General features: G+C 41.2%; 5 protein-coding genes across 11 annotated transcripts in view; 2 read left to right on the top strand and 3 right to left on the bottom strand.

The window, feature by feature from the left end:
• The window catches only part of rinl (Ras and Rab interactor-like), a 10,986-nt gene extending 8,500 nt beyond the window's left edge, over positions 1 to 2,486 (top strand). For all 5 annotated transcript variants that reach the window (XM_061682496.1, XM_061682495.1, XM_061682497.1 and 2 more), the window contains 3 exons: positions 510 to 827; positions 913 to 1,044; positions 1,610 to 2,486. In XM_061682496.1, coding sequence (XP_061538480.1) covers positions 510 to 827; positions 913 to 1,044; positions 1,610 to 1,953 — 794 coding nt within the window. In that variant the 3' untranslated portion in view covers positions 1,954 to 2,486. The remainder of the gene's footprint in view (positions 1 to 509; positions 828 to 912; positions 1,045 to 1,609) is intronic.
• A 15,052-nt stretch (positions 2,487 to 17,538) lies between these two features.
• meis3 (myeloid ecotropic viral integration site 3) lies at positions 17,539 to 31,445 on the bottom strand. 3 transcript variants are annotated; one of them, XM_061681407.1, is made up of 13 exons: positions 31,080 to 31,445; positions 30,751 to 30,841; positions 26,789 to 26,928; positions 26,352 to 26,526; positions 26,209 to 26,259; positions 26,053 to 26,103; positions 25,611 to 25,760; positions 25,334 to 25,442; positions 22,364 to 22,509; positions 21,695 to 21,771; positions 20,739 to 20,797; positions 20,565 to 20,651; positions 17,539 to 18,564 (listed from the first exon to the last, which is right to left on the bottom strand). In XM_061681407.1, exons 2-13 carry the CDS (start codon positions 30,760 to 30,762, stop codon positions 18,365 to 18,367), a joined length of 1,257 nt encoding a protein of 418 aa, XP_061537391.1. In that variant the 5' UTR covers positions 30,763 to 30,841; positions 31,080 to 31,445; the 3' UTR covers positions 17,539 to 18,364. The 3 variants fall into 3 exon arrangements, with proteins under 3 accessions (XP_061537391.1, XP_061537389.1, XP_061537390.1); XM_061681406.1 differs by lacking the exon at positions 17,539 to 18,564 and having other exon boundaries at positions 20,422 to 20,651; XM_061681405.1 differs by lacking the exons at positions 20,565 to 20,651; positions 20,739 to 20,797.
• An 11,220-nt stretch (positions 31,446 to 42,665) lies between these two features.
• LOC133404921 (integral membrane protein 2C-like) lies at positions 42,666 to 49,116 on the bottom strand. Its single transcript, XM_061681447.1, has 6 exons — positions 48,933 to 49,116; positions 47,150 to 47,305; positions 46,841 to 47,029; positions 46,369 to 46,479; positions 43,745 to 43,895; positions 42,666 to 43,622 (listed from the first exon to the last, which is right to left on the bottom strand). The coding sequence occupies exons 1-6, from the start codon at positions 49,023 to 49,025 to the stop codon at positions 43,531 to 43,533; spliced, it is 792 nt and encodes a 263-aa protein (XP_061537431.1). The 5' UTR covers positions 49,026 to 49,116; the 3' UTR covers positions 42,666 to 43,530.
• Positions 49,117 to 49,460: 344 nt separating this feature from the next.
• On the bottom strand, positions 49,461 to 62,857 carry cab39 (calcium binding protein 39). Its single transcript, XM_061682134.1, has 9 exons — positions 62,658 to 62,857; positions 59,859 to 60,014; positions 59,575 to 59,739; positions 55,221 to 55,339; positions 54,806 to 54,974; positions 54,259 to 54,318; positions 53,932 to 53,997; positions 52,155 to 52,298; positions 49,461 to 51,741 (listed from the first exon to the last, which is right to left on the bottom strand). The coding sequence occupies exons 2-9, from the start codon at positions 59,970 to 59,972 to the stop codon at positions 51,553 to 51,555; spliced, it is 1,026 nt and encodes a 341-aa protein (XP_061538118.1). The 5' UTR covers positions 59,973 to 60,014; positions 62,658 to 62,857; the 3' UTR covers positions 49,461 to 51,552.
• Positions 62,858 to 70,491: 7,634 nt separating this feature from the next.
• The window catches only part of her8.2 (hairy-related 8.2), a 1,616-nt gene continuing 429 nt past the window's right edge, over positions 70,492 to 71,678 (top strand). The window contains exons 1-5 of the mRNA XM_061682120.1: positions 70,492 to 70,578; positions 70,688 to 70,815; positions 70,929 to 71,024; positions 71,109 to 71,187; positions 71,447 to 71,678. The exon at positions 71,447 to 71,678 is cut by the window's right edge and continues 429 nt beyond it. Coding sequence (XP_061538104.1) covers positions 70,753 to 70,815; positions 70,929 to 71,024; positions 71,109 to 71,187; positions 71,447 to 71,678 — 470 coding nt within the window. The 5' untranslated portion in view covers positions 70,492 to 70,578; positions 70,688 to 70,752. The remainder of the gene's footprint in view (positions 70,579 to 70,687; positions 70,816 to 70,928; positions 71,025 to 71,108; positions 71,188 to 71,446) is intronic.

Below are 71,678 nucleotides of genomic sequence, written 5' to 3'. Positions count from 1 at the left end.
AACCGGAGTGCCCGGAAACCCACGCAGGCACGAACATGCAAACTCCACACAGGCGGGGCCGGGGATTGAACCCCAGTCCTCAGAACTGTGAGGCTGACGCTCTAACCAGTCGGCCACCGTGCCGCCTACATAAGATACAATATATCAAAACTTTAGAAAAAACTCTCAGTGTAATCAAATATATTAATATATAATCTGAGTAGTATGGGAGTCTGTTTAATTTTATGGCCTTTTTTTTTTTTAGTTTACAGTTAAAAAGTATAACTTTTTTTTTAACATTCATACATCCATGCATCTACATGTCCATTCATATATACTGCTTTTTTCTACTACTACTACTACTACTAATAATAATGTATCAAATATTTAGGAATACAAAAAGCAATATTTTATATTGTACATGGATCATGTACAAGATACCACCATTGTTGACAATATTACTGCCTTTGTGAATTTATGGGAGCTCTCACCATTGTCTGTTTCTGTCCACTTCTGTGTCATTTCTTTAGACTCGCTGGTAGAGATCTCAGTGCATAAGGTGGCCCTAAAGCCCGTGTCAGCTCACATCTACTCTTGCCTTCACATCTGGCGTACCAGTGATACAAGTCTCCAACGTTTGGAGAACAACCAGCGTGTTCTGGAAAACAATGATGTGGAGGCACTAGGAGGGGCAGCTGGAGTTGGCGTTCCTGACTCCGTCACCCTTGAGCGGATTCAACAAAGGTGGATGAGTATGCACGAGGCCTACTCCCCGAACAAGAAGGTCCTTATCCTGCTCAAAATCTGCAAGAGTATCTACCACAGCATGAGTACCAATGCCAGCTCAGGTAGCTTGGTGCTTTTTAAAGAGCATGGCTAAAAGTGGAATTAATTCCCAGTGAGGTCAAAAAATCACACTTTCCCTTCTTGCAGATGTGGTGTTTGGAGCTGATGATTTCCTGCCCTGCTTGACGTGGGTGCTTTTACGTAGTGAACTGGTCAACTTGCAACTAGACACAGACTACATGATGGAGCTGCTGGACCCAACACAGCTGCAGGGAGAAGGTATGGAAGATGCAGTCAGACTTACCTTCAAGCAAAAAGAGAATTACAGTAATACCCAAACACAAAGATCATTGTTTATAACTTCCATCTTTTCGGTAGCTTCAGATGCAAATGAAGCATTTCTGAAAGTTTTTTTTTTTTTTTTTTTTTTTTTTTTGTATACTGTTTTGTTGGGATGTCCCGATCCAACTTTTTCACAGGAGAGAACATGCAAACTCCACACAGGTGAGGCCGGATTTGAACCCGGGTCCTCAAAAGTGTGAGGCAGACATGCGAACCAGTCGGGCACCACTATGGACAAAGTCTTCAATTAATCAACCCTGTATGAAAACCCATACACAAGATTTGAACCCTGAACTTCAGACCTGTGAGGCAGACGTGCTAACCACAAGGCTATGGTAGTTCATTAAATATTGGCTGTAGTATTAGGATGTGGCCAATAAAAGAAATGTAAAAAATCTTAAAATTGGTTCCTTTACCTCTGTCCATGTGTATGTATGTGTGTTAGAGGTCCCATTGCTTTTAGATATTTAACTTTTTTTTTTTCCATCCCCCTCATCAACAGGTGGCTACTACCTCACCACCCTGTACGCCGCTCTCTACTACATCAGCAGCTTCCAGCCACGCCTAGCTGCCCGTCAGCTTAGTGTTGAAGCCCAACACTCTCTCTGCCAATGGCATCGCAGGCGCACCCTGCACGACAACCAATCCCGCCGTAGTACGCGCCAACGGTCCATTCACAGACAGGCGTGTCTTGAGAAATCAGTGCAGGCTTGTGACACTGAGAGTGGGGATGTAGAAGAAAGTGGGAAAGATGAGCCCCAGCAGGAGACGGAAAGCAGCACAAAGGCTGAAGGAGAACACACTGAGCAGCAGGATGGACAGGATGGTGATCAGGACAATCAATGATGATTGTGTTTTGGATGAAGTAGAAAGGACATGAGATTAAAAATTGTAACAATCTATTGTGGATTATACCAATGGTGAAATTGCTTACATGTTTGATTTAACCTCTCGCCAAAGTAGCGTCTTACAACAAAAGGGGCAGGTCATCCATTAAAATACTCCAATTAGTAATCTATATTGCACTCAGCCTTATCTGCCATACAGTGTAAGAAAAAAGAGAGACAAAGATATGGATTTAAATGCAGGAAAACCCTCCACACTGAGACTTCAACCTGAGTAATCTCACTTTGGTGACATTGTAATCAAAAGTATGGAAGCCTAATTAGTTCTACAGAAGCAAATTAACCCTTACATACTGTTCATTTCACGCACACACACACACACACAGTATGTTTCAGGTCAATTTTGACCTGGGCCAAGAATATCTTCTTAATCATTTTCTGCTGCATGTAAAGTCATGAACTACAGTTCTTTTCAAACTGTCTGAATGGCCTGTCTGACATTAATTCATGGATGATTCAACCATAATAAAAGTTTCGGTGAAAAGAAAAGCTGTATTTTTTTCTGTTACATTGCATGTATTTTTTTTTTTTGCAGGTGCGAGGCACCCTCTGACCTCTGCGTTCCTTATAGTGAGTATGATATGACCATTGCTATTTTACTCTCTCTCTGTTTTGAGATTCCCCTATGATGACCCTTCAAAGACCCGCCTGCATGTTTGTTCGAGAACCTGTACAAATGTGGTGGTGACACAAACGGGACTGTTTCAAGTGCCCTCTTGAAGACAATAAAAAAATACACACATTTATGGCATGTACACTTGTACGGTTTCAAGACTCACGCCAGTACCACTATAGTCCTTTATTAACACACACTTCAATATAAAATTAATTTTAGAAGATGCAGGTCAAATTTGGCCCAGAATATTTTGTTTTTGTGTTAGATCACTATGAAAAGTCGTCAAATTTCAGGTTGAAAGATTTGCATTTATGGTATTTTTATTCCTGTCCAAATGAAATTTGACCAGAACAATATGTAATGGTTAAGATGTTATATATACGAGAGCATTTCCCATGTGTAATAATGAGGCTGTGGATACTTCGAGGACACACTTCCATGGAAGTGTAAATTGGACTTGTATATGCTTTTTAACTGAATCATAGCCTTTTCGATTTTGGTTCAGTGTAACAGTAAACATGCATGAAGATGAAATAAAACATTTTTGTAAAAAGACAGTGATACCTTCATACCACTAGGCGGCGGTAATGCATCTATCCAGCCATCCATTTTCTACACGGCTTACTCCCAATGACACGTCACTAGCCCGCTGGCCTGTTCTAAAAATAACTTTGCAGTGATGGGACATTGTGATTTCCTCGGAATGTTGTGGCAGTGATCGTTTGGAAATGGAAAGAGTTGCAGACATTTATAGAAATACATTGTTTCATATTAATATTCATCTGTTTCCTACCTTGTTAAATCATTGCTGATAGTTATTGTGAGACCTGACCAGCGTCTTTACATATATAATGATCATTAATTATTAATAATAACATATACTAAATGTAATTTGAGCAAATTAATTATTTCAGAGAGTGTATATCAAACTGCTAGCATTTCCTTAATCAGTGCCTAAAAAGTAGCTCTGTTTTTAAAGGTTGGTGATTTTGGGCAAGAGACGGGGTGCACCCTGGACTGGTCGCCAGTAAATCACAGGACAAGCAACCATTCAAACCAATATGGGCAGTTTGCACTAGCCTACAATTAGCCCGACATGTTTTGTGGCCGACTCGTTAGAGCGTCTGCCTCACAGTTCTGAGGAGCGGGGTTCACTCCCCGGCCCTGCCTGCGTGAGTTTTCTCCGGGCACTCCGGTTTCCTCCCACATCCCAAGAACATGCATGGTAAGTTCATTGACAACTCTGAATTCCCCGTGGAAGTTAATGTGAATGTGAGTGTGACTGGTTGTTTGTTTGTATGTGCCCTGCGATTGGCTGGCAACCAGTTCAGGGTGTACCCCGCCTCCTGCCCGATGGTAGCTGGGATAGGCTCCAGCAAGGGCCTCAGGGCTGATCCCTGATGCAGTCCCACCTCCACGTTAAATTCGTTCAGCTCAACTGATTACTAAATCAATAAATAAGCCCACTGTTGCAATTACAAGCACGTATATATCCAAGCATGACCACATTGAAGTAGATTTTTAAAATACTCCAGTCCATTCCGCCTATTGCACTTTTTCTTTTCAAAAGACTGGTTGTAAAAGTTTGCATGGTTCAAAATTAAAGTCATAGCGGGTGACGTGGTTGTTGTGGTTGCTCAGTACAAGCTGCTATTGCTGGTGCCTTTGTTGGCTTGACTTGGAGGTTGATAAAGAAAAAAACAGGAGAGCAGAATTGGGCCAATGAATTCACTGGCATGAAGGCACTGTTGAAGCTACAAGAAGAAAACTGACTGAGCGCGTGACTTGGTTGGGGGGACACGGAGCCATGAGGACATCAAGAAATATTGAGCGTAAACAAACCTTCGGCTAGGTAAAGGGATGTGAGACACATTAGAGATAAACTGCTGCAGAGATATTACAACCGCATGACTGCGCTGGCAAGCTTACACATGCAGTTGTGGGACGGCCAAGGTATTGTATTTGTTCTGGGGGAATTTACTGATAAACAGCAGGTGAGGAGGCGACTAGTGCGTTGGAAGTTGAACCCACGCATATATGTTGATGCTGAAATCAAGGCCAGAGATGTGACCCAAGGAAATGGACCTAAAAGCATCATTGAAATGACTTTGTATACTTTTCTTGAAACAGCTTTGATTATGTTAGGTACAATATTATCATACTTATTCACAATACCAAACATTGCAAATTTTCAAAACTGTCATATTATTATCTTATCCGCCTTATTCTGGAACCGGTGGTTTAGTCTCCAACTGGTCATTGGCGAAAAATGCATTTTAGCAGGACCAGGAATCCTTCTCAGCGTAACAATTTTGTTATTAATCACGAAGTAATCAACAGCAAGTAGATATACGAGATACTTGACGGATGCAGATCAATTGTGCACGAAAACAAGTCAATAGTTAGTCGTTGGGGCTCTTATGTAAATGTAACACACAAACAGCTCCATGTACACACATATGGAAGCGTAATATCGCTGAATTCTTAATGACCAAGCCAATCAAATCTGCCTAATGAGACATCTGGCTTTTTGCCTGCATGTTGATGTCAAGCAACGAAACAGCTGGCAACACACACACACGCACGCACTCGCACGATACAAGCGAAATTTTACGGATATTAAGAAGAGGATCAAAAGTATACTGACACATTGTGTCACATGGTCACGCCACCATATGTTTCATATGTAATATATTATGCATACATGAGTGTGTGGGTGTATAAAAGCCTCACCACATTCCTATATTAGATATATGACTGTGTGAGCGCGTGCGTGCGTATGTATGTGAGAGCGTGTGTAAAAGAAATAAAAAAAGGGGGGCGGGGGGGGTTACCACAGATGGCTGTGCCCTGAGGCATCTGAGGTACTGCAGCAAGATCATGAAGACTGCAAAACACACGCATACAGTACACGCGTGTGCGCGCGCACATACAGTATAAATCTTTACTGTATGGACAGCAAAGGAAGGACAAGATATGTTCGTCACATTAAATGAAAATCTGAGGGTGATTGTTCCATTTTTTTTTTTCTTTTTTTTAATTTTTTTTTTTTGGCGAATCCAGAAAACCATGTATTCACAAAAATTATAAGGGAATGACTCAGGTAGTACGTGCTGAATTTCATATCAATGATTAGTTCGGAGTATTGCACCTTTGCAAAAATACCAAAAGAGACAAAGGGACACCCAACAAATTTTGATATCAGGCCTCCAGTTTGCCACAAGGTCAGCTCAGAAAGAGCGAACTATTAAGGACAGCACCGAAGCAACATTTTCTATAATATCCAACGTGTGTCTGTTGACACCATTTATACAGTGGTGCCTTGGGATACGAATTGTAATTGTTCCGTGACAATGGTTGTAACAATTCGTATCTCAAACCATCTTTCCCAAATGAAATGAACGGAAATGCCATTAATCCGTTCCAGCCTGCCCCACCCCTGCAAGAACAACAAAATGTGTGTCATGTGCTTGATAAGTGAAATATATATGTATATAGTCATAACATAATTCAATAGAATGTAAAGAATTAAAACGTTTTTTTCATTATGATCCATTAATTGCAGCTCATTCTGGTTTGTGCGACTTGGCCACCAGGGGGAAGTATAATACTGTCATGCAAGCACATACAAAGAACGCTTTCACTACTGCTGCAGGTGACTCAGTCACTGCAGTAATAAAACTGCAGTTTGTCACAGAGGATCAGGGGTGGCTCGAGTAGCCAAATATTGTACTCAAGTCAGAGTACTGTTACTTTAGATTAATATGACTCAAGTAAAAGTAAAAAGTAGTCCTCTAAATAATCACTTGAGTAAGAGTACAAAAGTACTCAGTGGGAAAAAACTACTCAAGTACTGAATAACGAGTGAGTAACTTCTGATTTTTGTTGTTGTTGTTGTTGTTTTGTTTTTTTAATCAGAGCATGAACGTCAAATAAAATACAAATGTGCAAATTCAGATATTGCTGAACATTGTCAATTAATCTAAAATATAATAAATAAAATCTTTATAAAATCTCATCTTTTTAAAATAACAAACTGAGGCAAATTCAGCTCCAAGAAATGGTAATGGTCAATGGTAGAAATGCCTCCAAGAAATTATACTACATTGTTTCCACTTGTTAAAGCGCACAATACACAGATTACACGCACAGGAACAAGGCTGAAGTAGATATAAAAAATATACACACCCCTGTTCAAATGCAAGGTTTTCGTGTTGTAAAAGAATTATGACCGAGATAAATCATTTTTAAAACGTTTTCCACCATTAATGTGACCTAGAAGTTAGAAGTGGGCTGAAATGTCCGAGTTTGGGCAGTGAAAAAACTACGCTGCATGTTAAAGCTGTTGTTTTTCGTATTCTGTAATGTAAATGCGAATCATGCGCAGTTGACTCAACTCACTTTGATTGGCCCGCGAAAGCCCTATAAGAGACTTTGCTTGCAGAGCTGTGTCTTTCTTGTGTTGTTTGATTGATGAACTTGAGTCAAACATCGCTGTGGTAATCACGGTGGATTCGAGCAACGGCGCCCGATGCGGAATTCGAAAACCGAAGTCTAAAAATAGATCGCAGACGCAATTATTGATTAATGAAAGCAGCGAACAGCATGTAGATTATTGTCACAGAGTAAAAGTAACAGGGGCAAGGAGTGTTGAGGGATGGAGATGATTTTTTCCCCCAATTTTAAATGCATCAATTTGTGTACTTTGGGGGTCACGTGGACGCTGGAGTCGATCCCAGCTGACTTCGGGCGAAAGGCAGACTACACCCTGAACTGGTCGCCAGTCAGTCGCAGGGCACATATAGACACGGACAACCATTCGCACCCACATTCACACCGTCACTGAGTGGGAACTGAACCCACGCTGCCTGCACCAAAGTCAGGCGAGTGTACCACTACACCATCAGTGACCATTTAATCATTTAGAAAGATTTATTTAGGTACAATTTTAATATTGCGTGCTATACGGTGGGCGGTATTAGCAAATCCGCCTCACAGTTCTGAGGACCGGGGTTCAAACACTCTAAATTGCCCGTAGGTGTGAATGTGAGTGCGAATGGTTGTTTGTTTATATGTGCCCTGCGATTGGCTGGCGACCAGTTCAGGGTGTACCCCGCCTCTCGCCCGGAGATAGCTGAGATAGGCTCCAACACGCCCGCGACCCTCGTGAGGAGAAGCGGAACGGAAGATGAATGACTATATATATATATATATATATATATATATATATATATATATATATATATATAATTTTTTATTTTTTTTTATTTATATACACACACTTCTTATTGTGAGTGGCTGTTCATGAACTCACTTATGAACTATAATTTACCATTTCTTGAGCTTGCCCTTGCAGACTCAACATCACTCTGTCCCTGCCTCTGTCCGCTGTCACTGGTCTTTGATCCTCCACCTGTTTTTGAGTCACTGTCGCAGTGTTGTACTCGGGAGTGGGAGGAACTTCACGACGTGCTGGCGGCTGTCTCGTGAACCTGTCGGTGATTTTCGCACATTGATTAGGAAACTTGCCTCGTTTAAGAGGAGGAGGCAATCTTTCTATCTTCAGCACACACGCGCACATTGTTCTGCTCAATCCTCTTCGCACATTGCGTAAAGCATTCGGCAGGTGGAGGGAAAACGTAATCTTTCGTTGCGGTTAAAATATCTAAACAACGTGATTGGGCCAGCCAAGTGTCATTTATAGTACTATTTGTATAAACCAATGCTACTGTAATCGGCGGGCATTGTCCGTGTGGTCCTAGTGCTTGTGGTTCGCACTATTTGTGGCTTAAAAATCTATAAATAATAACTGTTCAAAAATTTCCCCAAGTACTTTCAGAAAATATCCAAATCCAGCGAATGTGTTCTCCACCGCGATGGGCCACTTGTGGCCTGCGTGCCGTATGTTTAACATGATAGTTGCTATGGCATTTCCCATTATGCGGTAGCATTAATCTCGCAGCTGTCAAATCCAATCTATGTGGTTGTTTTAAATACACAATGCGTAATTGTCTTTATCACAGGTTTAGTTTGACAATAAACTTCAACTGGGAGTGGCATTAAACAGCTTGAAGCCTCTTTTTTGAAAAGCAGCCCATTCCTACTTCGACCTTTCAACGGCTGTCACCATCCGACAGCTTGCCTCTGTCACGTGTGCGCGCACACACACACGCCCTTACAACACACACACATACACACAATACAACATGCCTTTTTCACTCTTCTCTTTCGTTCAACCCCTTTTCTGCTCTTTTCCTCTTTTCCCAGCTGCATTCCTCTCTTCTGTCTTTCCCTCCACCTCCCACTCCTTTATTTACAACCTCCCTCCCACTTGTCTGAACTCTTGACAGGTGTGTAATTGAATGATTAATGACCAACAAGAGTAGCCCCTCCACATGCTCGCACACACAAACACACACACACACACACACACACACACACGCACATGCACACACCTATATATGCAGACACTGGACATGCACATGACACACAGACATTTTGTTTGTGGGCTTTGCCAAGCGTCACATTAAAACCAATGATGGAACATCATTGGATTGGAGAATGTTGCTGTACACTCAGTGAAACGAAAATACAGATTCTGATTGTTTATTTGTCATATGTTTTTTTTTTTTTAATATTTATTTTTTGCATGTTTCAGGTACGGTGAGCTCTATATGAATGTCATGCTGCAAAGCACAGCAGCCCTAGAAAATAACTGAGCCACTTCATTGTTTCACAGTAGGTACAATGTTTTTTTTTACCCACAGTCACAGGGAAAACCTTTAGTTCCCTTGTATTTAAAAATGAAAAAAAAAAAAAAAAAAAAAAAAACACGCACTGGTCAATGAAATAACTTGAAACTGGCAAGACTGGAATTTACCATAATGTTTTTCGACAATCACCACGCTTCTGGGAGAATATCCTTTGGACAGATGAGATCAAACTGAAGCTTTCTGGCAATTCACAACATTTCTTAGATGCATAAAATGAAGCATCCCCAAAAAATACATACAAAGAACACTGTACCTGCTATAAAAAAAAAATGTAGGAGGCCCAGTTATGTTCTGGGGTTGCTTTGTCACATATGGCAGAGGGTGTCTTTGAATCTGTGCAGGGTACAATTAATTCTCAAGACTAATAAGGGATTTTGGAGCAAAATGAACTGCCCGCTGTCAGAAAGTTTGGTATTGGCTCCAGTACCTGGGTCTTCTGACACACTGTAAACGTGAATGGTAAACCTCACCAGAAATAACAATTTCACTATATTTTAGACAAAATGTTGAGTCTACTATCAGTGGTTGAGTGTTGTGAAAATAAAAATGGCACTGGCTCACAGAAATGGTATTGTTCAAGTCAACTGAGAAAGTCTGAGCTGTCAGTTGGAATAATGAACAATAGGTGGCAATGATACCCCTCAAGGAGCTAAACCCCCATGCAAGAAGGCACAGAAGAAGTAGCTTTGCCTTTCTTTAGTTTGTACTGTGAGATTTTTCACTCACTCGGAAAGCCCATGTGCAGCCTGCATTGTTGATGAAGAGGAAACCACTTTATTTTTTTGCGTGAAAAGGAAAGTTTTGATGGTCAGTGTTTGTTTCATCAGAAAGCAAATCTCCGAAACCCAAAATACAAACATTGAAAAACCTGCTTCTGACTTGTTCACAGCAAATAATGCATTACTTTAAAGGTGTCATATTTTACCAAACCCACTTTTTCTAGTATTTGGAATGTAATATTGGCTCGATGGTGCCTCAGTAAACGTGAAATATGAATTAAAATGTTCTGCCAAGAAGCCCGAAATCAGATAATTTGAATTTCTCGAGCTTATCTACATCACTAGCGAAGATCTCTGCCTACCTCTCTGCTCCCAAGCCAGCGCTGTCAACATAATAAACACATGTGCTCTTGCAAGTGGGTCTTCTACACAGAGGCAACCAATCAGAGGAAAGGGGGCAGTCTTAGCCAAGTATGGACAAAGCAGAGACAAAACTGGGTCAACCAGAAGTAGCTGTCAGAGGGGCCTTTTCTGGACACGCGTATGACAAAATAAAAAAAATATTTTTTTTTTAAATGAAATTGACGCAGTCCATGTTAGAGAGTCACTCTATGGAGGTCTAAATTGCCAAAATATGGGATCCTTAAATTGAGGAATAATATTGCCGTTCCAATGTTGTGGGGTATTAAACACAACCTAACTGTATCATTATTCATGTTTTGTTAGTTTGCATCGGTACTTTATACCTTTTTAAGGTATCAGGTGTACTCGTACTTATGCAATGAAACATCTAGTTAAACGGTGATCCTTTTTGTGTATGAATCTAGGGGGGAAAATGTTGTTGTTTTGTTTTTTTCAACTTCACTGTTTATCAAATACATCGAGAGATACTTATTTCTTCAAAAATGTTGTTTTATTACTGTAATGGGATTGATCCTGACATACTGTACTACAGCACTGCACTTTACAGCATATGCATCTGTTTACAAGTATGGCTTTCAAAAGTTCAAGGTTATAGCTTGTGATTGCTTACCCACTGAAGGTTTAAGCTAATTGTGGCTACTTTAACTTAACAAAAAAAAAAAGTCTGGAAATTGCCTCATTTTATTCAAGTAGCTGTAGCGATAGTAAGATAAATGAAGGTCTCAGAGTAAACTTAATTGCAGTCATTCTGTCATGTCGGTGGCATGGCTATGGTAGTGGCGTGGTTGTCTGCCAATCTGAAGATTGTGGGTTTGATCCTGAACCCCTGTGACATCGTTCAAGTGTCCCTGAGCAAGATACTGACACCCAAGTGCTCCTGATGCTTCATCATCCGTAGGTGAATGAGGAGACTGTTAAAGTGCTATGAGTACCTTGAAGGTAGGCACTCATGAAACGCATATACAAGTGAAAGCCCATTTACCATTTAATCTTCGAGTAAATTTACTTGTAGTCATTCAATAATCTTACTTTAAATCTAACTAAACTTCAACTTCAAAAGAATCTGTTGACCTAACTTTAAGTTATTTAGTGCTTTAACTTATTTAGCTTAGAAGTTCACTTTTTTTAAAAAAAGTGAGGCAATCGGTTTCCCCACTTTTTTTTTTTTTTTTTTTTAAAGCAAACTGAAGTAGTTAGAATTTACAGTGCAGGTTGAAGACCCAACTCACAGCTAAAAACACCCAAAAAGGATTCCTCTGAATTGGCTTTCTGTAAGCCCTGATCTAAATACTATACAGCATCTTTGGAAGGAGCCGAAACATGCAGTCTGGAGAAGGCATGCTTCAATCGGAGCCAGGGTGCATTTACATAAGGTTGTACAAAAACAACAAATCCAAATAAAATAAGATAAGGGTACCATCATTTTTTTCCCCCAGCCAATTTTATTTTAATAGATTTTTTTTTTCAAAGGAATTCAGTTGGACCACAAAAAGAAGACAATGCTTAATTTTTAGTATCATCAAATCCAAATGTAGTTGTTATAGCACCTTTCATACATAAAAATTCAACACAGTCTTTCGCGAAAAAAATAAAAAATCTGGGGGAAAAAAACACAGCAATACAACAGATGAGAAAAGACGACGCCGAGCGAAAGCCAGTTTACATCCAGGATGGGTCGCCAGTCAGTCCCTGGGTACATAGAGAGACAGACAACCATTTAATTTCATATTCATATCGTCACTAAGTGGATAATAAAGCCACACTGCCTGCACTGAAGTCAAGCTAATGAACAATTCCACCATCAGTGAGGTCCTGATTAGAGTTCTAAATTAAAATGTGGTGAATCTTTTAAATGAAAATTAACAGAATTTAATTTAAATGCAAGTCTTCATAAGAAATGTTGTGGTTTAGTTTGAAGCACGACAAAACCGTGTTGGATTAAAAAGGACAAGCAGGCAGGCGCATCAGTGAGGAGGTGAGAGACTGAGTGAGGATGGAGTATGAAGGAGGGACAAGGAGAAAAGAAAAGTGCACGGGGCGCTGAGGTCAGGATCTCGGTACCGGGGAGAACAGTCATTTCCTGTTGACCCCTGTTTGAACTGTTACCCCTGACCCCCCTGCTGCTCCAGGCCCCACTGGGGGGCAGGGTGAAGTCTGAGGGGGGTATTCAGGTTTGAATGTGCAAATGTATTTTTCTTTATGAGAGGAACAAGTGAGGACAAATGATTTGGAAAAATGGAGACTTTGCCTGGAATCACAAGATAAGAGGTAGAAAAGTATTCCAATTAAAATTTGATAACCCCCATTCAGAATGCTGCAGCTCGGGTTCTGAGCAGAACAAAGAGGTCAGAGCATATTACTTCCATTCGAAAGTCTCTACACCGGCTCCCAGTCAGCTTTAGAATAGATTTTAAAGTTCTGCTACTGGTCTATAAATCACTAAACGATTTAGGTTCCGAATACATGAAAGAAATGCTCATGGTATATAAACACAGTCGGGCTCTGAGATCGACAGACTCAGGTCAAATAGTGGAGCACAGAGTCCAAAGCAAACATGGTGAAACAGCATTTAGCTATTATGCTGCACACAAATGGAATAAGTTGCCAGCAGAAGTGACGTCATCCCCAAGTGTGCATGTTTTCAAGTCCAGGTTAAAAACTCTTCTTTTTTCCCATGCTTTTTAGAGCATTTCCACTTTTAAATGATATTTCTTGCACTGTACGCTGTTTTGATCGTCCTTTTATTTTTTTCTCTTTGTTTTAAATGTTTACAAGCTGTTTTTTTCTTTGTTTTTAAATGCTTTTAATCATGTAAACTACATTGAGTTACGGTGTGTATGAAATGCGCTATATAAATACATTTGCTTCGCTTTGCTTTATGTTTTCATCAAAAGACCCCAATGAATTATGGATGTTTTTACAGGACATTTCTTACAATGGTGAAATTGGCTGTTTCGTACAGTGCGACAGCCTTCATCCCGCCCCCACATGCTGCTGGGCCACTGGCGAGCTTTCATTAGAAATATAACCAGTGGGCTGGATCTTGTTCCTTAGTTCCTGCGGGTCTTCTCTTCCATTTCGCTCCTGCGGTTAGTGTTCCCAGCAACAGGCTGCTTGCCTCTACTAGCAGAAGCATTGCAACGTGGGGGAGACAAGAGAGTGCCCTTTGCATAAAGACAATGAAAGCATTGCACACATAAACAGTCAGAGAAATAGGCAGATAACTAAAGATTTACTTAGTTGTAAAATTTCACACTCCAGAGACCTACTGTGACTATTTCAAATAGTCTATTTGTAAACAAACATTAAAAGGTCTGTTTTATACTGTATAGATACAGTGGAACCTTGAGAAAACAGACCCCGAAATAACGGATTTCGGGTAAAACAGTCAGTCTGGACTGAACAATGTATCCAAAAATAGTTCCCATTTGACTCTTAAAATGCCGTTGCCAAAGTCTGTCCCTTCCGGAATTGTGGCACAATGCAGGCAGAGAATTGAGCTGACGTATTTCCGGGGTCCTAGATATACAATTTGACGAGATCCAATTCCAACAGATTTTTTTTTTTATAATAAACTTCATTTAAAGTCAACAGTAGCAGATACAGAGTCATCGATAAATCGGTAAGTCAAAGCTACTGCTACATCAACAGAATAGAACAATGCCAGGGGATATACAGAGTGCAGTCACGCAATAGTTACAAAAATATTTTCAACAGAGCGCAAGCAGTCATAGTTCGAATTGCCTGAGGATTTTCAGAGTATTGGATTGATTGGATGTATTGTCTGATCTCATTATCAAAGGTAACAAAGTAAGGTTTCTTAATCATGAATGTATTGCGATGAATATGAAATTTAGCCATTATAAGAATAAACTTAATAATATATGTGTGTGTTTTGTTCTGTGCATTATCATATTCTAAGAGAACTATCACTTCATGCTTCCACAGCAAAACAAAATCACCATCAATATGGTCACAAACAAAATCACATAAGCTCTGCCAGAATCTTTTAACAACCAGGGCAATACCAAAATAATTGAACAAGAGTCTCGGGGGGCACTCCTTACAGAAACTACAGTTCCCAACCAATTGCAAAAGGTGTGTCTTCCGTGCGGCAATGTTGAATGTCGGCCATTCACGTGGTAGCGTGAAGATGGTGCTATCTATTTACTATTGTACTTAGAGCGCTGGCAGAGAGACGGTGGCATGGCTGCGGCGTTAACTCTGAATACAAAACACAAATCTGTGGAATCTGGAACATGCTGTTTTTGTTTTACAGTAACAGTTTATTATTTTTTTATTTTAATAAATGTTTTTTTTTTTTTTTGTCAAGCCTATGGCAACCAATTTGGAACTAGGAAGCTAACTAATTCTTCGCGGCTCATCAAAGCGACTCACCTATGACGAGTACTGTATGTCAACAATTTCACCGTGACCACAGCACAACGGCGTGGTAAGTTTGGATAAAATGTGAAACTTTCAAATATTTTCAAGCTTTTTAAAATGTCTTTACAATAACTTCGCACTGTTCTGGGCGTTTAAGGCCACGGAAAAAAAACAACTCAAAACAATAATTTTATATTGTAAAATGGGTGCATTTGGCCTCCCCAAAAAACGCTCTACAATGTGAAGGACAATTGGCGATATGGGACGACCAGCCCACCCTCGTATTAGTCTGCTCTATCGAGTTTCCACTGTGTGTGTGTATGTGTGTGTGTTTATATATATATATATAGATTATATATATAAATATAGCGATAGATAGATTATATATATAAATATATATATATATATATATATATATATATATATATACTCTATATCGGCTGAAATAAGTATTTAACACGGCATCCCTTTTTCCTCATTAAATACATTACCAAAGGTGCAATTGACATGAAACTTTCACCAGATGTTGGGAACAAGCCAAATAATGCATACATACAAAGAAAGTAAAACAAATTAGCTCAGTAATTAAATTGTGTGTAATAATATAAAATGAGAAAGTGCAATAGTATTGAACCTGAAATTCCAGGCTTGCCAGTTTCAAGTTATTTCATTGACCAGTGCGTGGTTTTTTTTGTTGTGTTTTTTTTCATTTTTAAATACAAGGGTACAGGTTTTTCCTGTGCCTGTGGATAAAAAAAAAAAAACACTGTACCTACTGTGAAACAATGAAGTGTCTCAGTTATTTTCTAGGGCTGCTTTGCTACATCAGGCACAGGCTGTCTTAAATCTGTGCAGGGTTGAATGAACTCCTTCTTTACTCATAATGACTTTACTTTATAGGGATTTTCATATAGTCGACGGCGGAAATGAAGATGTGCCCTGGTTGGATAAAATTAGAAATGAGCTCATCAGAGGGACAGCCAAGGTTCGATGTTTTAGAGACAAAGTTATAGAGAGCAGACTTCGATGGTTTGGACACGTCCAGAGGAGAAATAGTGAGTATATTGGTAGAAGGATGGTGAGGATGGAGCTGCCAGGCAAGAGAGCGAGAGGAAGACCAAAGAGAAGGTTGATGGATGTCGTGAGGGAAGACAATGAGGGCAGTTGGAGTTCGAGAGGAGGGTGCAGGAGATAGGCTGACATGGAAAAGGATGACGCGCTGTGGCGACCCCTAAAGGGACAAGCCGAAAGGAAAGGAAGATCCCAGAGGTTTATCTTGTTAAATTCCATTTTTTTATGGAACATTTAATGAAATGTAACAGGGGAATCTACAGGGAAACAATACAGAGAAAAGAAAGACCAATTCAGGCAGCCAAGTCGACCTTCCGGGTTCCCTCCCACGTCCCAAAAACATGCGTGGTAGGCTGATTGAAGACTCTCAACGTGACTGCGAATGTTTGTTTGTTTATACGTGCCCTGCGATTGGCTCGCGACCAGTTCAGGCTGTACCCCGCCTTTCGCCCGAAGATAGCTGGGATAGGCTCCAGCACGCCTGCGACCCTAGTGAGGATAAGCAGTAAATAAAATGGATGGATGGATGGATATATATATATGAATATATATACACTGTATAGCCTTTACAGGATCAGGATTTTTGGGGCCGTTCACCGATCAGCGAGTTTAAAACACCGATAACCGATCCGATCACAAGATGGAGCAATGTGTCCATTTAAATGACTGGTTCTTTTACTGTATGTACTTGTGTACTGTATGCTGAGTATCTTGTGTGCCGTGGCACATTAGTGCGCCATAAGCGATCTTAAGGTGTGCAGTGGGAAATGATCAAATTTTACTTCACTGCTCCAAAAAATATTAATTTGCAAAAAATAATGTATCTTTGTTCCTCTATTTAAGCCAGTGAGGCATATCGTGACAGACAGAACAAATAAATGCTCTTCTAATAGATGGCAGGAAGTACATACAGTAATTTTGTGACTACTTTTTGTTTGTTGGTTTACCGTGAGATTTTCCAATTGTAAAATATGTACCTTCGCTCCACAAAGGTTGGAATTCACTGGTCTAGTCAGGTAATGTCTTCTAATCAGTCAGGTCAACCCAACATTACAATATGACAGAAATAATTGGTGCTAACTTACTGTAATTGAACTGCTTCATTGGAATTGAATTACTTCACACACACCGAACCTTTAAAGCAGGTGCGTCAAACTCATTTTTGTCGCGGGCCACATTGTAGTCACGGTTTCCCTCAGAGGGCCGTTGACTGTGAAACCATATAAATGTTATATAATAATGCCTCATTATTACCGACACACAACAAATTGATGGATACCTAGTTTTGAAATCAAAAGTCAAGGATAATAATTTGTTCAACTATTGTTCAAGTTACCATAAACAGAAAAATAATTGCTAACCTCTTGCAAGAAAATCAACCAAAAAGAAAACAGAGGAGACCAAGGAATGAATTGGCTTGAAGTTGAACGCCTCACAACACACTGAAAGATGACCCAGTCACATCTGGTACAAAAAACATTTTAATTCTTTGACCATATCATTCAGAAATATTTCAATACAGTCTAAGCAGAGCAGAGTTGATAGGGAGCAGAATGTTTAAAGAGTCCTTTGGCTGCAGCTCCCGTCTCACTGCTGCGACACACATGTATGCAAATGATTCAAGGGCTTGTCTCATCAGTGTGTGTGGGTGTGTGCGCGCGCACACGCCGTGCAACGAACACCTGTTGGCATATTAAGGAGGTCAGTGGTATGAGAGCGAGGCAGACTGGAAGTCATTCATCGTGTTTCGCTTCATGCTGAGGAAGAGCACTAAGATTTGAAACAAGCTTGTGTCAAACTGCAACTGCCATAAGTGGCACACATAAATACAAAAATAGAATAAGTAAAAACTCAAATCAGCCTTAAATAAAGTGTAGGAGAAGAGTGTGTGTGGTTTTTTTTTTGTTTTTGTTTGTTTTTTCCGGGAAGTCACTTGTGCAGGAATACAGAGCTTGAAGAAGGCATGGTCACAGGATTGAGTCCCATCCAGTAACATCTTTGTCTTGTAAAAACATGTCTGGTGATAAATATTAGTCTTGTGTATCCTCTCATCTCATCTCTTCTGGTGGTCCAACAACAGGCATGATAGGATATGAAGTTTAAAGCATTGGTCTCATCCACAGGACACAGTGGAGATGATGGGAGCGGAGGAAGCACTTCTGCTCGGAGAGAGGTATGGCTTAAACCAGTGTGTGTTTCAATGGGTGCGTGCGTGCGTGTGTGTGTGTGTGTGTGTGCGAGAGCTACATTGAGGTCATTGTCTTTCGGTAGGGAATGTAAACTCTTGGAGCAATTGATCTCGTTTTCTTTAAATAGTGTGTCGGAATCATCACACTCACGCTCACAGAGACTCCCACTCGACAGCTAGTGTGCATGTATGTCCAGTCCTTGTGCAAGGAGGGGCTCTGTGGGGTGCGCATGCGGCGGCGGGTGAAGCAGCATGGCGGCGTGCGGGTGTGGGCCCGGGTACGGGTGGAGGGAAGGTCCCGGGTGGGGTGGGTAGGCTGCTTGGGACAGCAAAGTACCGGGGTAATCCCCTTGCAGAGATGGCATCCCCTGAAGACCTGGTTTTGGGCACAGAGAATTAACATTTTCTGTTCCCCTCCGCATAAAATTACAAATAGTCCATGCACAAAATACAATTTATTTGTTGTGTAAAAAAATGGTTACAAGATAATATTTTAAATACCAAATAGCTCTTAAGCATCTCTTAAAATGGCCTTTTGCTTGTCCGTCATTCTAGATGACCAATTTGCATATCAAATATTCATTCATTCATTTTCCGTACCGCTTCTCCTCACAAGGGTCGCGGGCGTGCTGGAGCCTATCCCAGCTATCTTCGGGCGAGAGGCGGGGTACACCCCGAACCGGTCGCCAGCCAATCGCAGGGCACATCGAAACAACCATTCGCACTCACATTCACACTTACGGGCAATTTAGAGTCTTCAATCAACCTATCATGCATGTTCTTGGGATGTGGGAGGAAACCGGAGTACCCGGAGAAAACCCACGCAGGCACGGGGAGAACATGCAAACTCCACACAGGGGGTGGGGGAATTGCTTCAACGTGGTATGCGAATCAGTAAACAACCGCTTTTAAATGTCTGTAGTTTTGAGTTTCCACTATTATAGCTCATTGGGTGATTGGGTGTAATATAAACCCAGTAGGGCTCTGAGAGCTACAGAGTCAGGTCAAATAATGGATAAAAGTAAACGTGGTGAAGCAGCAATTAGCTGTTATGCTGCACATTAATGGCATAAGTTGCCAACAGAAGTGACGTCTGCCCCAAAGTGGGAATGTTTGTAAATCCACCTTAAACACTCTTCTTTTTTCGTCCGCTTTTTAGAGCATTTCTACTTTTAAATTATCTTTCTTGCACTGTATGCCGTTTTATAGTATTTTGATTTGTTTTAAATGTTTAGAAGCTGTTTTGGTTTGTTTGTTTTTAAATGCTTTTAATCATGTAAAGCACATTGAGTTACCTTGTGTATGAAATGTGCTGTATAAATAAATTGCCTTTGCTTTGCTTTAAATCTACTGAGTTGCTGTCGCCATTGGCCTAATGTATGCAACAATGTAGACAACGTATCGATTGAGTTTTTCATTTTTATATTTGAAATTATAGTAAATTATTTCAAATGTTAATTTACTTTTAAATTGGGTGTTATGTTTTAAATTAAAGGCAACGTTAAAAAAACAATGCTATTCAAATAATTTTTTAAACATATGCAAATGAAGCCCAATAAAATTTCGGCCATTGGTTAGGATCGGCCCTGTGTGTGGTTATGTGTGTGTGTGTGTGTGTGTGTGTTTGTGCGTGTGCATGCGTGCGTGCGTGCGTGCTTGTGCACGTTATACTAATCGTATTCAAGCCGTTTACATTATTTACTATGAATCACCTCCTTCCATACTGTGACCCAAAAAAATATAGACGTGCTAACGTTATTTATACTCACTTGGACACAATGTATGTTTTGACAGGGAGAAGTCTGACATTGTCATTAAATAGAATGAAAGTCCCTCATGACCTGCGTGATTCATTTCTCTATTTCAAAAGAAACTACGACATCTATAGAAGGCGTGTGTTCTTAAAAATAGCACGATATATGTTAAATAATGATTTGACTATCAAAAATTCATGGTAAAGAGGTGAGGAAAAAAAACTTCAGCAGCAGACCACAAAGGGGGCTACGAAGGGTATTTCCATCATCAAGACCACTTGAATTTGGCTAAATGGGTTTGAGCAATCAATGTTGGTCATTTAATAACTTTTTTTGGTATTGTGTGAGAAATATTTAATACACAGTCATGTATATTACTGCCAGTCCTCCATGTTAACATGGATATTTGTATTCAATAGCAATCAATAGCAGTGAATGAGTTAAGGGAAAATACTATCGAAAAAAAAACCTGGGTATACTTTACATCACTATACAAGCTGTTGCCTGATTACTAAGTTGTATCCAAGGGTCATTTCTGCCCAATTTTAAAGTTGTGCTGATTTTCCGAACGGAGATGTCCAACGAGATCACACCGTGAAGTGAACGTGATCGTGCAGCATACCTGCTGCACGGAGGCCGAGGTGGGCTTGTCCGTCAAGCCCGTAACCCCCGAGGGCCGCTCCCTCTGGGCTGTAGGGACCACCCTGACCTGTCACGCAACATAATATAAACAACCTCGGTGCACAGCCAAAAGGTTTTGCCGACAGCCATTGTTGGCTGACTTCAAAACACTAACCTGAGCGATTCGATTGGTCAATCATGGGCTGAACAATTCTCCTCCTGGCGTTGATGAACCTGAAACAAGATAGTGCCAGGGAGAATCGAGTATAGGGTCCGTTAATGGAGAAAAAGCCTGACCGGGAGACTGTTAACCTTTTCCCTTTTACAACCACTTAACCCTTTCAGAGGCTAGTGTAAATCAACGTTAGGCCAGAGCATGTATTGATCACCCTGTGATAATTGATTGATCTGCATCGAAGGACATGCTGTGTGTGCGTGCGTGCGTGCGCGCGCGTTGTGCGCGGGTGTCCGTACATGTGCTACACGTACTGTATACTGTGTACATGAATCAATGAATGTTCAAATGTGAACGTGTTTTCCCTGGTACAAACAAAAGTAGCCTTTGACAGTAGTAGTAATGGATCATATTTGGTAGCTAAAAATGATCAAATTGGACAACACATGGCAGTACCGAATCAGCAAAGAAAGGTCATGATTACTATAGCAAAGTTATAAATAAATGGACACTCGATTTATCTCCTGTGGTAAAATCTTGAAATGCCAAGTATTTCAATGAGTTCCCTGTGAAGGGTTAATAGAAAATGTGGGTGTTGTAAATAATTAGAATATTGCATATTGATTTGCTATTCGGTTTTATGCACTTGGAGCGAATCGATTTTACTGCACCACAGCTCCGGTAACAAAATGCTTAGGAGCTTCTACCTTTTAAAGCGGCTATATTTTTAGAATTCACTGCAGTCTCATAAAACATCTGATTTTTATTTAATTCACATTTATATCCAACAAAATGGGATTTGGGATTTAAAAGGCTAAAAAAAAAAAAAAAAAATGCGCTCTAAACTGGCTTTAATGTGGCACCCTGCGTTTGATACACTTTAATTTAAACAAGGCAAAGTCATTATTGATAAACTGCAGCGCTGAAATGGATATATTGATTGGCAGTACACTGACCAGTTGTTGACCTGTAAGATGGTCAGACCTGTGTCCTGTGACAGCTGCTTCTTCTGCTCCTCTGATGGGTACGGGTGCTGAAAGAGGACACACGCAGAACTATAGTTCACACACATTGCATTGTGAGAGTCAATGTCAGTGTCTCTGATGGAGGAGGCTGTGTGGGCTTGTTACTAGTTTTAGTTAATATCCATAATTAAGACTGGTATGGGGAATCTCAGGGTAATTAACTACCGATGACTTGGCAATCAGAATTCACATCTGCGCGACTTATTTCAACCTATAAAGAAAAAGCCTCAAATCATACTCACACACATTTGCATAGTGGAACAATTGGAGGGAAGCAACATTTGACCTGGCTCATTTAGTCACTAATTACCAATCTAACAACCTCGCTGACAATTACTCAGACCATTTATTTCACTTCCGCAATTATTGAGCGGCAAGCATATTCATATGATCAATTAATCTCCACAAAAGTCTCCATTTAATTTAACTGACCTCCCTGATACACTATCTAATATTTCTACCATGTCAGTGAAGCTGCACCTGAGACTAAATCCTCTCTTTCAGCAATCATCTTCTCATTTGCTCAAGCTTTATAGTCAGCGTTCACCATATATACTGTGTATGAGGAATGATTATCAGAAAAGGTTAAGTGTGTCTCACCGTCAGATGCTGGAAGAGCCACGCTCGCATTATGTTTGTGGCCACTTTGGGAAAAATGCCTCTCTTCTTGTTGTTTCTCCTCTCTCGGTCAGACTCGTCGTCCTCTCCTGTGCTGGGGGAGGCCACCCCTGTGTCCAGACCGTCGCCTGCAGGGAAAATAAGTGCCAGCCTAATGTGAGAAATTGTGAGACACTGAGGCAGAGATGGGAGACTCAAATCATGCGACTTGGCATTCATGAGACTCGACTTGACTTACAATTGAACAACATGACTTGACAAGTCTTGCTTCTCTGTTTGCATGTACAAATGTGCATTTTCAAGCTAGTGTGCCATTTGTTTTGTGTTTGAAAGAAAAGTTGTTTTGTGGTAGTGCACACGAAACTGGCAAACCATCCATCCATCCATTTTCTGAGCCGCTTCTCCTCACCAGGGTCGCGGGCGTGCTGGAGCCTATCCCAGCTGTCATCGGGCAGGAGGCGGGGTACACCTCGAACTGGTTGCCAGCCAATCGCAGGGCACATAGAAACAAACAACCATTCGCACTCACATTCACACCTACGGGCAATTTAGAGTCTCCAATTAATGCATGTTTTTGGGATGTGGGAGGAAACCGGTTTGCCCGGAGAAAACCCACGCCGGCACGGGGAGAACATGCAAACTCCACACAAGCGGGACCGGGGATTGAATCCGGGTCCTCAGAACTGTGAGGCTGACGCGCTAACCAGTCGTCCACCGTGCCACCCACTGGCAAACCATCAGTACGCTAATATGCGGCGTGCAAAGGCCACCTCATGATGCAAGTAGCCCAAAGGTGTCAAACTCAAGGCCCATGGGGCCAGATGCGGCCCGCCACATCATTTTATGTGGCCCACGAAAGCGCATCGTGCGTGTCTCTTTCATATTTCTTGTTAAAATTTGTACCAACATCTCGAATTGACTTCACTTTTAATAACTTTTAAAGTAGTTTTTTTGTGACCAAACCCCATTTAAAAAAAAAAAAAAAAAAAAAAAAAGTCAATGATAGTTGAACATATTGTTTTCCATGACTTTGTATTTCAAAACTAGTTATCCAAATTTGTTTGTATTTTCTGTATGTAATATGAGGCAATTATACTGTAAATTTATTTGGTTTCATACTCATAAAAGCCCTCTAAGGGAAACCACAACTACAATAAGGCCCGTGTTTGCAACTCAAAGACAAAAGACAACAATTAAGTTCATCTGTCACTATAAAACTCCAAAAGACAGGTAAGCTCGGGTAACGTCACACTTTAGCTAACTGATCGCGGGCCAAACATTAAGTTTAATGTCGGTTATGTGTTTAATTGAGAAGACAATAAAGTAATAGATGATATGAGCAATGGTTTTGGAACCATTAAAATCAAGCAAACTGACGTACGTATACAGCATGTGAGCTTGTTCTCCAAACATGTTAATTTGATATTTGATCAAAACTGTTATGTTTAAAAAATAAAATAAAATACAGTGGAATGGGGTGTTCAATGCAGTGACTTAAACTTTGTGTTGCACTTTTTAACTGTTTCATTTTTCATGTATGTGAATCTTTATTTTTGTAGGTGTCTTTTAGATTTCCCCAAAAAGTCCTGTTTTGCTTATACTGGATTTGCTTTCCAATAAAGTTCTAAGAAAAAGTGTATTGTTTTTTTTCCTGTCTGGAATAGAAATGTGTACAAATAGTCTTTAAAAATGCAGAAATAAGTTGGCAAAACACAACATTGGCGTTACTGAGAAATATTTTGGCCACCACTGTATAAGAACCAAAAACAGTGACTAGGTTTTTGTTGAATAGCATGCAAAATGCTCATGAAAATAGATGGCATTTTAAAATAAAAATTATATCGTCACTGTAAAATGATAAGAGGCAGTTTAGCGGCTAATGGGTTTCGACAGAACCACATACAAAGGAAGGAGCACACAAGCAAAGACTCAATACAAAGTCAATAATACAATTTCATTAAAGATTATAGTAAGCTGATAAAAGCAGGTGTTTTGTGCATGTAGTGCAAATGGTGCAATTACATGGGAGAAGCTGTGCTTGTAAATAGTAAATGTAAGTAAATGACGGGCAGATTGACATTAACGATGTGAAGATTGTGTGTGTTTTTACCCGGCTTATTTTTTGTTGGGTAATTACACTTTGCCTGGACATGCAATACTGTGTTCCCACGCTATATCGTTATTTATCGTTCACGCCACTGCTACATCGCAAATTTTTAAGGATTCATTTGTATGGGTTGCTACAGTTAAACAGATAAATCCAAATTTAGTTGTGCGCCTTCAGTGTAGTACCATGTTGCGTCGCAACATACCAGGCAGCACAGAAAGGAAGAGATGCAGCATAATTTCGAGAGCGAGGAAATGGCTGAGAAGGTCCCGTACTCAATGCAGTAATAGTCATTGTTCCCGTAAAGCCGAGAATATGCCTGCAAGCAATGTTGTATGTTCTGTTTGTATGTGTTGCTGCTCTCTGTGTGTTGAAGCAGCCATTGCTTGAACTTTTCGAATTACCATAATATCGATCCTGATTAACGTTAGCCCATCTATGGCATTTTGCATCATACAGTATGTTTGCATTCAGCTAGCGGACTTTTGTTAGATGGAATGATATGATTTAGTTGAACATTTTGGTGTTTAAGTATACACTGTTTATTTCTATTTTCTTTTATGTTTCAGTGTTACAGTAAACGTTAACAGCATGAGTAAACAGCTTGAAACAAGCATGATGATCCTCTTATTTAGCCTCGTAGCCGCTTATTTGAAGGACTGTGCTAGTGAGAGAGTGGGAACAGGCAGTAAGGAATGCTTTCAAAATTGTTTTTAAATAAGGTTAAGTATGTAAAGTGTGTGGGCGGGGTAAAACTGTTAAAAAAGCAATGTATCTCCCTAACAAGCTTGTGCGTGCACATGTACGTGTGAGTGTGTGTGTGTTGCATGTGTGTGGGAAGGTACCTGTATCACTACAGTTGTCTGCTGTGCTGTGTGAAGGCAGACCACAGGTGCCTGGTGTTCCCAAAGGGGTGGTGGCGCATTCATCAGGCTCTCGTAACCATAATGAGTTCTGCAGAGACGGAGGGAGCGAGAGAACAGGAGGGGTGAAAACAATCATGCCATGAAACCTGGGGCCTTTATTCACACAGTCCGTAATGATGAGGTGAGTGGCCAGTGCAATCTCACGTTTTCTTTCCACTGTTCTACATCTTGTAACTCACTTTGCGTCACGTCTCACCTGTTCCGACAGACTGGTGCAGGATCCGTTAAAGTCCTCCATGTCAGACTTAGAGCCTCCCTCCCGTTCATCCAGGACCAAGTCTGTGGGCATTTTGCCCTTCAGACAGGTGATATAACGGTGGCAGAAGTTATCACATAGGTCATGCACCTTAGAGAAAGAATACAAGAGAATACATTTCAGGTCAGGAGGTCCCAGATATTCAAAGTAAGTTCAAAACCCAAATGAGAAATGTGGTTCCTCCCAGGGATTCAAGCGTTATGAAAAAATATCATGTTTTGCCCAACATTTACGGATATATTATCAATAATATAGAACACTATTAAGACGAATCTACTTTCACAAACATCTTTGCCTAGAAACAGAAACAGTACTGAAGGTGTTTGTGTTATTATAATTAGTTATCTTAAATGTGTTTGTGAACAATGGATCATCAACCAACCTTCTCTAACTCCAGTAAATGAAAACGAAGAACTTGTATAGCCTGAATCATCTATGAATAAAAGAAAGCATAGTGATTATTAGGACAACATATGGTTGACGTTTTCCTTTTACGAAATGTTATATGCTGCCAAACCAATTATTGTTATTCTCTTACCAAGTTGTCCAGCTCAGGGCTAGAAGAAAATATTGGTTTCTCTGAACGAATCTGCAAAACAAAGTGTTCAAATTATTACAAGTTGAGGGGTGAGTGTGTATTTGGCATCTTTTCTGTCACTGGCTTTTATGGCCGTCTCTCACCTGTTTAGCGAATGCAGCAATGTCATCGTTGAAGGATTCCGAGGAGCACACGTCGCTGTGACTTGTCATGCCGGGGAGGTGGGAGGTGGCAGAAAGGGAGGCGGAGTCTCGGGGGGAGCAGGTGGCAAGCTCGCACTTTTCAAAAACTAAGGCCAGCAGTGGGAACAGTGGGTGACTGCACACACAGGCAAACAGTTAACATACCTAACGTAAACGCTGTGACAGTTGACACACAGTGTGAACGCTATACATTCACAGGAGGTGTGAGAAGTCATTTTAGAGCGCAGTATTTACGAAAGTGACAGCTGTAAACGTCACAAAGAGAACACAAACACAGGCTGAATGTTAATGTGCTTCAAGTGCTCACGCAGTTTCAAATGTTTGAAATAAATCCGTGCGCAGCACGTCTGTATAGGGTTCCAAACACACGAACGCACCCGTAGATCTGGTCCTTGTGGTGTTTGAGGGAATCGGGGATGGTGGCTCCGTAGTGAGGGGTTGGAAGGGATCTGACATCATCCCCGTACACCCCCAGTGACATGCCCTCCGTCCCCGAGTAGTGCACCAGCTCTTCATACTGGCAGACAAACATGAGACAAATCTGACATTGAACATCACGGGGACTTTATCAGGCGTCTGATGTAATAATGTAATTATTTAAGGGCTAAGGTTATTTTCTGAAAGCACATACAAGCGTCTATGCAGTATTGTGAACAGTCTCGGGCCACCGCAAGCTTTGTTGTTTTCAAGCCCATCGTAAAACAGTGCGACAATGTTGAGTTTTCTTCTCCAGATTCCTCCAGCTTTACATAGTTGAGCAATTTACTGCTGTCTTAATTGAATTCTTGCCCTGTTTGTCTCCATTGGGAACCTTGGGAATGGTTCGGTCATATTTCATCATCACATTACATCATATACAAGGGTGAATACAAGTGTAGTCAGAGGAGGTCACACTAATAGTCACTTTAACCTTATAATGTTCTTCTATTTGCGTGTGTTTTTGCAAATATGTTCGAACAAGGAGACTGCGAAATTATTTGTGGTCATTTTAGCATTTCCACAACTTGGATGCCTAACTTTACACAAGACTGCATATGTACCAACAATATCCTGGAATAACGAATGCATACATTTACCTATATATATATATATATATATATGTGTGTGTGTGTGTGTGCGTGTGTGTGTGTGTGTGTGTGTGTGTGTGTGTGTGTGTGTGCGTGTGTGTGTGTGCGTGTGTGCGTGTAGTATTATGAGAAAGAGAAACAATGCAGGCTTAATAATCTTATCTTTTCAAACATCACTTTGTCTAAACTTACAAACACAAACAAATGTTCTGGGCACTGAGCAAACGGAAAATTCATATTTCACCTTTTAATAAAAGAAGAATGTCTTTTTTACTTCAATAATTCTTGAAGGGCTAAACACCAATGGCGAATTTATATTTGTGCTGCATTGAGCACGGCAAACGCTGTGTAAATAAAAGTCCATTTTTAGAAAAGAAGAAATCATGCACTGACATACTGCCACTTTGTGCACTGTGTAACACTGAACTTTACATACTGTTAAAAGACCCTCTTGAGATCCCAATAGACAACTCCCAGAATGCGACGAGACAGAAAAGATTGGGATTTTACATCAAAATGGGGCTTAATATAGCGGCTGTGCAAAAGCGTCCCTCCCAACCTGCTGTGACTGCCTCACTGGGGTTTGCTGTAAGGCCCTCAAAAATTGCAGGGTGCCCATCATGGAAACACACACACACCCTCACACAAACTGAGCTGGAGCAGCATTTGCACACAAAGCATCATCAATATACACGTGCCTGGCTGCATTGCTCCCGCCTCTCATGCTCCTTGTCTGCGTTCGTGAGCTCATTTGTGCTCCACTGCAGCTTCCCTCGCTGAAGCTGCTCAGGTCAGCACATCTATTTTTCTTTGTGCCCGATTAAAGGACCTCCTGTCACAGTCCCGCAGATCACAACACCGACACACAGCACCCGCTCCGCTGGCCCCGAACATCTTCCTCTGTACTCCAGTGTTATTTTAAACGCGCTATAATAGTTATGATCTGCTTCGTGTAGTTTATGCCTGTGATGGACTCGTCCCTGTGGGCTACCACAAAGGTTATGATTTACCAAAGAAGTGTGGGACTTTGCACATTGTGGTTGTAGAGGACATAGTGCGGGGAGTCATCCCCCTTTCCTATATTAAAAATATATAACATTGACATCTTTTATATGTGCCACTAATCCTGAGTCTCGTTCAGCTAGTATAGAGAGCAGCCAATGACAAGGCGTCGACTATAGCGGATTTCCCAAAATCAAAAAGTCTTTTTGTCTTCACTATAGATGCTGAAAACTGAATGTTGCAACAGCGTAAACACTAACCAGCAACAGCATAACGTGCAAGGGCCGGAACAACAATTCTCATCGAATAATAATAATTGACACTTGCAAGGTTTTACTTTAACCGTGTTTATCGTTGTTATTTGCAGTGGGGCACTGCATTGCATCGTACAGTGTTTCTAATATTTTGGTAACCCAGTTTAGCTTTGACAGTCAATAATACAAGCAATATAATAAATACATACAAATTCATATATCACTTTAAAGGGAGATTTGTTTCATGCAGCTGTTCATATGGTATCGTCAAATACTATTAAAACGTACAAATATTCCGTTACATTCTCGTTGTGGCCATTTCTGCATGCTCCACAATTGCTATATTGTATGACTTGACTGGCCCATCTGCAAGACCCTGGACGTCTCCCAAAATATACCCACTTGAGAACCAACACACTGTCCTAAATGGCTTATCAAATTGTTGTGTTTCATAGTCCCATATGGCCACCGGGATCACAGAAAGCACCTGCTCTGAGGCCCTGGTCCGAGACACCTTCTAGCTTTATGGAGGTTGGCGATTAACACAATCACCGCTATCGGATTGCGCCTCTCTCTTTATGCATGACCCCGATCAGGTTTCGGTGCGTCAAGCGGATCAAAGCGCACAGCTCGAGATGACAAATTCCGCAAATTTCCCTTTTTTTAACTCGCAGCGCTGACAACGGACGGAGCTGCAAGAGGCCAGACAAATTTTTTTCAGGCGAGACAACATTTGATTTCTACAGATAACAAGGCTTTAAAGGTACAGCCGGCAGCGGAGAGAATACGCCGAGATAAGTCATTTTATCTCAGAAATAACTTTATTTTTATTCAACAAAAACACTTTGTTTACATTAAATAGTGAACTAAAAATAACGTTCTTTCACTTGCTGCAAATAAAGAAGAAATATTAGCATGTCTTTAAATTTTAAGCTATGAAATGGCTTCTAGAGATGAAACATTTTTGTACAATTATCAGCTTTTTCTCTTGTTTATTTTTATAAATCTTTGATGTATTTGCAATCATGCCAAAGTTGAAAGGGAAAGAGGATTTTTTTTTTTACTTATTTTCTCAACTCTGTTTTACTTGTACTTGAACATACAGTTTACTAATTTAAAAAGTTGTCGAATGGTAATAACTTCATGTTTAAAGAATTTAAAATTTCTGCAACTGATTGTTATGAATTTCAAAAGTAATTACATGATCTTTTCTGTTGTAGTAAAATAGGACACGCTGTAATGAACTTTAAAAACGTGCTACCATTTTTAAAGTTTACTTAAAGACATTGGCAACCATTTGAAGAAAAATGTAAATACTTTATCGTCGTTTGACATTTTCTGAGGAAGTGGACTGCAAAGTGAGGGAAAATAAAGGCAAAAAAAGCAACAGCAACTTACAAACTAGATCACACTTATTTATATATATATATATTTTTTTTAAATCAGTTTTAAAGTTCAGTGTGTGTGTGTCCATCTCTAATTGCCCCCCCCCCCACCCCCCTCTTCTGTGAGGTCTCAGCCTGCAGCCTCACTTCTCCTGCTCCATGCCTCTGAATCAGTGTAGCAAAAAAAAGTGACCTACTTACTGAGTTGAGCAGCCGCCCCTGCTCTCCTCCTCTTAATGACCCACACGATCTAACCCTTGTGTGCATTTCGAATATTCACACAATTGTACAAAAGCAATCCTTGCGCGCCAACATCAAGAATCGCATCCGCATTGACTCACCGCCTTAAAAGTTCTAGCAAATGCTCTCGTGGTTTACTGTCGTCTTGCTTTATCATAACACCGAAAAGCCAAATTTGCAGTAGCTTAGGTCAGCACACTGCAGGGTTCACAGGGCCTTTGGGTTTGAGGAAACAGTAGGAACTCCTTTCTAATTAAGTTTGAACGCGTAGCCATTTCGAGTGTTGGTGCAAATCACTGCACAATGAACATGAGTAGGAAATAAATAAATAAAAAGAAAAAAACACAGAGAGAGAGAGAGAGAGAGAGAGAGAGAGCAAGCATGGACGTACCCTCTTCTCCATGCGACTCGCCAGTCGGTTCTTCCCCCAAGATGATGATGCACTGCCCGGCAACAGTCAAGCAGGCTCAGCCTCTGCGCTCCTGGAAGAGAGGTGACATACATCTTGTCAAGATGTATAACATACTCGTCTGCGGATTTGCATTTCATAGCAGGTACATAGAAATGTGACGTCGGAGCTCGTAAATAAAGACATAAAGCATCCGGAGGGGTTTTACAATGTGCACGGAGGCAATAAACGCTTCCATAGCCGAAATGCTATTAAAGGCTGCTTACTACAGGAGAATGCACTAAAAATGCTCGTGATATAAAATGTCCCACCTAAACGTAAATATGTCTCTGTCGTGTGCTTTAGTCCAGAGAGCAGGGGGCTTCTTGAAGATCCTCACCTCCGCCTCGTGCGCCTCTCGCTCCGGCTGCGAGCCGTCGGGATGCTCGCTGCTGTCGGGAAGAAGTGGAAGCGTCCAATAGAGAGGGGAAGGCGGTCCGCGCAGCGTGCGGCGGCGACGGGCTGCAAAAAAATACAAAATAAAAAAAAATGTCAGCGGTGCGAATGAGCGATTGTGTTTTCGGGCTCAAGAAGAAGAGAGCGAGGGGGAAGAGGCGTGATGAGGGTGGCGGCGTGCGGGAAGGTTTCGGAGGGTCAAAACGCGACGGGGTCTCTTGCTCCCCCTCTCCTCCTCCTCCTCCTCTTCCACGTTTGCGCCTCCTCCTCTTGCGACTTATCAGGCGCACGAACGCCAGAGAAGACCCCCACACTCGCTGTCTTTTCTTTTTTTCTTCTTCTTTTCATCGCATCCTTAAGATAACTCTTTACTCCTTTCAAAGTACGCATGTCTACTGTGCCGTGATTAAAAAAAAAATCGTTATTATTAAAACACTGTGATTATTTGTTTTTCACGCGTGATGCATCGCGCTCCAAATGATGCAATCTGTCATGTTTTGTCAGCTCGAGGGCCCATTTAGTCTGCAAGCTAATTAGGAGGCTAATTGCGGTAAATATTGGGATACATCGTATGTCATAAATAAAGTTAAACGTGGGCTCGGTGACATGGAAGTTAAAGGCTGATAATAGCTGTCAAAATGCTTTATTGTCCGCATATATCCGATATGAACAGCCTTTTGACACAGCCCAAATGTTGCCAATTGGTCAATCCGTGGTGTCAAATGTTTTATTTTTACTTAAAATGGGGGGGGGGGGGGGGGGGAATACATCTCACTCACGTGGTTAAAAAAAAAAAAAAAAAAAAAAAAACGTCTTGTGTTTGAAATGACACGCAGTAACATAGTCATTATTCAAAACGTCCTTCTTTGCCGGGTCCCGCTGCGAGGGGCCAACAGGTGGCTGCACTTCAATCGGCGGCCCGTCCAGGAGGCTCCGTGGGCGGCATGGAGTTGGAGCGAAAAGCCGTTTAGCGCTCATGCAGCAGGGGCCCGGGGGTCTTTTTACTCTGCAGGGTGCCGGTTCCCCTGATCACAGCCCCTGAGCCCCTCCTACACTGAGCCGCTGATATACTAACCATCAAACACGGCCTCCAAAAGTCGTTAACGTCGAATCAAAAGGATGAATTTTCCTGAGTCTGATGCATTTAGGATTTCGAGCCGCATCTTCATCTTTTTCCTCCTGTCCTATTGCTTCCACGTGTTTGAAGTAAGTGATTATTTCCAGTTTCACTAACAAACTATTGACGTAGAGCCCATCAATTTACATTACACACACTCAAAAGTAAATATATATTTTTATCACATCACTGTGGGACAACACCTCCTTTTACATGTTAATGAGAACACCATTGGAACAACATTTGTTGATAAGTTTGTGCTGAAAGTTAACACATCTGGTAGATGGTGTCTTGAAGGGCACAGTAATAGATTTGATTGAAAAAAAATGGCAAAAATGTCTTCATCATTCTCATTATAGTGTTTTCAAAATCACGCAAATAAAAGGTACTGATTGGCTATGTCTGCAAACTATATTGTGAACAAAATTTTTTGGAATGAACAATTCTGTTTTCACAAAGATAATAAAGCTCAGGATTAACATGTGACAAAAGCATTTTTTGATATTTTTATTTTTTGATGCTGAATATTGTGGTTGCAGTTTGCGGTGGTGTGCAACTGCACGACATCATACTGATACATGTCACTCATCATTTGTTTGGATATCTTTTTCAGCTCAAAGTATGAAAATGATATTGTAAACCATTTCAAACTAAAACCACAAAAATAAAAATAACTCCCTGACATTGAACTGAGAATTATTGTCTTTGTAAATAAATAAAATAGCTACACTTGTACAAATATCTGTACTGTGTCAACAAATAACTTTCAGCAGAAGATGTGGTTACAAAGTTGTTATGTTCTATATTACTGAGAAATAGTGGCGTTTTTCTTTCAATTTACAAACCCCAATTGCAGTGAAGTTGCAACATTGTGTAAAATGCAGATAAAAATAGAATATAGTGATTTGCAAATCACTATATTCAAATATAATGCATATATATATATATATATATATATATATATATATATATATAATGCAAATCCTTTTCAACCTACCTATATTCAATTGACAACACGACAAAGACAAGATATTTAATGTTCAAAACTGATGAACGTTATTGTTTTGTTTTGTTTTTTTGCAAATATTCTCTTGTTTTGAATTTGATGCCTTCTACACGTTCCAATAAAGCTGTGACAGGGGCAACAAAGGAATGGGAAAGTTGATGAATGCTCAAAAAACACCTGTATGGGACATTCCACAGGTGAACAGGTGAAATGGAGACAAGTGAGTGCCGTGATTGGGTATAAAAGGAGCATGTCCGAAAGGCTCAGTTATTCAGTTGCCGAAAACCAACATTGAATGCCCCTGACTTTCATTCCCTCAGCACTGCATCAAAAACCGACAGGATTGTGTGAAGGATCTTGCCACATGGGCTGAGGAACACTTCAGAAAACCAGTGTCAGTGAACACAGTTCTTTGCTATATCTACAAATTCAAGTTGAAACTCTACCACGCAAAGCGAAATCCATATATTAACAGCACCCAGGAACGCCGCCAGCTTCGGACTGACGCAAAGTGAAGTGAAAAAGTGCTGTGGTCTGAGTCCACATTTCAAATTGTTTTGGAAACCATTGACATCGTGTTCTCTGGGCCAAAGAGGAAAAGGACCAGTTGGATTGTTATCAGCACTAAGTTTAAAAGCCAGCATCCTTTATTGTATAGGGTCTGTTAGTGCCCAAGGCATGGGTAATTTGCCCATCCGTGAAGGCACCATTAATGCTGAAAGGTACATACAGGTTTTGTGGCAACATATGCTGCCATCCAAGCAACCTTTTTTTTTTTCAGGGACGTCCCTGCTCATTTCAGCAAGATACAGGTGCACGTGTTACTACAGTTAAATTTAAAATGAGTGACTATTTCCCCCAAAAAATAAAGTTCATCAGTTTGAACATTAAATATTTGGTCTTTGTGTTTATTCAATTGAATAGAGGTTGAAAATGATTTACAAATCATTGTATTCTGTTTTTATTCACGTTTTACGCAACGTCCCAACTTCATTGGAATTGGGGCTTGTAAATTGTTTCCTTAACTGACCTTTGTAAAGTCATATTTCATCAAAGTAATGTGTGTTTGTTAAAGCGTTTAGGTTTATATGTTTGTAGCCTACAGTTGTGTTTTCAATTAATAAAATGTTCTAATGTCCTATTATGGCTACTTGTTTGAATGTTAAGATGGTGCTTTTAACCTTAGAAATGGTTTCAAACTCCTGTTTGTGTGTGCATGTGTGTGTGTATGTGTGTATGTTAATGTTGACTTGTAGAACTTACTGTATTTTGTTTTATCCTGGATGACAGGATACGATTTCAGACTGTCTTGATATTTTTTGACGAAAAGGATACAGTATTGCGCTCCTGTCTGACTCTGTTGACAACAAACAAGAAATGTGAATCCATTCAATCGGGGGAAAGCAACGAACTCAAGAAGTGTCTGTTTTTAGTGTCGCAGGCTCAGCAGCAAGAGACGAGGTAGCCTGCGAGGCCACCCAGCCTTGTTGACTTCGGTGACTCGACCATTAAGAAAATATGGCTGCCGTGACCTTTGGAAAACCTTACACAACCGCCCAAAACATCAGAGACCCGTGACCCGCCACTGCCTGCATGTCACAGTGAATGGAGGGCGGTGAGTGGAGAAAGCGAAGATGATTGAAAGAAACAGAGAAGGGTAAAAGTTAAGGGGTAGTCAGGGGCGGGGAGGGGTGGGCACAGAGTGCGTTTTTATGAGCCTGTGCCTCTCCAGTTTCTGGGTCATCTGGCTGCATGGACATAAACTTTGGGCCCCGAGCTCCTTTGCTCAGCCTCCGTTGTTTTCCTCACCAACAAATGCTCCTACTGCAGTTGTTTGCAAACTTTTCCTCCACAGTGCCTTTTTGCTCCCCTCGATCTGAGCCATTCCTCTTTCTTTATTTCTCCATCCTTTCTACGTGTTGGAGTATTAACCTCCTTCTCCACCATCTTTCCTTGTAGTCCCCCTCGCCATCTCTTTTGTTTATAGTAAGCCAACACTACTTCTCTCCCTTCTGTTATTTTCTTCATCTCCCTCCCGCTTATAGATGGAGATTAACCGGGGAGCGCAGCACCATCCGTCCTCATGACTGTTTGTTGTTAAGGAGATGGATGGAGCCTCCTTCTGCCAGCCCCACGCAGCCGCAATTACACCAGCCGCCATGATGGATGGCGGGGGAGGGAAAGGGCGGAGGGAGAGAGGGAGATGGAGAGTGGCTGACAGAGAGAGGGGCATCTATCACGCCCCTTAATCTACCTGTCAGTGCACAGGCATGGATGGAGGCGGTTTAGGTTTAGCCCGACTGCTGCGATGATGTATATTTCTTTTCCCTCAGTCTGTTTGCGCCAACTCATTTTGGAAGACTTAAGGCTAAAAGGACTAAACTTATTAAATGTTCCGATGTCTTCAATTATTACTGTTGCTATGTTTGTGATGGGGGGTGTTTATATATAGTATGCACCCGGGCATCCAAATTAGAAGGGGCCTCTAAATTAGAGTGTGAGCATTTAATCAGAGTGTTTTGACGAATATTTTCATTGGGAAACGCTGTCAGCAAACACACACACACACTCCTCGAAGAATTCGTTATTCTTTTTTTCAATATGTAATTTTCGAGTTGGAAACGCCGTCAGAGTCAGACCAACACCCCCCTTCCCCCCACCTCCAATCCTCCATCTGACAAAAGCGGCGTAGGCCCCTGGCATCTCGATATCTTCGCACGTTACAGGTGGGATTTCAAACTATGCTACCTGCATGGAAATGTGGCGCGTACACCATTATACCACATTTGGGAGCACAACAATAAACAACGTATTGAAAAAAGACTGGGAACACTCTCATCTTGTGGGGTCACAAGATGAGAGATTTAGAAAATGCACGGATGTCTTATATTTACACGCAGCAGACAATTCATTACTGCACAACCTAATGAGAGTCAATATAGGATATGCAGGTGGACTAATGCAGCGCACGTCAATACCGCTGCAAAGTATTACAGCGATAATAAACTACTGTTAAATCAATATCTCACCGGCAGTATCAATCATAAATTAGCATTATTGTTTTTAAACAGCTCTTCACTTACACACGCGCACATACGCACATGCACACACACTGAGTGGTTTATCAACCCAACTCAAGATTATCCTGCCACACATTTGCACCGGTGCAGTTTATACTCGTACCTGTAGGAGCTATCAAAGAAACTGCCGGCAATGACCTACGATGGAGAAAATCTGCATACAAATTATTGTCACAGTGCTACAGAAACATTATGAAAAGCAATCTGGGGTCCCTTACCCTCTGCTCCTCCTCCCCCTTGCATCCTCATCTTCCTCCCTCGTACTGCCTCATCTGTCCAGAGGAGTGAGGGATGGGATGGAGGGATTAATACTCTTCCGCCCAGCCAACCCTGGGAATGATAGATGGACAGATCCAGGAAGAGAACGGAGGAGGACAGGAAGATTAAAGGAGAAAGGTCTGAAGGTTCATAAATCCAATGTCGGAGACCTGGCCCACTAATAAGATCTGCTAGGAATCCATGATGTTGGAGAGAGGGAGACAAAGGGGAAGAGAGGAAAATGGGGAGCAGAATAATAGCGTTAGATATAATCTAATCATGGCAATAAGATGTGAATGGATGAGTGTGAGAGCGGTGATTATGTAGAAGAGGGATGGTGGCGCCTTGATGAAGCTTTGAGGTGTGAGGACCTGGCCTTTCGCCTCCATAAAAACATTGCACTTCGCACACCCTTTCCACCCATTTTGTTTATTTCCTCATTCCAGGGGTAAGCGGAGGAGTCCATGCGAAAATGTTGACGCGGCCTTGCGTCATAAAATGGGACAACCGACTATCAACAAATCAATTTTACTCATCATTAACTGTAAACTATTTATCATATTCATCTAAAAATATATACTGTGCTATAATATATGATATATACACAAAATCTGGAAATATTTTCATGATCAAATTTCATTTTCCCACTTTTGTCCTTTTCAAGGTGACTCAGCAGTGGTGGGGCGGTGCCCTTAGCGCCCTCTATTGACCAGCCTCCACTCTACAATCAATTCAAAAATAGCACACGTTTTCCACCCATTTTGTTTATTTCAGGTTTCCTCCTTCCACATGAAAGCAGACGAGTCAAGCAGAAGGTTCAGCAGGGTGTTAAATCAAAGATACAAAGGACAAAGGACAATGCGTGTTTGCTGAATTAGCTTGCTTTACAAATAAGTGGTTTTGCAACTGCATTTGTTCATAGGTGTAGCCTACATACATGAGCATATTTGCATTTATTTGTGTGTGTCATGTATTATGGCGGGGGGTCAATGTGATGCTAAGCATCCACTGTAAAATGCAGTTGTGCAGCCGTGACCTGACTCAGATGAGATAAAGTGCTCGGTCACCTCCCTCCTCTCATCCAGGACCCCGCAAGCTTCCCCCACTTCTAACCCCCTACTCCACCAGGGCACATTTTTCACGGCCCAGCTGTCGGTGGGCTGTGATTGGTTGGCTCAGCAGACAGTTAGCCGATAGGCTCTGATTAATAGTTGAGGCCCAAGAACTTCCTCATTGATCAACAGGACAGGCTGGAGGAGGAGGAGGAGGTGCTAAGGGTGGAGAGAGAAAAAGCATGCCTGTCGCTCTGCAATTGCTGGCTGATAAACCTTATAGTATGTATGTGTGTGTGTGTGTGTGTGTGTGTGTGTGTATTGACAAGCATAGATTAAGGGGAGCAAGAAACAGGATAAAATATAAGCAGCACAGTGAAAAAGAGAAGTCGACGTAGTCCCTCACTTTTCCTCTGTCCCGCGCTGGGGTCAGGTGTCTGATAGCAGCTGAGGAGGAATAGGAGGGGATCTTATCAAACTAGTCACACAAATACATTCATGTATATACGTATTTTGACAATTTGAATTTATTGTGACTAAAAACATTTCCTGTAGTTTCAATGTGTACTTTATTTTGTCAGGCATGTTTGGGAGAGTATATTTTACTGTATTTCGGCGTGTTTGTGTGTGTGTGTGTGTGTGTGTGTCTCCTGCTGCTCTGTCCAGCCTCCAGTTGATTGATGATCTCCGCTCCCACGGGGTCATTGAGGTCATGACCTCCCACTTTTGACCCCCTGCTGAGAGGGTCTCGCTCTCTCTCTCTCTCTCTCTCTCTCTCTCTCTCTTTCTCTCTCACTCTCACGCACACACACACACACACACAGACACAGAAACAGATGGCCTTAGGACAACTGGCACTCTGTCACCTTTGCCAATTTCATATGAATTCCATGTATACATACAGTAATTTAAAGAAATCAATACCATAAACCATATCACAAGAGTGACTCTGACTCTTAATACATATATACATACCTACATACATACTATGCATACAGGTACATACATCCATACATGCATACAGTACGTACATACATAGAGGAATTTGTTGAATTCGGTTTATAGTACTAAAAACCTACATTTGACTACAAATGATTGGATTCATTTGCTCAAACGTAACAACAATCAGATGACAATTTTTGCTAAACTATCATTTGTACAGTGGTGTGACATCAGAGTGAGAAAGGCCTTCTTTGCTGGCTTTAACACTTTCAAAGCACTGACCAACATTTACAACCTACATTGTAATATTTATTCCGTGACATTGTAATACTTTTCTTCACTTTTTAGCATTTGTCTTAGCTGCACTGCTTCCACGTGTTATACGGGTTTTATATCTTCTTGTCCAATCAGATTTCGGCTTCTATATGCTACCATGCCAATCTAATCTGTACAGGGCCTTCGGAATCAGTAGCGCTGGCCAATGTATCTTAAAAAATGTCAACAATGGAAGAGTTTTTTTTGTTTGTTTGTTTGTTTTTAACAATCTGATGTTAAATTTGGCTCACATGGCTAGAATCGGCATTTTTCTATCCGCTGATTGGTTGGTCAGAGTAAAACTGTTCAACCAGCTGCACACAATTATACATTTAATAATCAGCATCTCTGGTAAGTATAATGTATTTTATTTACTGTATAAACATTTAAATTTTTTTTGTCATGTTTAGATAAATATTGATTCTGAACTGCTCCAGATGATATACCTGGACGTGGAACCGTTGCATGCTGTTGTATTGCATTTTTGTATTGTATTTATTGTTTCTACAATGGCGACATGATAATAGGATTTCCCAGTCAATCTGCATAGAAAGCTAATGATATGAATGTAAACGTTAAAATAAAATTATATCCGAGATATGATCATTGTGAATGTAAACAATAATCATTACATTTTCGTACATTCAGTGAACGGTAATGTGCACGAAAAAAGTTTGCATTGGCCACAGCTGCTAAGTTGGTAGCATGACTTGATCGTAACGGAGTGTTACTATACACTAAATGTTATTAGTTTTTAAGTTCGTTTTTTTTTTTTTTTATTTAATGTACAATGAATTTAAAAAATTAAAGAGGTGATAAGGTTACCTGTCAGCAGAAATGTTGTTAATTTCTAGTTGGACAGCTCCTATGTCCAGCCTTGTTTTGTCCAGTTCTTTCTTTTTAACATTTGTTGCTAACCAGAGGCGGATATTTAACTGTAGTTTCAGCAAGACTCCTTAAGCACAACGTAACATGTGCCTGCTGTAAGTATGCCCTGAAGTACGCGAGAATGATGGACACCTCGTCAGTCACGCCTACTGTCTCTGATTGATTGCTTTTCCTCAGGCGCAGTGGTTAAAATTAAATTAGAGTTTAAAAATAAATGGGGCCAGAGGGGTGAGATTTTTATTTCACAGATCCTTTTACTAATGTAATACTATCAAGTCATACTGACTGTTTTTAACAAAAATCACAAAAAGTGAGTTTTTGAAAATGTGACAAAACAATATTCTACTTCCTGATGTGTCGATGAATAAGTTTGGGAAAATAAAGCGAAATAAATATCATCTTATGACATTCTGAAAATATGGTGATTATAAGATGAGAATCGAGCCAATTTTTAGTAAAGGACAGAGCAGAAGTCATGTTTTTGGTCTCATCTAGGTTTGTGGTAAATGAATGGAACCACATCAATAAATGGTCTCCTCTGTTCCAATAATGTCATGGCAATAATTTTGTGGTCCACCAGTCCCATGCAATTGTGTTTTTGTCAAAACCAATAACATTTAGTGTATAGTAACACTGTATTCAACCAGAACACAAATATGAGTAAATATTGATTTAACTCACTTTCAGTTGAGTATTGAAATAGTTGATGATCATGAAGGCAACATTTTCAAGAAGGGAATATTGGGAAATTGTGAGTCTCATCTCATGAGCATGGGTCAGCATCTTGTGGGTGTGTCATTATACATAGCTCAACAGTGACATCTGCTGGTAAAACAGAGTGCGGTTTATTGGCCTCAATCCTCTCATTTCTCGAGGAAGGAGCGCCTTCTACTGGAAGAAGAGAGAAACAACTTCAGACACATGACCATTATTATGAAAAGGGGAAGAGTCGATATATATATATATATATATATATATATATATATGTATATACTACATTAGATATATTGTAATTTCAATGATTACTTGTTATTTGCGGATAAACTGGAGCGTGTTTGGTGCTTTATTGCAATAAGGCCTTGGGTTATTTCTATGTGGTTTTCATGATGCTCCTATATGTTTTTTTGGGCTCTCCATGAGGTCATTACGCTGTCTTCCTCCCTTAATCCAAAAATATGTATTGTTAATTCATGTGTAAAAGAAAAAGTCATGACTCAATGTTTGAATGTTGTATAGAGTAAAATACTATAGAATGGAGCCTCACATGATATGCATGATGTATTTTTGTAGTTAACTGTACATTGCATCATATGCCCTGCTCATTTGATTGCTAACAAATGTGAACTTGTGTCATAATTAAAATTTTCCGACGACAGGGCGTGCGTGCACATGTACACACGCGCACACACAAAAGTGTAGTATCACAAACAGGAAAAGGTGTGTGAAAGAGCAATATAAGCATGACATACAAGAAAACAATGTGTTGTTGTTTTTTTGTTGTTGTTATGATACAACACTCCAATGACGAACAGCACATTCCGTGAGACAAATGAACTATGAAATGACCACTTGCAAGTTGTCAGAATTCAACATATCCATACTTATATTCAATTCATAATAATAAAAATAATCTGCTTTTTTTTGGTCAAAATATGACTTTGAAATGAACATGGTTGGTATTACACATGCACAGTTAACCTTCCAAAACATTTTAGTTATTCCAGATTATTTGCATTTACACGAACAACAAATTCTCCTGCAAATGACTGCACAAATATGCTGAACAGCAATTTGGAAATAATAAACAAACAAACAAATATATAAATAAGAGGTGATGACTGTGCCCATGTCTTACATCAAAATGCCACTTCAGAATAGTCCAGTTTTATTGTCAGACTTTCTCGAGTGTTTTGAGATGTGTGCTTTGCATCTTTATATTCTGTCGGAGGACTCACGACCTGCGGCTGAAACCATGTTTCTGATGCATGGCAGCACATTTACAGTAACTGCAGAAAGCTTTTTGGATTTGTGATTGATTGTACCCTGTACGGATTCAAGTCATCCTGTGCCAGAAGTAGCAAAGGAACCTTCTCCACGTTTCACAGTAGGGACAGTGTTCTTTATTTTTCACACACGGTGCAGGCAAAATTGTTGGTACACTTCTGTTACAGAAAGAAAAACCTACAAGGGCCACTGAAAAAAAATTGAAACCGAAGATTGGAATTCTCTAAATGCAAACTGACTGAGCCACTAAGCTCCTGGGAAAAGTCCTTTGGACAGATGAAATATCACTGGAGCTTTTTGTAAAGTCACAACAGCTCTATGTTTGTAGATGTGAAAAAATATATATTAAAAACAACTTTTTACCTGTCCTTATTTATGGTGTGTAGTGGATCTGGGCGCCTTTTGATGCTTGAAGAGTTTTGCTGTGCAACAAGAGTTTGAAATGCTCCATCTGTTGCGATTTATATTGTGATGGATATTCATTGGAAATGCAGTTAGACACGCATAAAGTCTCAAGACGATCAAGGCATTCTTGAACAAAATGTGCTGTGAAGTGCCAGAAAACCTGGTCTGTTTGAGGGCTTAGATCCTCCAGCAGGATGAAGACCAAACCCCCACAGCTAAAACCTTCAAAGAATGTGGCTAAAACTCAGCCTTATACCCTAAACTAAATTGTTTACACTTATACGGAACATTTGTAGATGCTGTTGAAAATATCGTGCGCCTTTAACATACAGTTAACAAATGATTCCAAACAGTTCTTGGATATTTAGATTAAAAATATATAAACCACTGACAGAGACGTTTTAAACTTTATTCACAGACAAGATCTCATAGGCAGATAATATATACAGATAATAGTTTTATTTATCTAACATCAAATAATATCCACCCATCTGTTATATTAGTAATAACATTAGTCCAGTCTTTGAGTCTGGACTAAGGCGTTATACATCTTACAAAACAGTTTATCAAATAGCTAAAACACATGCAAGGGGGAAAACAGATATAGTACTATTTTAAATGATTTGCAAATGTCTTGATTTAAATACATTACATAGAAAAAATGGACAAGTATGCCTCTTGACTTCTTCAGTGGTGGAGGTTGTGCCCAATGATACCTTCTTTATCACACAGTGCCTTTTACCAGCAAATTAAAGATGGGACAAGCAGAAGCAAAAATGCAAGCAAATATTTGTCACTAGTTTGATTTTACAGTACAGAGATGGAGAAGCGACATGATTATGTGCCAAAAAGAAGAATTTCCCATTTTGTGCAGCTCAACGTGCTACTAAAGACACAGATAAGGAGGAAGGAGGGAGGGAGGGGGGGGGGGGGGGGTCACTTTGACAACACACGGAGACAGTCGTCACTCCTAACAACAGTAACCATCATAGAAGTCTCGAAGGACAAAGGCCAAAAGCCTTGGCTACATGGAAATCGTGTGAGAGAACCAGCAGCGGATTATTGCATCATCTGTTGGGACAATTATTTGCCAGAGGAGAAAAAGGGGCGAATCAGCACGGGATGTAGAAGGAGATAGGACATTAACTGAACAGTAAAGAGTGCAGCATGATCAAATCCACAGGGTGCTACAGTAGCCGGGGGGGTGACTTGGATGGGCCTTAGGTGGGGGGGGGGGGGGGCAACCTATGACCATCCTGCTCACACTTCATCACAGATAACCGTCTCCACCACGAACGTATTCTCAAAGTGACGAATGCTGTGGCAATCCTTTGCCTCTCGCTTGGTGATGCCTGTGAGGGAAAAGTGGTGAGGCAAAGACTGGCTGAGATCCCGGGCTCAACTTTTAATCACATTGCAAAACTAATTCAATGACCTCCAGATAACTTTTTGTGATGCACCTAAAGCTACTTACGTCTGCGGGAGACACGACGGTTCAAGCGGTATGTGTCCTTCCCGTTGCAAAGGCGGTAGATGAACGGTCCCAGCTGACGCATGTTGTGCACTTTGCCGGTTACCACCATCTCTTCATGAATTATGTAGGTCTGAGGCAGGTATGTTCCTTTCTACAGGACCCAAGCAAGAAAACGCAGTGAATCACCCTTAAGCGTGGGGCATACGTTCCTGACCCACCCACAATAGTATTATTCCAATATATTAAACACACTGTAAACATATTCGAACTCACAAAAAACTATGCATGAAATGTACATTAAATATTTGACTTAATTTGTAGTGTCTGTGTGTGCGCCTTTAAGAGGCGGGGCCTGGTGGAGTGGCGTGTGACGGGGGCCAGTCTACTTGTGATTGTGTGGACGTGAGCGGTGGCTGACAGCAGCTCCTGGATGCATGTACTAATTGTGTTCGTACGTTCCCGTTTTCCCAGGGTTCAATAAACTGTTGAAAATGCATCTCCAAATGTGGCTCTATAAAAACCCATTTTAAAAAGTTGACAAACCGCAATATAGTAGGGGAACGTTGCGCAACCAACAGCGATTGTTTGCTTTGTGTGACAATGAAAGCAACTCCTGCGCGCCCCCACAGTAAATGCCTTAATGTTAACCCAACCATCTTCTACATGCCTAACCCACTTACTAATTGACTGACGGGTTAGTAACTAGTCAATCACAAGGCACATAGACTGGTTTGACACTGCAGGTCCATGCACCCAAGCATTCCAATTGAACGCGTATGTACAATTTATCTATTTCCATGTACATGTAAAGTCACACATTTCAGATGTGGCTTGTTTACATTTATAGAACACATGAAACAAACAATGTGAAAATGGCCAAATTGCAGCTATATAATTAAACAAGTGTCAACAGCATGGCGTGAGGACAGAATTAAACATTAATACATCCATCAATTCTCTGGACCACTTGTCCTCACCCGAATACATAAATAATATGAATGTTAAACGTTACATACTGTAGTTGGCCTGGGCTGACTGTTCCCCTCATTTAAAAATGGGTAACCTCCTCATTGCTTCATTGGTCGTCGTCGGTTATTACCGTAATTTCTCATGTCTAACGCGCACCCTTGTATAATACGCACCCCCAAAGTTGACTTCAAAATTCTGGAAAACTTGAAATTTGTAAGATGGGTACAATTCTTGAAAGAAAACATGAATGACCAGGCGAAACACATTTAATTTTATTTTAATGAGGAGAAGTGGCTCAGAAAATGGATGGATGGCATTCAAATCAAACGGTCAAGCATTTCAGAAAAAAACATTTTCATTAAACAAAACACAACCATAAAGAAATTGATGATAGTTGTTGTTCAGTCATTAAAAAAAACTATATTTCACAAATTCTGCCAGGGTATGTAAAATTATGAGCACAACTGTACATCTATGCAGTCATACGTACCCCTGTCATATTGGAATGAAAGTGTAGGCTACACTTTTTTATAACCACTAGGTGGCGGTGGCATTTTGGAATGAGCGTGTACAGCCTTTTCATAACCACTAGATGGCGGCATACATTTATAAAATGGGGGGGGGGAAATTCCCCATTTGCCCCTATACCCATGTATAATGTGCACTGTCGTCTTTTGACCATTTGGGGGGGGGGGGAATGTGCATTACAGACGACAAATTATGGTAATTTCCTGATTTAAGGATCGGCACATTTCTGATGAAGCATATTTCGGCCTAGTTACTGCTCTATGCTTTCATTGTTTTTGAGATTTTCGTCTGATTTTCGAGCATACACACGCTGCTGATCAGTCATCGCATTGACGGCGTATATCTGTGCCCTCACGCTGCATGCGCATTAGCAGATATCCGATACACACATGATTTGTATCCACATTTGGAAGAGGCCTGATTCTGATATGAGGATATTTGATTCCATGTGGGGTTTTTTTTCTCTTTATGCTGCGATGATGCATATCCAAATAGCGCCACTTGAGAACACAAAATTGGAATTGTGTCACTTGAACCATGCAGTGTAAGTCAAGCCTTACAAACAAAAAAACCATTCACATCCAGGGCGAACGGAGAGTTGGGTGGCGGCGGGGGGGCTTTTTGTGTCTGGCCATGTGCCAGCTACATCCACGGATGCGCTACATTAATTCACAAAGTGTCATTGGGTGGCTTGGTGATGAAGTGCTGCTTCCATGAGGGAAAAATACAATCAAATCTTTATGGGCACTCACGTTATGGGAGGTGGCGTATGGTTAAATTAGCTAGTGGTAGATTCATTTTCCATCTAGACACGGAGGCGTGAGCACCTACTGCTCTGGAGGGAGTCTCGGTCCAAAAAAAAAGGCACCCGCAGCCCTTATTCGTTGCAGTGTCTTAGCTCCACCCCCAGTCGTCAGAACCACACCCACAAAACAGTGATTTCAACCAGTTTGATCAGTGGATATTCGGTGTGCTGTAACTCTCTTTTGTGTATTTCCACCAAATAATTTTGGACACCTTTTGTTAAGACACCTGGGAACTACTTTAAATTGTGACAAAAATGTGTGTCTCTTTTAAAATACCATCCTACCCATCGACATAAGGTATCTATACAATGAATGCATTACCTTGACATTGATGAGCAGCTCCCAAAGGTTGCGCGGGGGCATCACAATGGTGGTGTTGAGCTCAATCACATAGCACTTGTCCAGAGCAATGTCATGGTAAGCGGTCAATCCCTGCAAAAGACAGCTGCTTATTGCAGATGAAGATAAAGGAATAAATGGCTTCAAACTGTTTTTAAAAGGTTTGAATTCATACTTCAGACATGCTGGCAGCAGACCTTTGGTAATGTTGCACATATTTTACAATCCACATTGGAAGAATGGTTAAAACTCTGAAACTTAGTTGAAATTTCAAATTTTTTGGGGGGGGGAACTAACCAAAACATTGGGGGAGAATATACCTCAAAGGAAAAAGTTGCAGGTTAAACAAGATTAAAACACTCAATCCTTATAAACTACTGTACGCTCAACGTACTTTATTGGATGACACGTATAAAGTTTACATTCAAGCACAAATCAAAATATGTCTGCTCACTCTGTGAAAATCGTGGATTATGTCAGCAGGATCGCTGCCTCCAAAATGAGGTACGGGCACGGTGATCTTCTCATAATTATCGGCCAAGTAGATGCCGACGTTCTCCGCCAGCTCCTGTCGCCCACGCAGCGGTGCGTACACGGAGTCCTCGTAAACCACCTTGCAATGGAACAAGTTCTCCTCTGGGGCCTGTTTTCAAGCACACACCAGAAAATGTTCTTCAAGTTCAGTAGTCTGAAGACCCATAGTTTCATTCCCTATTTTCTAAATACATGTTTTGCAGTAACGAAAGACAAAAAGGTGGCCCACGTGAGGTATGAAGTAGTAGCGGTACACATAGATGGAGGCGAGGACCAGACCGGCCATGAAGACAACCAGGCCGAACGTCAGACAGCACAGCCCGTTGAGAGGCGACTTCTTGGAGCGCAATGGTAGGACAAGCTCATCCTCCTCCTCCTCCTCCTCCTGGGAAACTACACTCAATGAAACTCATCGAACATTTGCAGGTACCTTCCATCAAACACTTTCCGTCTCACTGAACTTCATTGACACCAGTGACAGAATATCCGAGAGCCTCAAGAGACTGAAGTTTAGCCACTACCGAGAAAGAGCGAACCCCCGCTATATTGCCCTTTATCTTTTGCTCCTCAGCTACTGTATATCCCACTTTTTTAAGTAATTGTTTTTACAGTATACAGGGCAGGCAAGTCCGAATGTGAACGACCTGAAGAGAACTGGTGAAAATATGTGCAACTGTGTACTACCCATTTGTGGAGAAATAGCGATAAACTGTTTTTCACCATTTCAATTTTGCTGGGCCTGGCTAAAATGGCGTCCAGCATGTGCCACCTTTGCCCCTGGTTGACCATTTCAGTGTTGAAGTAGAAAACCTTTGACTGTCTTTTGTTCTATGTCAGTTTTGCAGTAAACCTTTACTAGGAGTGACAAATAAACAAGCTTGAATTGCACTTAGTTTGAGAACTCCGTGAGCGAGAAGCGAGAAAATACTACTAATTTACAGTTGGGATTTATTTAACAGTTATTGTGGGATATACTGTGTCATGCTAAGAAGTGTTTCTAATATTACACGCTTCTCGTGCAAGTAAATTTCCATTTGCAGGCCCGTCTCAGGCTCGGAATGCTGCAAGGACCAGAGGAAGTGATGCGCGGACTTGGCAAAGAAGAACCCGACTGAGATGGTGTGAATCAAGCGTCGACGCCTCCAGTCTCGCAGCCCATCTGCCACTACCACAGCACCCTTCCTTTGTTGGCAGGGTGTCACTATTTAATAGATCATCTGCTATACTTGAACTCGCAGCACTCAGTGCTGCTGGCTGTTTGCATTGAGTAATATAAAGACAGCTAAATGTTAAAAGACTGTAAATAAGATGGTCATAAAAGCATGCAATCGAATTAAACTAGGTCATTGCAAACATGCATCTGTTCTTGTTAGTCTGATCTTCGTCAATGAGTTATTGATGCTTTTGATGAAAAAATGTGCAGCCAGCGTCGACACGTCGGGTCCTAATCGGTGTGACACACTGAATGGGAACATTTGGACAGAACACATTGTGTGACACGCAAGCCCTTTGTGTTCTCGCATCTTTTATTTCACACCACGGGGCCCGTTTGTCTCAAAGTCAGCGGCACACAAAGCACTGCAGTTTGGCAGCATTCCCCGTCCATAGTCACCTTGCAATTCCAGACCCAGCTGATGTCTGCGCTCCTGTGAACACTTCAATCTGCCATCTTGTCAGCAAAAAGCTGGTGCGGTTTTCTAGCCCTGCCCTATGGTCAACGTGTGCAGGTCTAATCTGGATGTTGTGGTAAATCCTTGTCGACAGACCGCAATAAATAGATCTACGTTAAATAAAGACTGCACTATATGTCACAAGATCGATCTCTGCAAATGACTGGCTTTGCGCGTCAGCGTCTGCATAATACTATATCGTTGACGGGTTGCCACACTCCCTAAAACGAATGGAAATGAAACATCACAGCTCCGGCAGCTTTTGTACTCAGCCAAATGGCGATACACGATGCGCCCTCATATCGCGTTACAATCAAACAACCACAAGGAACTTGAACTCACCATCGGATGGGGGATGAGGATTTCGTTCTTGTCGCCATCGTTCTCTTGACCTCCTTTCTGGCCCGCGACAGGCTGGAAAGTGATCTTCCCCATGTTTGCTGAATGGCTGGCCACAAACAAAACCTTCACCTTTCAGAAGGGCCACCGTGTCACCGCTCAACTGCTTTCCCTTCCGTTTCTCTCCCCGCCGGAAGTGGGCTGTTCCCCCTCCCCTCACATTTTCCACTCTTAAAGGGCGCAGCTTTTTTTTTTTTTTTTTTTTTCTTACACTGTGCATTTAGTGATTCAGTTTTAATGATCCCATGCATTGGTGAATTGAAAATATCTCAAATAAATCTAACGCCAACGTTATGTGCTGCAGTACAGTTCTACGCTACTGCAAGCGATAATACACAGCATTTATGAATGACTATTGTTACCTGACATCCAGTTGCAGAGCATTACCTGCGTACATTCTTTCTCGTGGATAACAGTACCTCATTAGTTTTTGGTTTCTTAGTGGAGGGAAAAAAAATGATAGCAGCTTCATCACAATTCATTTTCCCCTTTATTCTCATAGGGCTCGGGCCTCTGACACTTCCGAAAGTTTTATGCTGAAATTGGTGTCAAAAGCTGCATACAAGCTAAGTTCAATGTGACATTTCAAAGTTGTTAAATTAACAATTCCAGTAGAACACCATTAGGACAGCATCATGCACAGCCAGTGTAGGAACATGCATGTTCAATGTGCATGGAGGAGCTGGGCTCTGAGTGAGCAGTGCTGTGACCTTTCTGACCTGTTTGAATCTATAGTTCACACTATGTGGACGATGTCAACTCATTGCAATTCTGCTCATAGCTTTGTCTATAGTACCATATGGACAAACCATGATGCTCATCGTATATTCTTAGCCACAAATGTGTAACACTCATTGTACTGGCCTTATATTCCATTAAATGACTACAAAACAAGGGCGTAAGAAAGCTACCAAGGTCCTGCTGAAGTTACCATAAAAGCACTTCCCAAGAAACAAGCCCATAGGTCAGGATGACGAGGGAAATACAAATCATTGATATTGAGGAGTGGGGACACCTCAGTGCACATGCTCATCTCCAATTTAGTTAGTCAGTCACAAAGCAGGGAATTGGTTACTGATTTCAACCTTCCTTTCCTATCCAGGAGTGATGTTAGAGCCATCCAACCAGCAAAGTGCTGACAAATCAAGCTGATCCCTTTCTGATTATTCCGTTTAATTCTTTGTGCATTTTATTAATATCTTATAGCACAGGTGTCAAACTCGAGGCCTGGAGTCCAGACTAAGCACACCGCATGCTTTTATGTGGCCCGCACAAATCGATCATGTGCACTGAGATGTTTCTTGCTAAAATACCAAATTTGCAAATTGTCTTCACTTTTAATAGTTTTGAGACAATTGCTAGCATTTTCGTTACCAATCCCCCTTTTAAAATAAATTGAATAGTGAACTTTTTTTTTTTTGTACTCACCAATTAGTTGTCCGTCAATTTGTCTTGTATATGTAATAATGAGGTGATGATGTTTATATGGGCTCACAGTCAAAACGGCCATCTGAGGGAAACCATTACTACAATGTAGCCCATGGCAAAAAAATGAATTTGTCACCACTGTTAAATATGGGTAGCTAACTGGGAGCTGCCCTTTAAGTTACGTACAAGAAACCCAGCAACCATTTCAGCAGTAAAATGAAATGTAAAAACAATGACACTTGTCTCACTTAAGGTTTCGAAAGTAATTTGATTACCATTAACTTTCATGTTTAAGGTAAATACAAATAATATATTCCTATGTTAAGGTTAACAAAAAAAATAATCTACAAAGAAAAAAAAAAAAGCATATTTACATGTTCTCCCTGTCTACGAAAAGAACAGAGGGAGGACTTTGGAGCTTTCATTAATTACATCTCTCTTCCTTCTCTTGAGTATTTTCAGTGCTGGGTCATTTAACAGCTCACAGGGGGTCAAGACTAGCGCGTGTCATGGCATCAGAGTTGTCGCCACACACTGTATTGATGAAGGCATTGACGCACGTGCATGTAACTGTCGGACCACTGAACATGACAGCCACACTGGTCAGGCCACAGCAGCGCCGCCATCAGGTGCAGACACCCATCTGTCACCTTCCAAGGCATGCGGGAAAAGGTAACCATGTTTCTCGTACCATTTCCATCATAAAAGTTTGAGGCCATATTCTTGCAGAGGGTGTGTATGAATCTGTAGCTGTTAAAACGCTATACGAGTGTTCAGTAAGACTGAAATTCTTGACTTCCTATGCGTGTCTCAAGTTAGAAGTCTGCCTTCATGGTTAACTGACTTGTTTATGATGGACAAATGTGTTATTGGACCATATGTGGTTCAAGGTGCATGAAAGCAGCAGCATCTACGGTTTTCCTTTAAACAAAAACTCTAGGGGGGGAAAGAAATACACAATGAACAATGTTCACTGATGGGCTGGAAACTTCCCAACAACTTCAAATGCATGTTTTTGTTGTCTTAAGTTTGTTTGCTGAAATTTTGTTCGAGACCAGAACAGCAGCAGTCGATGGGTCCGTTAAGCAGCCAAGAAATGGTGGCTCCGCCCCCTCCTTGCCCTTGGCACCCTGCCTCAGGCTTCCTGCTGGGTGGGTCTCTTGAGGTCCCGGATCTGTTTGACCAGGTAGGTCTTTTCATCATTGAACTGTTCGTCTTCTGTTCTGTCATTCTGGAACTTGCTGAGGAACTCGATGAGCTTGGCCTGGTTCTTCAGTAAGATGTCCAGGATGGGCTGCGTCTTGCTAGGGTTGGCCACAAACACCTGACACAGGAGGCAGAAAAGAACACGTTCAAGTGTGTGCTGTGGGTGGTACCCACAATGTATCATGTGGAACGCATGTATAGGTTTACTTTGTGTTATTTTATTTTATGAAAACCATCTAAACTTATAGCACGTCTGCCTCACAGTTCTTAAGACCGGGTTTAAATCCGGCCTCGCCTGTGTGAAGTTTGCATGTTCTCCCCGTGCCCGCGTGGGTTTTCTCCGGCTACTCCGGTTTCCTCCCACATCCCAAAAACATGCATGGTGAGGATAGGCGGTACGGAAAATGGATGGCTAGAAAATCATCTCAAATTATTAAATCTATCATAATGTATGCTCAGCTTTCCAAATTATTTCCTACTGCATTGTGTTGCCTGTCAAAATGTTTAGAATTTTCCTCAGAAGTATTTTACCTTAAAAACATGGAACGCCTCAAACTGGATGTTGCGGCTCTTGTCACGTAGCAAATTCATCATGAGTTTCAGATTTTCTGGCTTGCTGATGTATTTGGTCATGATGCTGAAGTTGTGCCGGTCAAGGAGCAACTCTCCCAGTAACTGTCATTTTGCAGTGAGAAAACAGATGACAATTTGTCAATTCAGTTATTTACTGTGTGCGGTCTGAGCGACTGGTAAGAAAACACAAAACAATGGGTGCTCGTTCACCACTAGATGGTGCTCACAATAACGGGATGGTTCTAAAAAACAAAAAATGAACAATACAACAAACCTTTCAATAATGGAAGCCCATTCCTGCCAGTGAAATTATTTATTATTATTATTATTATTATTTTACAATGGTGTAGATGGGAAGAGAAATAAATTAGGGTTTATTTTAAAGGAAGAGTTAGCTAAGAATGTCTTGGAGGTGAAAAGAGTATCAGATCGAGTGATGAGGCTGAAACTTGAAATTGAGGGTGTTATTTATAATGTGATTAGTGGCTATGCCCCACAGGTAGGATGTTCTGTTAAAAGTTAGAAATGCATTAAAGAGGATGAAAAATGGAAAGGCAGTTGGTCCTGATGACATTCCTGTGGAGGTATGGAAGCATCTAGGAGAGGTGGCTGTGGAGTTTTTGACCAGCTTGTTCAATAGAATTCTAACAGGTGAGAAGATGCCTGAAGAATGGAGGAAAAGTTTGCTGGTGCCCATTTTTAAGAACAAGGGTGATGTGCAGAGCTGTGGGAACTATAGAGGAATAAAGTTGATGAGCCACACAATTAAGTTATGGGAAAGAGTAGTGGAGGCTAGACTCAGGACAGAAGTGAGTATTTACGAGCAACAGTATGGTTTCATGCCTAGAAAGAGTACCACGGATGCATTATTTGCCTTGAGGATGTTGATGGAAAAGTACAGAGAAGGTCAGAAGGAGCAACATTGTGTCTTTGTGGATCTAGAGAAAGCCTATGACAGAGTACCCAGAGATATATATATATATATATATATATATATATATAACACACAGATTTTTACTTGGCAAAGAGCCCGTATACTCCAGTATTTATTTTTTAACTCATAATGGCGGGACCTGTTTCTGCCAGTGATTTTTATTACTTTATTTTTAACTCCCCCACACGTTGCTTGCATACATACATTCATTTAAAAAAAATCGCTGTCGGAAACAGGCTCCGCCACCGTTTATGACCAAAGAAATAAATAAAAAATAAAATAAATTACTTGCAGAAACGGCCTTCCTGCCTTGTTAAAAATAAATAATACTTTTATTTTTTTTTTTACTGGTCAAGTGTTGTGTTTTTAGTGGCGGAAATGGACTTCCATATTAAATAGCTCTGTGAGGCGTTATGAGGAATTCCACTTGTATTCTAGGAAGGACACTCCCTACTCCAATATTACTGGCTGCTGTATCCCAGTAGAAAACGCACTACTTCTTCCAGACAGAAAAAAACAACGTACTGTATGTGACAAAAGTGTGGCAGCTTTAATATGAATCCCACTGACCCTAAACACCTTAACCCCAACCCTTAACAAAACCATAACCAAACATCTGATTTGTATTTTGTACAAATATGATATTTGGGACGAGGATCTCATTACATCTACATAGCCTGCTCTTCCCGTGATGCAGGAGCCAATCATATTACAGTGGGGCATGTCCTGTCTAGAGCGCGAGTGGGATTCCTAATAACACCTCTGTGAGACCTGTTTATGGTATGGGGTCAATGCTCTTACCTTGAGAGACTGCCTTTTTGTCACATAGTTTTCAGAGTGGAGTAACTTCTCATATTCACTAAAGAACTACAGAGGGGAGAAAAGTAGAACAGATGCTGATGAGCTCATTCGGTCAAGGAATAGTTTCACAAAAAATGGCTTAAGGCAGCACTAACAGCAATATGACTGACAAGAAAAGGAAATTATTTAGTGTTTAAGGATCCGAAGTTAAGCAGTAAATGTACATAATTTATTCCCTCGATGATGATGATTATGATGATGACGTGCACATTTAACATGGATCAATGTCGCACATCAAAACCAGACAAGGAAACATAGCACACTTACCTTGTCATAATGTTGTTCCAGAAACTCTGCACTCAGTAGCTTGTGTCTTGTGAGGAGGTCCTACAATCAAATTCACAACAAATTTAGACTTGACAATGACACTGTCTGCTCACATTTTTTTCTGTTTAGACAGCTAGGGGGGGGGGGGGGGGAACACCTTAGAAAAGATGAGAACAAAATATCTGTAATTGATAAATCCGAATCGTAAAGTATCTTTTAGGTTACAGTGCAGAAGTCATATTGGTGGAAATAATTATTAATTGTACATGAGTCCAACTAAAAATCTGAATTTGAAACAATAATGTTACCTGACTTTTTTAAACTGACCTTTCATTGTAAGACTGATACAATTACAGAGGTCTCCATCATAGCGAACATTTTAACCTCCAGTTCACTTTGCAACGGGTCTCGCATGCATCACTCAACATGTCAAGCAACTTTCTGTTAATGTGACAACCTTTCAGAACTCAAATTATTTCATAAAGAAAAACATCAGGAAATGATTAAATGTTTGTGGGTGTGCAGTATCACAATACAGCCTCCTTACTTTGAAAGTGGCGAATGCATCTGAGGCAATATCAAACGTGGACATCTCCACATATCGGAAGAAGTCATAAAACTGCTCTGACCACAGTGTGATTTTGGCCAGTGGTTCATGTCGGATACATTCCCTCAACATGATCCCACAGTTGAGGGCAATCTCTGGAGACTCGTACCTGCACAGCACAATAACAGGCTCACTGAACAACAAGCAATAATCCTACAAATACACATACAGCAGAGTATGGTTGCACATGTATTGTTCACAATTTTGGTGGTCAATCATCATCTCAGAACAAATTAAAATCTGCCAGAGCCATTAGAGCATTATTGTTTAAGGAACATCAACCATTTTCAGGTCATTTGAGAAGTTGTTACCACATTACTTTTTTATTTGTGTAGACCCTGGAAATGTCTCCTACCCTTTTAGTAACATGAAGAGTATATTTTGCTGGGTACAGAGGTACTCCACCGTCGGTGTCCGAGTACCAATCTGACGTCTCAAAATATTGTTGAAGATCTGAGCTACATCTTTTTTGCCCTGGGTGTAAAACACAAAAACAATAATTACTAGAAGTACAACAATCCATTAATCGACAATCAATTATCAAATTAATCGACAACTATTTTGATCATCGTTTAGAGACCTTGTTAAATTCAAAATTGTCCGAACCCTCTGAATTTATCTAATTTCTGTAGATCGTCATGAAAGCAGACTGATCACCTTTGTGTTTAATCAAAAAAGTTTTTGCTTTATGATTTAACATTTGTGCCTATTTTCTGACATTTTAGTGACGAAACCCTTAACTGACTCATAATCAATTTATGTTTGTGCATTTTCTGCACTGTTAATTTGAAAAAGTCCTGTTTTTGAATAAAGGAAGGGAAATTATATATATATATACATATTATATATATATATATAATCCAATTCATTGTTTAATCGAAAAATAATTGACAGATTAATCGATTATCAAAATAATTGTTAGTGCAGCCCTAATAAATACATTAAAGTTTGATAAAGCACAGTACAATGAAGACATTTTTACAACACACTCCTCAACCAACAACCCAATGAGGTAGAAATGCAGAACAATAAGATGACAGCATGGTCACACACTTCCATATATGTATTTTGTGACGCATATTTCTCAACCATAATCTAACAGCAGGAAGTATGAGGGAAGGTGAAAGAAGAAGTGGCAGATCACACAACACTGCTACTGATGACACAAGTGCATGAGTCAGGGCAGCAGCAGGGAGCTGCTCTGGTGGCGCATGGCAGAAACAGAGCTTTGATATGCATCAACACAGAGGCAGTGTCATTATCAACATTTTCCCAACACCATGACTTGACTCAACATTTCATTTTAATGACAGAATACACCAATAATTACTATTATTATTACAAGAAATGAGACAGGCAAGCATTTACACTTACATCCATACCTATAATCATTGCGGTTTTCTTCTGCCATCTAGCGGTGATTCTTGTAACAACACGGTGTTGTTCAATGTCAAACAATAGAAGGTGTGCCGAGTTACCTATCAAACACCCACATAATGCATACATGTTCTCCCCTTGAGACAACAGCACTAACTGGGATAGGCACAGGATAAGCTGCATGGAGGATGGACGAATAGATTGAAATTGTTCTTGTGTCCACTTAAAAGCAGGACCATTTTATCCCACCAGGCAGCCAGTTTATCAGGAGTTCTCAAACTTTTTTTACACCAGAACTACCGACCCCAAAAAATAGCTTTCCAAATACCACCATCGTGACCAACATTAAAATACAGTAGCGAAGAAGGCCAAGGTGGTCATCAAAATGATGACAGAAGTTTCATTCCGAAAAAGTAAATTTTATATCAATATAAGCCCATTTGACATTATGTAGGTTGAATTAGCACTGCGCCTAAATATAGAACATTTTAAAAACTAATTAAATGATTTAATTCAAATTTACTGCACTTAAAGTTCAATGAAAAAAAAAAATAACATTGAAAACCTACATTAAGTTGCAATGATGTGATGAGGCATACTGAAAATGGAATGTGTTGAAACACTGTGTTACACTTAGCAAATGTCTTGGAATTACCTACTACTGTCTTCTGGGTGTGTTCGCAGGTTTGTTGGGTTAATGTGATATATGAGATAACACAGATGAAGCGTCTCATTTGGCTAACTTAGTAAAAGTGAGCACTTTAGGGATCAAAGAAATCAATGTCAAAAAACGACAGCGCAAAGACAATATTACAACAATTTCTTTTAGTAGAGTCAGAAACGCCGTCTCGTCCACCTGTGTGCATCCGACAAACTTCTGGTGCTTGTTTAGTGACACCACAGCTGGTAAGTTTGCATTACAACTGCAATATGAACTGTTTACATCTTATTAATTACATCACCAGATCAACTTCTCCATGAACACTGAATACCGTCACTCCACCGTTTATAATTCTTCTGAGGTCTGAATGTTTTAAAGAACTTCTTTAGGTTATTTATCTCTTCATATTCTTTGAATGCTGTCACTGAGGAGAGAACAGGCGTTTTGTGTGATATCGCCGATAGAAATTCTGATCCAAAAACAGCTTCAAATTAGTAAACCAGTACAACTTCATTATTCCTGAACATATCTCTACAAAAATTCAGACACTAGACCACAGATGACAATTGTATTTTATTTTTTTATATCGTCCGATCTTGATTTATCACAATTTTTTTTTTAAATAACCAGTTTTAAAACATTGTACTGAAAACCAAAGAAGCTAGAGAGTAGTTAAAATTTTTATTCAAGCCTTTTGTTAACAACACTCATATTCAATATTTAAAACAATAACACAAACATATAATAAGCAGATAAGGCAAATAAAATGCTGAAAAATATAAAAATTTTCTCTCAACAGTGACATCGAATGTCGAAAAACAGTTTGAACTCCTGAGACCGGTGGCAAAAAAGACTGAGAAAGTTGAGGGATGCTCATCAAACACCTGTTTGGAACATCCCACAGGTGAAAAAGGCTCATTGGCAACAGGTGGGTGCCATGATTGGGGATAAAAGGAGCTTCCCTGAATTGCTCAGTCATTCACAAGCAAAGATGGGGCGAGGTTCACCTCTTTGTGAACAAGTGTGTAGGAAAATAGTCGAACAGTTTCAGGACAATGTTCCTCAATGTACAATTGCAAGGAATTTAGCGATTTCATCATCTACGTTCCACAATGTCATCAAAAGGGTCAGAGAATCTGGAGAAATCACTGCATGTAAGCGGCAAGGCCGAAAACCAACATTGAATGCCCGTGACCTTCGATCCCTCAGGCGGCACTGCATCAAAAAACGACATCAATGTGTAAAGGATATCACGCCCCTGCTTATTTCAGCAAGACAATGCCACATTCTGCACGTGTTACAACAGCGTGGCTTCGTGGTAAAAGAGTGCGGGTACTAGACTGGCCTGGCTGCAGTCCAGACATGTCTCCCATTGAAAATGTGTGGCGCATTATGAAGCGTAAAATACGACAACGGAGACCCCGGACTGTTGAACAGCTGAAGCTGTACATCAAGCAAGAATGGGAAAGAATTTGCTTTTCCTAATTAATACAAAATGTACTAGCGGATCAGCTCTTGTCGCCGATGTTACGTGTGCTTCGCGGTTCCACTTGGGACCACAACCAGGGCCCTGACCCGCACCACCTCAACGCGAAAATACAAAAGACCAGCGCAACAAATACCACACTGGCTGATCTGATGAGCAAAAATGTTGCTTAAATGTAAGAGTAGCAATAGAGGATGTCCGCTCCAGAGGTGGGTAGAGTAGCCAAACATTGTCCTCAAGTAACAGTACTGTTACGTGACAATAATGTGACTCAAGTAAATAGTAGTCCTCCCAAAAATTACTTGAGTAAAAAGTATGCAATGAAATTATTACTCATGTACTGAGTACATAGTGAGTAACTTCAGATTTTTTTTGTACCACAGCATGAACATCAATTTTAAAAAATAAATAAATAAATAAAATACAAAATAAAATGTGAATGAAAGCTGTTGTTTTTGTTCATCTAAATGTGAACAAGAGTAGCACACCGTTGCCTTCATGGTAACGACGACCTTCCCAACATGGCCACCACGTAGGCACGACGGTCAGCGGGGCAGGCTTATCTAGTGTGAATACCTGTGTCCGGGAAGCCCAATGTGTGAGGTCATGTGACTTTCTTCTTATTGGTGAACTACTTTAACGTCACTTGCGCTTGAAATTGGATGGCGCAAACAGCGCCTGATGTGGAAGTCAAAGTCGTAGTCTCGCACACGAAATAGTTGATAAATAAGCAATAATTAATAAATAAAAGTAGCGAGCGACATTTAGATCATTGTAACGTAACAACAGCAGAAGTAGCTGAGGTTTTTCTGGTCTCGTCAACTCCTGTGACTGCGAGCGCACAGGCGAAAACTCAGGCCGCATATTGGTCCGCAGCAGAGTAGTATTCACAATTACACCTGTGTGTGAACGGTGGATGTGTGGAATGGATCTACCTGCCAGTGTTCAAGGAGTACGAAACAGCCTATAACATCAGTGACGGCAACTCCCCTCCCCCAAGCAATCTATTTCGGATCTATAAGATTTACATAAATGGGCTATTTTGAGTTCAAAATGGCGAATTTTGCCAAAAGGCGACTGATTTGCATGTATGATACATACAACTTCATCATGCACTATGTCAAATACATAGCCATTCTCAATAGCTGGGTACTTGCGTTCTCTTCTTCAGCAATAAACTTTTACCTCAAAGTCAATGAGTTGCAGATCTGCTATCAGTGTGCTGAGCAAGCCACTGTTGTAGAGCTCCTGAGCGAGTTGGGCCACTGCTTCAGTCTGGGGCTCTTTCTCATTAGTCCCATACAGGATTTCCTTCATGGCCACTAGGCTCTTTGACACCTCTTCTGTAGCCTGAATATATAAGATGCACGTGAATACTGAATTATTACATAATGCATAAAAGTGTTATACATGTACAAACAGACAATATGCCCAAAAGCACAGGAGTAATTGTGTGAGATTCAGCCGACCTTTTCAGCCTTTTTGTCAGAAATGTCGTGCTTTTCGAGCACCGTCATACTGTCCTTAAGATTCTTGACGATGTCCGTCGGCGACTTGTGGGACTTGCCAAAGGGGAACGGCATGGCGGTGGGTTACCACGAGAAACTGGGCAGCGCGCGCTCCACCTGAGTTGTCAAATGTCAACATGGAAAAGAAGTTGCAATCAAGCCAATCTATAGGGCATGAAAGTAGCATTCTGCCAATGACAACACGTTAGAACTAGTTGGAGATAATTGCAAAATTGTGTGAAGCGATACACAGAGGCTACCGGGTGACTCTCTCAAATGATTCCATGCAGACGTGATAGCAGACATGTTCATACAGAGGCTGAAAAAAATAACAACACTGGATAAAGAACACCATGTAGGGCTCCAGTATGTAAGGTATTTATGCATGCATGTAAGACCGTCAGCACATAATGAGTACATTTTAAACATAGCTCTTGCGTATCATTACATAACGCAAGTGTGCCTAATGTTGTGATCACTGACTGCCTTAATCATATAATTCAATTGAGAGCATATACATTTATTTCCAGAAGGAAATAGAAATATAAAAACAGCATTAATCCTGTGATTTCAAATTGCTTCGTAGCGTGTCAAGAGGCAAAACAAGTTATGTAATGGTTGAAAACTCCTCCTTCAGATCTAATACTAGTCCAATCTTGTCAAACTGATTTGAGGAAATACTTGTGTTGACACAGTAAGTACAGTAGTATCTTGTTGTACAACCTCTCCAGCAGATTTTAAGCCACGCGCACCCTTGAACAATTGATGTGAAGATCCTCACATATTTTATTTAACACATATAGAACATACTAAATTCATACAATTACAATTTTCATTCATCTTGTGTTAATATATGTGTTCCTTCTGAAACCTGAATCATGTGACCAAAAGAAACATGTAACAAAGAGGTGTGAGGACCCCATCTCACTGGTGCTGGTTCACTTTAGTTACAAAACAAGGTCTCTTATCTACACGGGCCCCTGACCCACCCAGTTACTTTAGACTCACAACAAGAAGATAGCAAGATGGCAACCCATATCTTTGTTGTAAATTTAAAAAGGACCTGTTTGGTGGCCAAAATAGATAATCCCAGTCTCATGAAAGGTGAGATAACAATATGCAATATGAAGACTCATAGATGCCTCAAGGTAAATATGATTCTCATGGAGCATCAATGGAACTAGAAACGCATGCTTGTAGATGTAGCCGAACAGACATCTTCCAATGGTTCATGAAGCGGTATTTGAATGTGCCAAAATGTGATGTTTAACAATATTTCTTTTGTGTTCTTTAGGTTTTAAAGTGGTTAATTTCTTAATCACACGTGTTGTGCACCATCAATGTTCATATTAAAAAACACATACTAGTCTTGGTTTCAAGAGGATTGGCCATGAGAAGGTTGCTTAATGATACACCGTTAATAATCTGGACGAACCTCAAGTTTGCCAGGTGGCCAAATCCGTCTTTCACCCCAGCTAATGCTTGTTAACATATCCAGCACGCAGCCTTTCTGCTCCTGACCTGCTTCACTATCAGTGACGCAAATAGGGAGGCATTGCATATGGCAGGTTCCATCAGCTGCTGCTGCTGCAATGACTGCTACTTGTCACGTTGGAGGGATCAAACATTACCACCCAAAATGGATTCACTTGAGGAAAACACTTCTAGTAGACAATAAGACAAGGTTTTGGGCGAGATAGATTACACCAACAATGCAAACTAGTAAACAGTGCAGCACACATGAACTATAATAATGAGATCCAACACAACGGTTGTAGCATATGTCGGAGCTGTATTGATTTGACATTTTTTATTATAGTTTACTGCATTATAATAGAACTATTAACGTAAAAAATAAGGTAGCACGCCATTAAAACAGCTCTTAAGTAGGATGCAGTGCAGTTCTCCACCACTGCAAACTCCATATATATGCACACACATATACATATATAAGTCCCGAACTAGATTGGTCACATTGGCTAGCTCATGAAGTGAACAGACAAGTAAGTGCATCTACTATAATCTTTCTCGAATTCAAAGTTGGTACTAAGATGATTTACTTGACGGGCAGGGCTCACTGACAACGTTAATTAAAACCAGGGGGCAATAATAAATGAAACCCCCCACGGCCCCTTTAGCAGCTGGTAACAAGACGCTGAGCACCTCCCATCTGTGTTCGACCATGCCTGCTTTGTGATGGTCGGAACTGGCACAAGGCAGACTTCTTCATTGTGTTGCAAAAAAAGACACGGCATCAACGCGTAGCCGTGGCAAGCGTATCCCCCAGTACAAATTGATTTGGCAGCGAAATTGGAATCTATTCGCAAGGCAATGCGGCCTATGAGGCTTCAATCACAGCTCACCAAACTGCTGGCTTGGGAGTGAATATGTGTAGCATGTTATCGGGGCTAGGACAGGCCTACTGCTTCCCAACCATTTCACTACATGGATGTGAATAAGAGCACTCGTTATCAAAACGCGAACTGTGATAGTTAATTCCCCGCCGTACGTCAATAATATGACGACGGTTTGCTAGTTTAGCACGGCCAGGCCTGGCGAAGGCTGCGCTCGCACAGTCAAGTCCATGCTTGACATAAACAACACCGTGCTAAAGATGTGCTAATAAAACACTCCAAACGTCGTCGAGTCAAATGTCAATAAGGCTAAAACGTTTGGAACGAGCTACATTGATGTAGTCGCACAATATAATCTTATCGTCCACAAATGTCAATTGGGAACACTGGAAATGCAGCAGATTACCTCGTGAACGGCGTTTATGCTCGTTTCCCCCTATTCGTCACGTCGGTAAAAGGCGACGCGGGCCCTCCTCGAAACAAAAAAGTCCGCGTCGTCGTCCCCCTCTTGTTGGTACTCGAGTTAGTTGTGTGGCCAGTACGCACGCTGACACTGTCCGGTGTCCGCAGTCCGGCTGCTAGCGTTAGCACAAGCCAGTTTGTCACCGTCCCGTGTCTCTCGCGCCTCCTCTGGCTGACTGCTGCTATTGCAGTCATGGCGGGTGGCAATGAAAAGTCTTGGTCAGTACTCATACTCTGTACTTAAGTACCAGTATGCATTCTGTTTAAAAACAAACAAAATAAAGACTGGTAAAAGTGGAAGTACAGTACTGAGTCAACCTCGTGTAAGCGTAAAAGTACCAGTTTCTGAGATGTTCTTTAAGGACCTATTTAATACTGTGAATATTGTTCGGGACTTACAAATGATGTCTACAGAAAAAAAATTCCCCCCAAAATAAACGTTTTCTGATTTTCAGCCAGATTTTGGCACACGTCACGTGCAGAAGGAGACGACGTTTCCTCATTTGACATGTTCTGCAGTGTAATTTTTGCATTTATTGAATTTTGTTTGAGACAATAAGCACAAATCGTGATAGTGAAACATATTACGCTTATTATTATTATTATTCTTATTATTATTTTGCCTCCTTGAGGAAAAGACAGCCACGTCATCCCACATGAGGTCATTTTTAAAGTTCTTTTATTTGTTTTGAAACGTCTCAATGGTCTTGGGCCATCATATCTAGCCAATATGCTTTTATCTTGATCAACCCTCACGGATCCTGAGGTCCTCTGGCAGTGGCCTTTTAATTGTTCCAAAAACCAGAACAAAAACCCACAGAGAGGCTGCCTTCAGCCATTATGGCGCGCACCTTTGAAACAGCCTGCCAGGGGGCATCAGGTACGCAGAGACTGTTGATGTTTTTAAAGGTTGGGTCAAGACTCACCTGTTTGGTTTAGCTTTTAACTGATATACTACTTTTTATTTTACGCATTTATGCATTACTTATTTTACTCATTTATCTATTTATTTATTGTGTCATATTTTATGGTAGCTCTTATTATCCTTGATAGTATCGCTTATGGTCCTTTAGCGGTTTTATTGTTTTTTATTGTTTTTCTAGTCTTTTTAAGCTTTACTCCAGCGTCTCCTCATGGGAGCCTCCACACCGGGTGGTGTGTTCGGTGTGCCTGCGGGATGTCATATTGCAGCCTCCTGGAGCCGGGAGGGCTGAGGGATCTCCGCACAAACATGGGAACACCCACCCAGTCTACCCCGGCCGGTTGTGGTGGTTTCTGTGATGGCGTCCTAAGTGGTTGCGAGCTGTGGGACTTATTGGTGTGCATGGCTCCAACAGGTTGTCTTTCCTAGCCTGAATCCCCAGTGCCTTGCCATGTTGCCCTGTCTCTACGCTATCGCTACACTGTTAGTCAATAGATGCTGTGTCTGTGTGTGAGAGTTTGAGTATGTCTGTTCATATGGGGGTTGTCTGCATTTATCTGTGGTGATGGGAGGGGTGGGTTTTTGTAATAATCCTGCCATTTTAATTGTTCATAATCTGTGAAGCACTTTGGGTTGCATTTTTGATGTATGAAAAGTGCTATAAAAATAATTTATAGCACTTTGATTGATTGATTGAATTCTTTGGCAGCCCAGTGGACGACTGATTGATTGATTGAATTCTTTGGCAGCACAGTGGTCGACTGGTTAGCACATTTGCCTCACAGTTCTGAGGACCGGGGTTCAAATTCCGGCCCCGCCTCTGTGGAGTTTGCATGTTCTCCCCGTACCTGCGTGGGTTTTCTCCGGGCACTCCAGTTTCCTCCCACATCCCAAAAACATGCATGGTAGGTTGATTGAAGACTCGAAATTGCCCGTTGGTGTGAATGTGAGTGCGAATGTTTGTTTGTTTATATGTGCCCTGCGATTGGCTGGCGACCAGTTCAGGGTGTACCCCGCCTCTCACCCGAAGATAGCTGGGATAGGCTCCAGTACGCCTGCGACCCTAGTAAAGATAAGCAGTACAGAAAATGGATGGATGGGTTGAATTCTTGCAGATTTATTTCTGCAAATATAAACGGCTCAATTTTGTATTGATTGCATCACAAATGCCTGTAAGACATTTGAAAAGAGTTCCGATGGATGACACAAACGTGCATAGTGGCATCGTGTGACACAGGCAGACTTTGATGTGCATTGCTGGTTTTCACGGCAGACACCTGCCATCACAGCGCCGTGCTCGTACTACTTTGCCAGGCATGAACACTTGATAAAAATAGTTTTGGACTATGACAGTAAAGAGGCGTTTGATTTTGTGACGTTAAAGGCTTTCTGTATGGTCATGGGGCTCGGCTGAAGGCTGACATTGATGGGAACGAATGGCTGTCATAACGGCAGACAGCTGACCGGCGAGATGGAAAAGTGAAGGAAACAACTGCACCAAAGTTTCCCCCATAGCTAGAAAATGGACAATAACTAACATACTTAGCACATTCTAATGTGCACGCAGGCCAAGATATATGCTGACTGTTGTCACAGCCTTGCAACCTTGCCCTAACTTTAGGAGCTTCCACGGCAATGTGTGAAAACTCGTTATCCTCTGAGCATCGCTGCATTTACTGTATGCTGCCCAGACGCAAGGCCCATGTGATTCAACTTGCTTTTGAAAACGACCTCGCTCTCTCACAAATTTCAATCTGATGGAAGGATGCATCGATGAGGAGGTTCAGCGCGGGGAGATGTCACCTCCCGCAATATTGACACACTACTCAAAGTAGGTTCGAATTGTGTGGGGGGGCGGCACGGTGGCCGACTGGTTAGAGCGTCAGCCTCACAGTTCTGAGGACCTGGGTTCAATCCCCGGTCCCGCCTGTGTGGAGTTTGCATGTTCTCGCCGTGCCTGCGTGGGTTTTCTCCGGGCAAACCGGTTTCCGCCCACATCCCAAAAACATGCATTAATTGGAGACTCTAAATTGCCCGTAGGTGTGAGTGTGAATGGTTGTTTGTTTGTATGTACCCTGCGATTGGCTGGCAACCAGTTCAGGGTGTACCCCGCCTCCTGCCCGATGACAGCTGGGATAGGCTCCAGCACGTCCGCCACCCTAGTGAGGAGAAGCGGCTCTGAAAATGGATGGATAGAACAGGGGGTGGGCAAACGTTTTAGCTCAGGGCCCACATTGACTTTTAAAATTTGACAGGCCGGCCAAGCCAGAACCAGATGCTTACATATCAAAAAATAAAACAAACAAACCAAAAAGGCATTGTAGTGTTAATACTTAGATTTATTTTTAATGGGAACAGTGTTTTGTTGATCACTTTTTTTGCTAGTGCATCAAAGTCTGGTGTTAGTTTTGTTGTGGCAATTCTCAGAACACATCTGAGGTGTTCATCACTCAGCTCGGATCTGTAGGATGTTTTGTTGGTGTTCATCACACAAAAGTCTGTTCACACACATGTAGACCCAAACACCATCAGCATCTTCCGGATTCTTGGAAATGTGTCGGCACGTAATGATGTCCTGAACGGAACAGAGGATAGGACCCAAAAATGCACGACTCCAAAACAAATGGACAGTTTCCAAAAAGAGAGGTTTAATAGACGTGCATAGGTCGGTACACAGGCAGGCAATCCAAGAAAGGCAACAGTATCCAAAAACATGAGGCAAAGAGGCAAGGTCGATAATCGGAACAGGGTCAAGTCTTACTGTGCGTCTGTGACAAGGAATGCTGGAACGCGACGAAAAGGTGCAACGAGAGGGCATGAGACACGAGGTTAAATACAATAGGTAATTGGGGTGAACGAGGCACAGGTGGTGAAGATGCTCACAGGAGCAGGTGTGTGTGAAACAGGGAGGGGAAGACAAAACCCGGAACACACACCCATGACAAATGAACCATAAAACTCATCCAGTTTGAGAGTTTCTTATAAGACAGTATCACATTGGAGATGAATGAGTTCCATCTGCAGCTCCTGTGGCGCCGTTTTAGGGTTTTGTGTGACTGAGTCTTGGATGGCAGTTTGTCAGATAAAGGTGTTTTGCTGAGCCTGCAAGCTTGATTTTTAACCGCTGAGGCGTAGCCATCAGTGCCTGCGATGATTGGCTGTTAGCATAATCAGCATGCTTGGTAGAAAAGTGACGGCTGATGTTATATTCCTCGAAAACCGCAATGGTTTCTTAACAAATTCGACATACAGCCTTTGACCGGACTTCAGTGAAAAAGTATTTAGTAGTCCATCCTATATTAAAAACTCGGCACCACTGTTGCCACACTTAGTTACTTTACTGATTACTTGATTTCAAAAGTAACTAAGTAACTAAATAACTTTTTAGTTACTTTCAGCAGGTGCTAAGTGGCAGGAATATCACTTATCCACAGTACAAAAAAAAAAAAATTTAGCTTAACAGTACTCATGACTTGGTAATGTACGCACACACACACACACCATTGCTCCCACCATCATAATTGGAAACGAGAAAAAGTGACAATATTACGCAATTGTTTAATGAGCAAAGCTGTGGGTGATTGACGGGCGGGAGAAGCACTTGCTTACGTGACGTCAGCCGTGCAACGCGTTAAACCAGCTCACAGTCCCGACTCCAATGGAGTTGAAAGGTCTCACTTTTCATTGTAAATATTATTTAAGGTAAGTATTGTAAATCCTTCAGTGAGACAGTCCTTAACCTCCATGAGGGATTTATGACCACGCACTTGGGCATGACGCACACTGCATTGTGCACTTAACACGCCAGTAAAACTGTATTATTTGTGTAAATAAAAAAGTAACAACAATCAAATACACTCTTTCAAAGGAAAATATCAAAAATAGTGTGGCGAGACTGACATCGTGCATTTCTTTGCACTTTTATGGTATTGCACCGTCGCTGTGCATTGTAGACTCAACAATCACGTCCCAATCGCGATCAAACGGCAATGATTGGCTGGAGTGTGAGCATTCGAGTCGTCAGCTCCAAATCACGACTTGCTGAGGAACATAAATGACTCTAAAGTAACTGCAGTCTGCTTACTCTCCTGGGGAAAGTAATTTTTTTACTCGTTCCCCAAAATGGCGGAGTTTGGGAGTCACGTGTTACCGGAAACACTGCTCAGCACTCACTGTCGAGTTTTCAGTTCTTTGGTCCACTCACGGTTGAAGAAGGGTTCAGAGCAGTAGCAGAATAAAAACAGAACAGCCAAAGTCAATGTATCACTGTACCTACTGCGCTACCTGGTGGAACCACTGGACATTACAGGACAATGTCAAATGAATGAGTCATGAATTTGATGATTTGGGGTATTCTGGACCAATCTTTGACGGGCCGGATTGAAATGGTCAACGGGCCCAGTTTTCCCACCCCCTGCTCTAGAACCACTTGACAAACCACATCTGCCATTTCAAAGTGATTGTATACCAGATATACAGCAGTTAAATGGATTAATAGGATTTAGAATGCGCCTTCTGCTTTTTGCATCTAGCGCCTTCCGGCGGCACAGATGTCCAACTTGAACCTGGTCACAGACTCGTTTTGACCTACAATATGTTATGTATATAACAGTAGGACAAAATCGGATTTTGTTGGCATTGTACCTTTAAATTCCATCCATCCATCGCTTTTCCTCATTACGGGTGAGTTGGAGGACCTCCTCGACACAAAAAGCTAACTTTGGGCGAGAGGCAGAGTGCAACCTGGACTGGTCGCCGGCAATTTGTGGGGCACAAACAACCATTCACACTTCAATTAAGGTATCAGCCATGTCTTCAGAAACCCACACAAGCACAGCGAGAACACACAAATTAGGAAGGGCGGAGCCAACATTTAAACACTGAAATCAGAGGTAAATGTTCTAACCGCTATTTCACAGGTGTCAAACTCATGGCCCGGGGCCCAGATCCGCCCCGCCACATCATTTAATGTGGCCTGCGAAAGCAAATCGACTTCATATGTTTCTTGCAAAAATATAAAAATTGCAATATTGTTTTAACCTTCAACAACGTTGATAATTGCACAAAGCCTTTTTTGTTACCAGTCCCGCTTTTAAAATAAAATGTTTTCATGAGTTTCTGATTTCAAAACTAGTTATCCAACATTTTGTTGCGTATTTGTAATAATATGGGGTGATTATACATGTATATGGTTTCACAGTTATAACGGCCTTCTAAGGGAAACGATAATACTATGTGGCCTGTGACAAAAATTAGTTTGACACCCCTGCCCTATTTGACTGTACCGCCTTGTTTAATTTATTTTCTTTAATACATTTCATTCAACTACATTGGTGTATATTATTCTTTTTAAACACAAAGAAATATTGAACTAATTAGTTAGTTAATTGTTTCTTGGTGTCTCAAGTGGCAATTCAAGATGAAGCTGACTGCTCAGCACTGGTCATCTTGCCAGAGGCTCCTCCTCCTCTCCAGCCTCACTGTCCACCATCTCTGGGGGTCATTAGGCTCTTCATGCTGATTAGGTTTGCATGAATATAAGCCTTTGTTTGTGTTCTGTTCCCACGACCCAGCATTCGCCTGGCAGTCGCGTGCCTCCAGTGCACGGGCCTCCGCTTCAAGGGATCCGAAGATGATTGGGCATCTGGTCAATCTGACATCTGCTCAGTAAAACGGTTAACAGCAAATGCCGAACACTCGACAACAAAAACCGTGGTCAATAAGTCAGCTGGTCCCTCGTTAAGCAAACTGCACACTGTAGGTATTCTAGGGATTCATCCCTATGGAGTCGCTTTATCACCATTTCATTAGAACCGGGGACTACAGCAATAACTTACCGTAATTCAGAAGAAGAATACTTGAAAATGACATTTCACATGCAATTCAAAATCAGGTTAATTAATTATTCAAAGATGAAGTTCCAGAATGAATCAGGCTGCAACAGTACCCAGAAAGGAAACTGTAACTGTAAAACTATAAATAGGCTTGTTTTCAGATCCTTTTGATGTTTTAAATACGTTGTATGAGCATAAGGGAACGCGGTGTTCTCGTGAAACTTTGCCTCAGGCCTTCCTGTGTGGAGTTTGCATGTTCTCCCCATGTTTCTGTGGGTTTTCTCCGGGTACTTTGTCTTCTTCCCACCCTTGTTCCAAAATTATGTTTTTCCATAGTCTGAACATGAGTGTGAATATGCTTGTTTGTTGATACTGTACGTTCAGGGTGTACTCTGCCTCCTGCCCAAAGTCAGCTGCATGGGATAAGCTCTAGTTCACCTGCGACCCACATGAGGAAAAGGGGTATAGAAGATGCATGGATGGATGGATGGATTGATTAATTTGCCATTCAAACAGCCTATTGGCCGTGAGTGCCATATTTTTTTGTTGACCTTTGTGAATGTTATAATTGTGTTTCACTGATTTAGTCAAGCTACAAGCAAAATAACCATTGAAAAAGCACACCAGACAATAAAAGACCATGTTTCTACAGTTGGGATAGACTGTAAATAGTTGGAGTACCACCATTTTTTAAATGAGAAAATGGCAATGATCAACCCCAATCAAATGACAAATCAAAATTCTGATTACTAAGGTTATTTCACTTTATAACCGAATAATATGATATGTCACAGCCACTGCCCATGCACGTGCGCTGCCTTATTCCCCGGTGATTTGTCAACATTCTCTTTCCCTCGTTCTGCGGCCTTTGGCAATGAAGGTGTGGCCTCTTTGCAGGTGTAATGTAACGTTGCTGTCACAAAGAATGACCGAGGTGCTCCCCGAGGCAAATGCGTGGTAACTGCACACCCTTGTTCATCTCTGGGAGAGCAGGAAACTGCACTTTTTTTATGGGTGGAGGACTGCAATGGAGTGCATGGTTTCAGGCTGGACATCTGTTGCTCGTGCCCACCTCCCACCCCTCCTCCTCCTCCAGGCCGGTTCTCTGGGTGAGTCTGTTGAATGGAGGCAGTGACCTGGCAGTCTTGACTGTGTGTGGGAAAATCCCACAGCCAAAGAGTTGGTGCATTCACATGCTAATTGTGTTTGTATAAATAGGAGGGACGTAGCGCACGGAGGGCCCTAGAGACACAGTGAGATTCAGAGAGGAGACTGCCAGCATCATGACTGCTTCATCTATGGCTCACACTATAGGAAAACACTCCAGTGCAAAAGAGGAGAGGAAGGTAGTCTACAATTGGATAGTGTAGATCATTTTCTGCTTTGAGACGCACCTAGAACTTTTTGTGGTTTACTGCGGCCCGTCACTGAGTTGTATATGTTATCCTTTCCCTAACAGATGCGGAAGCCTCTGATTGAGAGGAAACGACGTGAGAGGATAAACAATTGTTTGGATCAGTTGAAAGAGACTGTGATCAGCGCCTTCAGACTTGATGTGAGTACTCCACGTGTCTCAGCTCTCTGTCAACAAGGCTGGCGAGATTGACTTAATCAAAGATGGCCTATCGTCTCTCAACAGCAATCCAAACTCGAAAAAGCCGACATACTCGAGATGACAGTGAAACATCTGCAAAATATCCGGACTAATATACTTCATGGTAAGAAATGGTGTGATGCAACATGTTTATTGGTGGCCCTATAGTCTCTTGCCTTTGGGGTAATGTTGTTCCATATTCACATTTTAGGCAGCAGAGGGCTTCGGTAGAATATTATTTCAATTTCATGATTATGTTATTACATATTACATTACCAAGGGCTTCTATGAGAATGTTCCTGGGAGGTAAGGCATTTTGCAGGTTATGTAGGGCCCACCAGGGGACACTACAACACAAGTTAACCCGTCGTCCTCCCTTGCAGACCCTCTGGAGTCCCAGCAGAAATACAGCAAAGGATACATCCAGTGTATGCATGAAGTACACAACATGCTCCTCACCTGTGACTGGATGGATAAAACTCTTGGCTCTCGCCTGCTCAACCACCTCCTCAGGTCTCTACCTAGGTCCACTCAAGATCACACCCTACAGCCCACAGCTAGAAGTGATGTCCCAACTCCGGTCAGTCCAGGCACCCGACCCCGAAACACATCCAT

The sequence above is a fragment of the Phycodurus eques genome, chromosome 7, assembly GCF_024500275.1.
Source record: "Phycodurus eques isolate BA_2022a chromosome 7, UOR_Pequ_1.1, whole genome shotgun sequence".
NCBI lineage: Eukaryota > Metazoa > Chordata > Actinopteri > Syngnathiformes > Syngnathidae > Phycodurus > Phycodurus eques.
This window is presented reverse-complemented; position numbering and strand designations above follow the sequence as displayed.

Excerpts from the sequence above, each read along its gene's own strand:
- meis3 (XM_061681407.1), bottom strand. Across the intron at positions 26,260-26,351 it reads TTGCTGCATTCGCTAAACAG|ATTCGTTCAGAGAAACCAAT; the intron begins GTGAGAGACGGC and ends TTTGTTTTGCAG. Across the intron at positions 20,652-20,738 it reads TGACCAATCGAATCGCTCAG|GTCAGGGTGGTCCCTACAGC; the intron begins GTTAGTGTTTTG and ends GTTGCGTGACAG.
- LOC133404921 (XM_061681447.1), bottom strand. The coding sequence starts at position 49,025 with ATGGGGAAGATCACTTTCCAGCCTGTCGCGGGCCAGAAAGGAGGTCAA. Across the intron at positions 43,896-46,368 it reads AGCTGCTCATCAATGTCAAG|AAAGGAACATACCTGCCTCA; the intron begins GTAATGCATTCA and ends TGGGTCCTGTAG. Across the intron at positions 43,623-43,744 it reads CCGTCGTGTCTCCCGCAGAC|GCATCACCAAGCGAGAGGCA; the intron begins GTAAGTAGCTTT and ends TTTCCCTCACAG.
- cab39 (XM_061682134.1), bottom strand. The coding sequence starts at position 59,972 with ATGCCGTTCCCCTTTGGCAAGTCCCACAAGTCGCCGACGGACATCGTC. Across the intron at positions 55,340-59,574 it reads TGCAACTCATTGACTTTGAG|GGCAAAAAAGATGTAGCTCA; the intron begins GTAAAAGTTTAT and ends TTTTACACCCAG. Across the intron at positions 54,319-54,805 it reads ATGCATTCGCCACTTTCAAA|GACCTCCTCACAAGACACAA; the intron begins GTAAGGAGGCTG and ends ATTTGATTGTAG.